This window comes from Erigeron canadensis, chromosome 7, assembly GCF_010389155.1.
Source record: "Erigeron canadensis isolate Cc75 chromosome 7, C_canadensis_v1, whole genome shotgun sequence".
Classification (NCBI taxonomy): Eukaryota; Viridiplantae; Streptophyta; class Magnoliopsida; order Asterales; family Asteraceae; genus Erigeron; species Erigeron canadensis.
Window position 1 is genome coordinate 9,109,437 of NC_057767.1, and position 72,089 is coordinate 9,181,525.

The 72,089-nt window shown below is 34.4% G+C and overlaps 7 protein-coding genes across 7 annotated transcripts in view; 2 read left to right on the forward strand and 5 right to left on the reverse strand.

Moving 5' to 3' along the window:
- LOC122607601 (exocyst complex component SEC3A-like) overlaps nt 1-6,177 on the reverse strand; it is a 13,469-nt gene extending 7,292 nt beyond the window's left edge. The window contains exons 1-4 of the mRNA XM_043780615.1: nt 5,823-6,177; nt 455-525; nt 265-345; nt 65-132 (exon numbers count right to left, since the gene is read on the reverse strand). Of these exons, the coding sequence (XP_043636550.1) occupies nt 65-132; nt 265-345; nt 455-525; nt 5,823-6,000 (398 nt within the window). The 5' untranslated portion in view covers nt 6,001-6,177. The remainder of the gene's footprint in view (nt 1-64; nt 133-264; nt 346-454; nt 526-5,822) is intronic.
- A 3,483-nt stretch (nt 6,178-9,660) lies between these two features.
- On the reverse strand, nt 9,661-13,563 carry LOC122608365 (protein DA1-related 1-like). Its single transcript, XM_043781460.1, has 12 exons — nt 13,503-13,563; nt 12,593-12,699; nt 12,390-12,474; nt 12,025-12,175; nt 11,806-11,926; nt 11,595-11,678; nt 11,395-11,514; nt 10,995-11,207; nt 10,655-10,717; nt 10,461-10,579; nt 10,218-10,276; nt 9,661-10,045 (listed from the first exon to the last, which is right to left on the reverse strand). Exons 2-12 carry the CDS (start codon nt 12,680-12,682, stop codon nt 9,777-9,779), a joined length of 1,374 nt encoding a protein of 457 aa, XP_043637395.1. The 5' UTR covers nt 12,683-12,699; nt 13,503-13,563; the 3' UTR covers nt 9,661-9,776.
- Nucleotides 13,564-14,738: 1,175 nt separating this feature from the next.
- LOC122608364 (probable E3 ubiquitin-protein ligase ARI2) lies at nt 14,739-22,324 on the reverse strand. Its single transcript, XM_043781458.1, has 6 exons — nt 22,061-22,324; nt 17,635-17,667; nt 17,023-17,305; nt 16,145-16,943; nt 15,325-15,708; nt 14,739-15,204 (listed from the first exon to the last, which is right to left on the reverse strand). Exons 1-5 carry the CDS (start codon nt 22,193-22,195, stop codon nt 15,546-15,548), a joined length of 1,413 nt encoding a protein of 470 aa, XP_043637393.1. The 5' UTR covers nt 22,196-22,324; the 3' UTR covers nt 14,739-15,204; nt 15,325-15,545.
- Nucleotides 22,325-25,126: 2,802 nt separating this feature from the next.
- LOC122608918 (dirigent protein 11) lies at nt 25,127-25,669 on the forward strand. The gene has a single exon (XM_043781989.1). The coding sequence runs from the start codon at nt 25,127-25,129 to the stop codon at nt 25,667-25,669; it is 543 nt and encodes a 180-aa protein (XP_043637924.1).
- A 5,617-nt stretch (nt 25,670-31,286) lies between these two features.
- LOC122608919 (protein LYK5-like) lies at nt 31,287-32,921 on the reverse strand. Its single transcript, XM_043781990.1, has one exon. It carries the CDS (start codon nt 32,919-32,921, stop codon nt 31,287-31,289), a length of 1,635 nt encoding a protein of 544 aa, XP_043637925.1.
- A 6,158-nt stretch (nt 32,922-39,079) lies between these two features.
- On the reverse strand, nt 39,080-39,959 carry LOC122608920. The gene is made up of 2 exons (XM_043781991.1): nt 39,850-39,959; nt 39,080-39,782 (listed from the first exon to the last, which is right to left on the reverse strand). The coding sequence occupies exons 1-2, from the start codon at nt 39,957-39,959 to the stop codon at nt 39,080-39,082; spliced, it is 813 nt and encodes a 270-aa protein (XP_043637926.1).
- Nucleotides 39,960-64,366: 24,407 nt separating this feature from the next.
- Nucleotides 64,367-65,758, forward strand: LOC122608921 (malonyl-coenzyme A:anthocyanin 3-O-glucoside-6''-O-malonyltransferase-like). The gene has a single exon (XM_043781992.1). It carries the CDS (start codon nt 64,367-64,369, stop codon nt 65,756-65,758), a length of 1,392 nt encoding a protein of 463 aa, XP_043637927.1.
- Nucleotides 65,759-72,089: the final 6,331 nt, after the last annotated feature.

Consider the following 72,089-nt stretch of genomic DNA (forward strand, 5'->3'; position numbering starts at 1 on the left):
TAATTACTAAAAACTGATTTATGTTATCATGGTTGAAGTAATGTATAAGTTGAGGCCACATTACCTGTCATCAATATTCCGCATGGTCCATTGAGGAGGAGCAACACTTTGACTTCTAAGATTATCAAAACCCTATAGAAGGAATAGCCAATTAAGTGAAGGAGCAGTCTATCTAATATAATCATTGATCAGTAAACTTGCTATAAAGAACACATTGTAACCCTGAGAAATTAAAGAATACAAGTCATGTTGAAGAAACATTACCAGCATAAATGTGCATCCACTAGGGTCATTAGTTAAAACCTCCACCTTTGAAAGATGCTTCAACTTGTATAGTTTTGCAGGCTACACATGTTTTACAAATAGAATTTTTTAAATACTATCTGAAAAAAATGATGTACAGTTATGCAGGCAGAAGAAGATCGAGGGGAAGAATGGAAAGATAAATATGGACCTCAAGAACTCCTCCATTTGAATACTTCAAGACATGGAGAAAAGCTTTAGTTTGTTGAGCCTTTTCTTTTGCTGCATGCACCACAAATAGTTACAGACCAAACTACATTCATCGTTTATAATCTATATCCCCAAATTAAAAAAAAAATTGCAAAAAATGTTATTGTTTGTTAAGTGTAAACTTCTCTGCTTGTTAACTAGATATTCTTTGCATATAAGTAACCAATTTTTTTTTGGGGCATTTAGGACATACACAACAGATACTCACCCTTAGTAGTATCAGAATTCAGAAGGAAACCAAAATGTTTATATTCCGTAAACATTGCCAATGTCCTAACTTCAGTGTATTAGTAAGCCAATTTATGCAATAATAAGATAAAAATATAACTGTTGTTACTTGATAGTAGAGTATGTCAATACGGTTGTGTTTGCATGAGACTTAGGGGGTGTATGGTTAAGTTTATTTTCCAGGCTTATGGATTCCGCTTCTTGGGTTATTTTGGGTAAAAGGGTTTTACACTGGTTAGCTTTTATATATTAAGATTTAATCAAGCGGGTCGACTGAATATCAACCCAACTTTTACTTTTTACACTTGCATGCACCATTGTGCCACATCCACTACCAAAGAAAGCGACATCCACCCTCGAACCAAAAATCTAGACACTAACAACTATTCATGACTAGAAATACAGAAAGCTACAGTGCATTATACAATGATGTAGGTAAATTCCAAATTGCCAATGCTACTTCCACTTTGCTTGTTTTCTGGAACCATAGCGTGAAAAGCTTGAGTCTAACTGTGCCAAAGATTTCCTCAACAAGCTGATCAACCGTTCTTAATATGAAGAAGCTCCTAGGACCAGCCTTGTAATTGCATATTGCGCTGATCTACTCTTCCCAAAGGGAACAAAGGAATAAACAATAACATCCCAGTCACACTAATAAGCTCGTCCAAACAATTCATTGAGCTTTTTAGCTTAACCTATAAGCTTGTAATTAAGATTATCTAAAATGCCTTCCATAAGATGAGGGTCTTATTGGGTCATGCATATATGGTTGTTTGAACCGACTTATTTCAGACATGCAGCCCATTTAATTGGTAGCCCCTCCGATCTTTATTTTCATCATTCAAAGCATGATCGTATATCATAACATTGCTTACTCCCTCCTCTTTCATGTGGGCCTTTGTTACGTATTAAACCCCTTCCCACCTCCTCTTGTGCCTTTGATTGCCACACGTCTGATCTGTTCTTTTTTTTTACGTTTCTTTTGACAATAGTTTTTGGTAAACTTCTAAAATCTACGTTTTTCTTTGAATTAAGACTTGTACCCAAACCGTTAAGTGAACATGCAGCATATCAAGTTTTATAATAATATCCTTAATTATTAAAGACGTGGCAATAATGCTATATAAATATCATTATCTTATATTGAATACTTGATATCAAAATAATTTATTATTTTAAACTAACACTAGTTGATCATTAAGAATTTTTTGTTCATAAAACTCATCAAACAATCGTTTCATTCACACTTACTCCAGACAAAGGATTAATATGGTAATATTCATTCACACTTAGCTTTTGTTCTGTTTGGTCACTTGTCTATTTTATACATAAAAGTATTACTAACTGGTCCAAATTGTCCACCTTTTATTGATAATTCGAAAAAAAAATATTATTTTGTCCAAAAACTATATCGCAATTCTAACCTAGCATACAAACTAAATTTTGGAAGAGAATCTGTTAGCATCGACAAGTCCCTCTCACAGTTAGACTTTCACTAATTCTCCTTCCTCTTAGCACTTGGGATTTTTAATCAAAAAGATTCAACTTTAACTTAAAGATTAACTAAGCCAGAAGCTGCTGCCCTCCTTTAAATTTTATTTGTAGAATGTTTATTTAAAAGCTTCTCATACTATGAATATGTCTACATAAAACTCTTCTTATTACAACTGAAGGGTTGTTTGTGAATGGCGAAACCACAAAAACGGGTCATTATAATAATACAAAAGGTTGTCCTTTAAGAGCATTGAGTATGGAACGAAAATGCTGAACCCCGAATGCTTACATGGCTGTTGGCACAGAACTTCATTCATTCCCTCCTATTGTTTGCCGAGCACTTCATCAAGAATCCATCAAGATTCTTGGTTTCATTGCCGTTCCACGGCATGCTATCTATCATCTACTTTTAGTTAATAAATGTAGGCCCACCTTATATTTAATAAGCTTGTAATAAGCAGAGGAGTCATTTGATATATTTGGTTTTTTACTTTTGTTATATTCGATAACAAATTGTGGAAAATAGGTTCAGACTGTAACTTACATATAGAAGTGGGGAAGAGGATAAAAAGCTTATTTTTATTAGTTAATGTATGTATGGTGGAGAGTGAAGAGTGGAGACTAGAGACTTCACATATATATATATATCATTAAAACTAAAGTTAAAACATAGACAAACTCTCTAAACTGACCGATATATCTATCTATGCTTCCTAAAGAAAGTGTCATCAACGATATAACTAATAATTAATTACTAGATCTGATTTTAAGACCAAAATTTGAGTTATTATTAAAATTTACAAACATTTTTACTAACGAAATGGTAAAACAAAGGTATATACTTATACATAAATTTGGTTATCTTAGTTTTATGTTTATCATAGATAATTTTTTATCGTAATATTTTACTTATATTACTAAAATATGTTTATTTTTATTTTTGAATAAAAAGTAGTTTTAAAATAATTTATATAACTTTTACATATAATAAAAAAAAAATTGGTATTCTGCGTTCTGGATCGTTCTGTATTCATAATGGCTAAAATCTGATGGAATAATGAAAGCTGATGTCGTTGATGTGGTGTTCTGGATGATTCTGCACACTGCATCGATACCTGATGCTCTAAGCAATTATTGGATAAGATATTTGAATAAAATATATTACAAAAAAGGGTTGTTCTTGAATGGGTAAACCACAAAAACCTCTTTTTCTAACGCGATGGCAGCAATGTGGTTATACAATCCTCTTATGAGACTAACATTAAAGTTATTTTGAGAACCCTTTTTTTGCAAGAACCTATGAGAACTTTTCAAATCAAACCCGGATGATTATTTTCTACATGAAAATTGTTTTTTGATTGTTTTCTGAATAACTTATGAGTAATTTTGAAGTTTATAATTGTGTGGAGGCATGGATTATCATCCGTTATACAATTATGTGGAGATTTGGATTCTTGATCACATGTGCATGAATATTGCTATGATTACATGTGATCGACTTGCATACATGTGATCATAGCAATATTCGTGCACATGTGATCAAGAATCCAAATCTCCACATAATTGTAAACGGATGATAATTCATGCTCGACACAATTATAAACTTCAAAATTACACATAAGTTATTCAGAAAACAATCAAAAAACAATTTTCATGTAAAGAACAATCATCGGTTGGGCTTGATTTGAAAAGTTCTCAAAGGTTCTCACAAAAAAAGGGTTCTCAAAATAACTTTACCCTATATATATATGTGTGTGTGTGTATAGGGAAAAGTGAATATAAGGTTGTCCGACACCTAAGCTTAAGTATGGAACCCCTCACATACTAATTTTTTAATATTTGTTGAATTTTAATTAAATCACATGGCCCCCATGAATTTTATGTATTAAAAAAATAATATGTGAGTGTTCCACACCTAAGCTTAGGTACCTAAGAGCCTTATATTCCTATCCCCCATATATATATATATACATATAAAAATATTTTAAGGGTGTTCTCACTAGAGTGTTACCCCATATATATATATATTACATATATCACAATTCTCCATCTTTTCCTGCTTCAAAAACTAATGGGTATACAGCTTTCTTCCCTAATCTTTAGAAATGCATCAACTTAACGTTTCAACCCTTGAATAGCTATTTCAAATACCTTAACATACATATAGAGTCAAATAATCTTATCAAAAACTCAATATTGGGCAAATTCACTTCACCTACACAAATTTTTGTATCTAACTAAAGGAAAATTCTTTGGGATAATACTGAACTTTACACATTTTCCTATTGTACGTATCATACTGTAAACCTACTTTATACGCATCAACTTTCAAAACTTGTTATTGTATGTGCTCCTAGGCCTCTTCATTAAGTCACCGGTTCATTTAATGACATGGCAGCCATATACACTGCCACGTCATCAAAATGAGTGCTACACAACCAATTTAGACGTCATAGGTGATCAAAATTTCAATAATTTCTCATGTATTCCCCCCCCCCCCACCCCCCACCCAACTCGCAATTCACAACATCAGGCATCCATTCAAACATTCTTTATGAATCAAACTTTCTCAGGTAAAAATATCGCAAAAAGAACGCACTTGAGCAATGAAATCACAAAAAAAAAGAGTTATTCTTAGAACAGTAAGGTGGTAACACATCTCAATTACTCCGCATCTTTTATACTATTATTTATATAAAATACATATCAATTTCCTAAGCAGCTTTCTATCATCTAATCTGTCACATTCTTTTTAAACACTTCAATTAACCTATACATACTTCTAAACCTCTATCTCATGTAACAAACTTCCTATTTCTTTTAACCACATGACATCATCATAAGTTGCAACGTCATCAAACACATTCCAGTGTGTCATGTCAGCATTTCACAACTTATAAGAGGTCTCGTACATACAACAATTGTACCCAATCCCAGCATAAGTAGTGTATGAGGAGGTAAGATGTAGACAGTCTTACCTCTACCCTAGGGTAGAGAGACTGCCTCCGAAAGAACCTCCGGCGAAGGTATGAGAGTTAATAATGAACGTGTGTGGTATGTATACATATATGACAAACTAAAATAAAAACATCCTAATCAAGTAAGACCTACAAGCATAAATGATTAGCATGTAAGGTATATGGCCCAAATTACAAGCATGTCATCGACCAGAACGTATAAAACATACACACATACAAGCATATACAAACGTACTAAACATAGGGCCGGGGTAAGCCTATATAGTATCAGGGCTGTAGGGCCGTTAAACCGCCTATGTTAGAACTTAGAAGTGTATAGGTAATCGGTGTATCTAAATCTGGATCCTAGCCAACCCGTTACCCGTATAGCCGCCATCTACCAGGAAAACTATCACCTAAGGAGAATGTCCAACCTAGTCATCTTCCCTATAAACTATATCCATACATAAGATTACAAAAACGGAATTTAAAACAATATAATAAAATAACAAAACATGACAAGTTTAATATATTTTCGCACATTTATCGTAAAACAAATATTAAATGCAATTACATACATAATATAAATACTGTAAAAATAAAAAAAGTAAAAAGTGATCAAGAACTTACTGGAGATAGCAAGAACCCTAGGCTTAGCCATTTGACCTTTACCAATTTTACCAGTTTTACCCCAAACCCCCCGGCTTTTCGCAACCCGAATCGATAAAACTACTTTCTGTTTACTTCCTTCCATTGCTGTCTCACATGCTTTTCGGAGCTCCGCATCATCCGCACTCGATTGAGCCATCTTTTTTTTTACTGTCTGATCAGATCTGAAACTTACAGTTGTTGTAATTATAATGGATGAATGATGTATTTGTAGTTGTATGTTTGATGATGATAATTGAATAACAAGATTTCACCTTGTTTTTTGTTGTTGTTATATTGACTGGTGAAGACTTGTTATGAGAAAAATTGAAATATTATTTTTTAGTTTGTATTTTGGTCTGTTTTTGTGTTTGAGGCGTCTTGGTTATTTCTGTTTTGAAGTCAACATAAACATGTTTTAAACTTCATTCCAATTAGACTATCTCCATTGGGATGTTTTGGGCACCCTTGGGTGCCCTTGGATATCCTTTGCGGTTAAAGTTTGTCCAAAACTAAAGATATTTTGATGCATGCCCTTACCAAAGGCATGCCCTTAGGTGCCCTTACTTATATTTCTTTTGTTTTTAGTGAAGTTAAAGGATATGTAAGGATGTTTGTATGGTTGGAGGTAAAATTATAGGATTTTAAGGATTTATAAGGATGTGTAAGGATTTGTAAGGATATGATGTGTCAGCTCAAGGACGTCTAAGGGCGTCCTTAGCATTAGAGATAACTTTACACAAATTTTGGTTTGATGATACCTCATAGGTGATGATAGGTTATAAAGTACGATAGTCAAATGCTTTACTAAACAGCTTCCAAACTCGGATTTAAAAATTCCTTAGAAAATATATCGAATGACCTCTCTAATGAAAAAACATGAAATTTTAAGACCACACATATAATTTTTATAATTTATCGATGTACGAGTTTTGAAATAAAAGATTTTGAATGAATTATAGTAGTAAAATGATTTATGAAGGAAAGAAAAATAAGTGGTTAAGATTTGAAGGAAAAAAAAATGAGTAGTTGAGATTTATTCTAATGTATTATGAATAAGTGGCAGTGGTATTTTGGGGGGTTTTCAACTACTTAAAATTGAAAAAATGGAAGGAATAATTGTTTTATAATATAGTAGAGATAGAAAAATCTATATCATTTTAAACGTTTTGTCGATATATTAAAGTGTTAAAAGCTAACAATAGACGTTTTAGAAAAAAATTGCAAAAACTTGTTAGAGAGTCGTACTTAAAACTTAGGTAAACTTAGAATCTCATGACAATTAAACTTGCAAAGGTTAAAAAAAAAAATTTTAACCAATTAAACTTGATTTTGAAAGAGTAAGTTATATAATATTACAAGTTTTATGATCATTGAACATTTAGTGTTTTTTTTTAAACATTATTTATAATTTGTGTTTAAATTTTCTTTTTAAGGTGTGTCATTTTATGAACTTTTTATAGAATATTAATTACATTAGGGAAATGATAATTCTTTTTAAAAAATAGCTTCAAAATAATCTTAATCATAAAATCATGCCACGTCAAAATCTCAAAAGATCGTATAAAAAAAGATAATTAACAGATTACACATTTTAAATCTTTATAGTAAATACACCATTAAAAACATAAAATCCAACCGGATATTACATAATATCCTAATAGCAAACATATCCTCAATGATTTGAAATTTTGGATCCCTATGACGTATAAATACTTGGATCGCATTCAATATTCATAGTGTTTTTAACCATTTAATTAAGTTAATCAATATCTCAAATTCTCAATCATTCAACCAATAGTTAACAATATATAGCAAAATGTACTCACTTCAGTAGAAACTATGCATATTAGTGTAACATTGGCTATATAACAGATAACATTGTACTAGTTCTGGTAGGAAGGAGTCTTAATTTAGGAAGACACACTTATCAATATATGATTGCTTTTGCAACATCCCAGCATGGATTAGGTAATGTCTTCTTTTTAAATTTGTTAATTTGGGGTCCAAACAACACAACCATGTGACAACGATCACACTTACAAGTTATAACAATAAATTAAAACTAAAAATAAAGCTAGATCACGAGAAAAATACAACACAAAAATTTAATGTGGTTATGTTGGGTTATCATAACTTTTTAAGTGGCTGATACTCCTTGCACACCTCCTTAAATTAAAAATAGTATGGCCCCTCTTTATATTTTACCATTGTAATTTGACCACACCTTTTGTGTGGTCCTTCAATATTTTGTCCGTTACTTGGTATCTTTTTTCTTCTATCTTCTCCTAGTTTATCCTCTTAACACATTTTCATATCTCTTTACAAAGTTTAAATTCCAAAACACCCTTTTTCCCAAACCTTCCTCTCCTGTCAGATCTAATAGTTGTATAGATTCAGATTCATGTATAGATGTATATATAATCAAATTTTTATAATCAGATTCGTGTATAGATGTAACATGTATATATAATCAGATCTAATGTATGGTTGCTCGTTTTCTCTTTCTCTCTTATTAGATCTAATGGTTAGGTTAAAAGTATACAAGAATTTATCTTTGTTAATATTTTCAAATTTTAATTACATTTAATTTATTTTATGAATAATCAGATCTAGTCATTTTTGCATTTTAATTTTAATTGAGATTTGCAGAAGCTTGATGATGATTTTAGATTTATATTGGTATAATGGTATATGATTATGATAGCAAATTGACTGCAAATTGAAAGTTTATGGTAAGGACGAAATGAATGTGTGTGAGTAGGGATGACAAACAAACCCTTACCCGGCGGGGAAAACCGAAACTCGACATTTTTTATCCGAGTTTGGGTCCGGGTATACGGGTATACGGCCGGGTATGGAGATCGTTTTAATACTTTTACCGGGTTCGGGTCCAGAGACGCTTTTAAATGAAATCTCGCATACCCAACCTGTGTACCCGAACCCATATGCCTGACTAGTATAGATTAATTACATAAAGATAGTATGTTTACATCTTAAGCATATTCCTATTGGTTCATCAAATATACTTAGTTGAATCAACGATATACCAACTTCAACACTCCTGTGCCATTAGAAATTACATACAAATATTTCATTCAGTTAGCAAATTTTTTTTGATGTCGATGTACTATAACCAAAAGATCATAATGCACTTATAAATTTTGCTCCAAAGTCGGTAGCTTTTTGAATTATTCCAAATGTTAAGACTAATCTTAGAATTTGAAAAATAATACTGACGTCAGTTATCTGTGGGAAGCCCGTTACCCGACAGTTAGTAATTAAATGGGACCGTCAGGTCCGGGTCTAAGACGGTAACTTTTAATCAGGTCCGGGTCTGAGATTACTTAAACCCTACCCATATCTGGCCAGTTGCCATCTCTATGTGTGAGAGATGATCATATGTTATAGTATTATTAATTAATATAATATTAACAAAAAAATTGTAACTGAGTTTTCTCGATCAGGCCTACAACACATGCATATAAACAGTCCCTACATCATGTTTGATAGAGGTATACCTTTTAAATTCACAAGTCAAATTAAAGAGATATTACTCCGTATTAATTATTAGCTTAAGGTCACTTAGGAGAAATATATATATAGGAAATCCCTAAATTTCCTGACGACCATACTGACGTCGTGTGAGTTATCTACACGTCAAGCAGAGCTTACACCCAATAATAAAGGTTGCAATATAGGATATTTTTTTCATTTGTCATAAGATGAACGCCCAAACTTCTGTATTTCTAATAGAAGTTTATTGGTAATTTTATTTATACAAATACATACTCGTATTACATAGTATCAACTCTAGAGGTTACAAACAAACTTTAATGTACCATATCAATCCTATCATGGTATACTGTCTTTCTTAATAATCTCACACTATATAAAGAGGCTAGAACGACAAAAGATATATCATATAAAACTTGTTTAATATGGAAAGTTCCCTGTCGATTGTATGTGGTGTAACGTCTTTTGAAGCCCATACTTATTCACAGCCCGATTACCAGCTCTGAAACCATTTCCATACACTTGAGACGTATCAGATTCGATTTGGTGTTTAAAGAATTCCGCAAGCTTTTTCTCAAACGGAGGATTTTTTTCTTGTCTCGATATGCAGGCTATTCGGGAAGTTAACCACATGTGACCTAGCACTTGACATATTCCTTCTTCAACATCTTGACGCAGAGTTCGGTAGCCTTCAATGGAACAATAATTAAATACAAAACCCGTAGATCAGTAAACTGGCTATGCCGCTCCATATATTCAACCAGACGTCATATATGCTTAGTAGAAGTGTGTATCATAATAATGTAATGCGAGTAGTTTATAATTTTTACAATGCCGTTGAACATAGATTAGAGGCCTAACCATTGAGTCGCAGCCACGCATGCATCATTTCATGAGCTAAGATTGACCCAGTAAGCAACCTGTATGCATTCAGTTATTTAGTATTCATAATACAAAATTATCCAAGTGCTGAAAACACAAATTCTGCAGTAGAGATTCGCTTATGGTCAAGGACCGAGTCTAGAAACAAATGTTGTTTCACTCTTAATAATATATAAATACTGCAAATTTAAGATAATAAATCCACAAGTTTCGTAAGAATACCTTGGAAGGCCATATAAAACGAGTATTGCTGTCACCTCACAATGACGAATCAGCTTATAAGGCTCTATTCTCATGCTTGGGACCCGATTTCCAAACCCAAGTCTTGGTTGTCTCGAAACCTGCAAATACATAAACATTTAACCAAGACTAATAACATTATTCTGAATATGTAGAAAAGAATCAAGAATCCTTACGGTGCTAATAGTTTGTTCCTCGGAAAGGCAGAGTCCCCTGGTTTCAGGCATGTGGTAATGGCCCTGATCATAAAACAAAAGGAAATATTAAAAGATAAAAATCATAGACAGATTTTTGAAAAACTACTTCCTCTATCCCAAAATACTTGTCCATTTTACTGAAATCCATCGAGTAGATCACACATGCAAAAGTCATTATAAGTGTATGCATAACGCGTAAACCATTTGCCACCATTAATAAAAATCAGATTACCCATTCTAAATTTATTACCCATATGACCCTAACCCATTACCCAACCCACCCATTTGCCACCACTAATAAAAATCAGATTATACTTACATTTTGCTCTCCATTCCTGGCCTCATTAAGAGCTTGCCTTTCAACCAGAAGTAAAGGAATCTTTTGTTCAATCTTCATATTCAAACTTTCATAGTATTGTTGTATATTAAGATACAACGGTTGACACTCGTTAGTATCCATGATTGCAGAATCAAGACACTCCAAGCACAGTTTCCGACTATCATTAAGAGCTACAAAGGGTGTTCCTTTTTTCTGTCACAATATGCGCAAACTTTTTATTAAAATTTCTACTTCAGCTAACAAACATTTTTTAAACCAAATCACAGTAAAGTTTTAAAATATTTGACATCAGGAAATCGTCTATGATAGATAACTTTCCAAGAGACATGAAAACAAAAAAGTCAACATTTTGTGATATTAGTATTTTGTCAAAATTTACCTCGATTCGTTCACAGCTACAACACCTAGGAGTGCCATCACGGTCATGAAACATGCAGTATTTCTGATCCCAGAATGGATGTATCTTATATTCTATAAAACCAGCAGCATTTATGCGAATCTGTGTACAAGATTACGAACATTTCAAACATCCAAATGTAATATAGAGAAAAGGTTTCTTAAGTTGAAACCGATACTTACAAAATTTTGGCAAACATCACATCGTGGATGATGGTTTTCCTTGTAGCAAGACTTATGATACACATCCTTTCCCGATAATGAAAACTACATGAGATTAACCAAAATTGTGAAGCATTATTAAAACCTCAAATGATAAATAATTTAAATTAGAATCACAATTAACATCCATATTTGAGCATATATAGCAGTTGTTTCATATTGATTTTAGTACCTCATTATCTGCAATTGGTAAGTTACATTTGCGGCATCTGAAGCATTCTGGATGCCAAACAGCACCCATTCGACTTAGACCTACTCCACGATCAATAACAAGATTGCAACCAGCACATCTCCTACAAAATGAAAGTAAAAATTTATGATCAACAGTTTGTACTTTCACATTTTTCATCAAATCGCCAATAACCGTCGTTAAATAATGAAAAACTTTTACCTAAATCCTGTTGAATATGGAACGGGTATAGGTTGATAGATGTTTCCATTTCGATTCACATTTCTATTCCAGCTATTTGGAGGCCCAACTTTCAGACTTTCTTGTAAGGCCCTCGCAAGAAGTTCATCTTCTTTCACTTGTGAAGCATTATCTGCCAACCGATTTCATATTAGGTAAATGATCATAAAAATTCTATGAACATGACTCAATAAATTACACCGATTAAGAAATCATATGTATACAATTTATCATTTCTTTATATTTTCTTTAGTCTAAATCCAAATTAGATAATAGTACTCGAAGGCTAGGAAAAATCTATATTTCCACAGTCATTAAGTGATGAAGAGAAAAACTGAATCACTTACTAATCGTGTGTTTCCCCTTTCCTTCTGCACCAAGTGATATTTTTGCAATAGCTCGGTCAAATTCTTCAATCTCTGGCTGTGAAATCTATTAGATTGGCAACAATAAGTTTAACACAACTATGCTAGAATGATAAAAAAAAAATCACGGTACTAAATGAAATATGTAAATTATTATTATAACAGAGTGACAAACTTGACATTACCCATGATGAATTCTGTCCATATTTCCAATTATATTGCCTTGCTGAAATTTCATGAGAGGTGCCTTCAAAAGTTTTGCCAAGCCAATCCATTGTCCCGGTTGATATTTCTGTCAAAATCGAACAATAACGTTAACAACGCCTACTGAAGTTATGATTAACTAAGAATCAACAAATATCTCAAAACAGAAGTAAGCTCTTATTTATCAAATTATGTGTAAAACTGATTTAACTTAAAATCATGAGGAGAGATTAAACCATTCTTGCATTTAAGAAAAGGTTAGAACATGTATAATTGGTTGAACCTAAAATACTTTTTACATTTAGTATCGATGCTTATGTTTATACAAAGTAACTTAATGCATGTCATAACATTTTAAATAATAGCCGAAGAGTAAATGAATGTTCGAAACTTAAGCAACGGATACTATATTTGGAAAATAATGTGCGTCATCAATCCTGACCCTAATATAGTGACATTCCCCCAAAGTATTCAGAATTTTCGTTAGTTATACCCTCCCTCGGGGTCTACTGACAGAGTGACAGTGGTGCGGCCGTTATGATAGACCAATTTATAATAAACGTCACGGGTTCAAATCCTGGGACATTGCATTTTCTTCTTAGGTTTGGCCTAACTTAACACAATGGTAGCCAAAGCCAACATAACCGAACATTGTGGGCTTCTCTTTAGGGAAATGGTCGGTAGTCAACTCGTGTCCAAAGGGCCGGCACACAGGGTCAAGGGTTTTTCCGCTAACTATTATCTTCGCATCATTTATATATACTAATTTCTAAAAAAACTTGCAAAAACGTTGTGAATAAACAAAAAAAAGGTATACCACCCACAAGTGAAAAAAAATAAAAAAATCCAAGTGCATTAAGGTTAAGTAATCAAAATAGATAAGTTTCTTACATTAAATCCAAGCTATAAGCAAAACCTTCAAATTTTGGGAATTGTTATTACTCTATATGTATAAAAATTAAGTTGTATATCATTTGTACAAATGAAACTGTCTATAAATAGGAAGTACCAACGGCTTAAGTTCATGATTCCCGTTGACAATTGTATTAAAAATGAATATAAGAAGTGGAACAACTTTTACCATACTCACGGCCTGATGATCAACAACTAAGAACGCATTAACTTTTCTTTCTTCTTTTTGCACTTTTTATTTTGACGATATATAGATGTATATTTTTGTTCATGCACGTTTTATGTGAAGAGTAAAAATTGTACCTTCTCTCGTATTTCACGGGACATGGGAAAATAGCTAGGATGTAAACAGTTTTATTCTTTACCTGAAGAGAGACCGGCCAGTTGCTTTCGGAAGAACCTCCGACCAAATAATTAAATTATTTGTACTGACGATTGAACCCTTTACGTACACGCTTTATGTGACGTACGATGGTAATTGCCTTATGGATTGAATAAATTCCATAAAGATTATATATTCCTTATAGTTTTTTTCCATATTTTTCGGCGCATATAAACTTTATTCCATTTTCCAGTAAGACATGCGATGCCATTTGTATGTTTTTTTAAGTTTCATGAGAATATATATATGACAGACGTAAGTTCCCTTTGTGAAAAAAGAAAAAAGTACAACACTTTATGTTTCATAAAACAAAAACAAAAACTAAAAGCATTTAGCTTTATTAAATTTATGAATATTAGTGTTACAATGTTCTTATATATATTCTCAATCTCAACTTTCATATCTTTGGCCAACGATGGAATCAAAATTCAAAGTTTTTTTAATAAAATTTGATAATGAGAGTAATCACACTAATAACTTATAATTACACCCATAAATAACGATACTTCATATATCGATATAAACCCTTGTATTATATTTCCGAACAACAAAACACAAATTTTAATACATCTTAATTAACCTCCTTACTTTTAGCTTTAAGCAAAACCTTTTTACTATAGTATAGTATAAAAATATACAATAACATTATAAAACAATAATTAACTTAATTAAAAAAATTACTGTTTAGGCATTCCATTTTTTTACAAATAATTAAACCAATATTTAGAAACTTAGGCCAGGCTAAAAAATTAAGGACAAATTTACAAATAGATTACAAAGAAATTGTTACAACCCATATATAGAGTAAGTAAGGTAATAAAATGAAGAGAACGTTAGCAAGTAAATAAAACGATTTTCATATAATAATTGGTCCACCGCACATCAATTTGCCAAACTTTATTTTGTGATTTGTTTGTAAGACCAACATTTTAAGTTTCGGGCCTTCTAAGTTGCCTTTGCTATAAAATCCGCACACACCACACGTATGTGTATAACATCATGTGCTAAGTATTGACCACAAAGTTTAGAAAAAGAAATAAGGTTCAAAATTCTTAAAAGACAACTCTATTGAGTACGCTTTATTATAAACTCCCAACTTTAGACTATATATAAGAAGGGTGCAATATGAGCTCCATTTAGCTGACCACGAGGTTTGGGGAAGCTTTCTTAACTGATGATGATGGTCAATTAGCAAACTTTACCGCCTTCTCTGGACCATTCGACCTGTAAGGAGCTATAATGTGCATATGTGTACTATGTTGATGTTGAAGCAGTAATTCGTTGTCAATGAACTCATACCTGCATATACACACGAAAAACTCTGTTACAATGTGCAAGTTATGTAAAATACCCTTCAGTAAAGATGGTATCTGATGAACACAAACTAATGTGGTAACATCTTTGACAAGAAAATATTACATTTTTCGTGGGACAAAAAGGTAGAAACGTGGAACGAATTTTGTCTTCAGTTGAGTTGTCAATCCTTACGATTAGGTATTGACTTTAATAATTTAGTAACCTCGTCGTCTTGGAAAGTCAGCCTCGGTTTACATAAACTCGATCAGGTTGTGGTTGGGGCTGGGCCAAGGTTAAGGTCATTAAGTGTATTCCATATACACGTAACTCTTGCAACGTTCATTCTACCAGATAGATTTTATAGGACCGCCGTTATGTCTTTCATTTTCTGACCACGTCAAAAAGAGTCCTATTGCCATTGTCCTTGTTAATGGCCTTCGCAACAGATCTAGAACTACCGCCACTCTGACAACTAACACGTGGAAGATACTTGAGAGGAAATATGCTCTTCACATAACAAAGATTCTCAAAATCAAAATAAAGAAAACGCCATCAGATAATATTTATGAGAAGCAAAATAGTAACCGGGATCCAAAAGGATTCTACATTAACTAGGAAACTAATGTACACTATACGACAAAAACAAATATGAAATAAGAAACTATATATCTGTAGCCTATATAGGAAACTATTTGATCCAAGATGTGAAAAAATATCCAATATATCCCAAACCGGAAACATGGTGAATAGAAATTAATACAGTTTGTAAACATATCTTTGAAAACTCCTCAATAAAGATGAAAATTATATCTTTTGAACGAAAATGTCACAGTCTACTTCTAATTTCTAAATATATGATGAGTTAGGCATCCTAACTTAGAAACATCACTGAAAGCAAACGTAGAAGTACTTATATCATTAAGCCCCGAGTAAGTTTACTTACAGTTTCTTGCATAGGTGGTCAATAAACGGAGAAAGATTGATGATTTGATTTTTAGTTTCCTTAACCTGTTCCTCGGTATCATCATGAAACAATTGATGCAAGAAATAAGAGAGTTTTTCAACATACAACTCAAGTTGCTCTTGCTTGTCCTTGAATTCGTTCTGTTTGGTTTCTTTATCTTCAATCTTCAGTTCATTACTTAATAATTCATCACCAAACATGTAGTATGAGAATGGATATGAATTAGAAAGAATCCTTCTTGACATAAAAAATATGTCAGCTGCATTCATTACCCAAATGAAATATGTCGAATCTATATCATACAAATATTTACGTTGCAGGTGCTCCCTGAACGTGATGGTAGCGGTAGAAGAGTCTTTATGTGCTTCGAAACGATTGTAATATCGCCTAATCCAACTAATAGTTTGGGAAGGCTCCTTGCACTTTTCTTTCCAAAGCTCCCACATTCGACATGAACAAGGAGAATGTGGTTCTGCTGAGCAACTAAAACAGAATTGGAAACCACATGCACATTCAACCTCACGGTATTCATCACCATCATCAATGCGAATGGCGTTTCCACATTGAGGAACACTAGGGCACCATTTCACCCTTTTGTTACCCTCAATATAAGATTTTAACAGGAATTGATCAAATATTTCTGATAAATCAGGGTCCTTCCTATTAACTAAAATTCTAATCTTTTCTTCATCACAAACTTTATAACAATTCTCAGCCATACAATTGATGCGGTTGCTGTGACCTTCTTTAATCTTCACAACAAAATAATCCGTCCAACCTTTAAACGAAATATATAAACAGAATAAGATTTTATGTAAAAGTAAAGGTTCAAATGTATATAACACGATATAACTTACAAGTATTGCAAAAACAATGGTTGCAATTCATTGTGATCATATCACGGGCAGAAATTTCCTTCATGCAGACTTTACATAATGGTTCTGAAAATTCAAGTGATGAAGATACATTCTCATCATTGTGTCCTACCGTTAAAGATGCTTCTGCATAGAGTGCTTCTTTTCCCTTGTTCAAGAAGACATCAGACACTTTGTCAACCTCCCATCCATGATGAATAAGCAAGGTACGTGCATGATGTTCCTTAAGAGATAGCAACTCCATCACTTTCTGTAGATCTTCTCTCTGAACATAAAACCAACTTCATCGGTCAGCAAAGAAAACCAAAAAGTTAGAAATGATAATACACTGACAAGTTTTTGCAATTCAATGAATTTGCTTAACCTTAAGTTTTCTAGTTGTAATATAGATCTGCTCATCTGAAGAAGCACATCTGAGTCAATAATATTTTAAGAGCCTAATTTCTGTTGAGCATTTTATATGTGCTAGCTTTATTTCCAGTGAGCTATAAACCGAAGCCAACCATTTTATTGGGCATAAAATCACAGAAAAACAAACCGTAGACACCCTGTAAAGATGTTAGCCAGTAATATGACAGAAATATGATTGCTCACCTGTGCGTCCAATAGACTCCCTTTTGTGATGACCTGCACATCCACCAAACAGAAATAAAAACTGTAAATGGTATGGATAAATAGATGATAGAAGAGTATGCTTAGAAAAGAAGATAGCAGAGTATGCACAGAATAGCGATCAACGCTTAACATATGGCCCAAAAAGAAAGTACTTTGTTGTTGAAAAATCTATCAATAAAATAGTAACTGAAATTCTTTGTAACTCATTTATATTACTATCCAAGAATAGTTCGTAAATCAATGAATTGATTGTAAACATCTACTGCAGATTGGATAGCATGAAATGGAAAACGAATTAAAAAAAAAAATCCCTGCTATAGTTTTAAAGAAACCAGAGTTATTGTATCTCTGGGATATCGCGCGAGACATTACATAACTTTTTTTTCATGATGACAGCGAACAGTGAAGTTGTGTACAAAAATGATCAAAGATACAAAGATGATCGGTTGTATATTCTTTACGGAAGCTAACTATCAATAGTACAATCAATGAACCACTCTCAGAACCAAAAAGGAAAGACGATCATGTTCTTAAACTTTTTGCCATGAATTGAATTTATCGAGCAAAAAGTAAGAGACCAATGAACCAAAACAATCATAACCTTCATCACTGTAGGAGGGCAATGTCTGTTATTAACTTATTAATGTTGGTACAAACATATGTGAGAACCCCATAAAATAATACAGTGTGATATAGCTGAATGATAATAGTATGTTGACAAATTGACAATAAAAACAGAACGTAGAACACTACATGAGTTTTCTTATTAAGATACATTTCCATATATTTGAACTACACTAAATAAAAAAGAGCATTTTTAGAGCCAGAATAAACATTAACTATCGTGAATGTGCGCATTAAAATAATTGCTGCAAATTTATATGCTATACGCATCAGCATTTTAGTTTGAAGCAACCTTGACTATAATGCACTTTGGACCATAGACGCTGGCCCAATCATACCAAACAGAATTACCCTACAAGAATGATCATATTCTTCTATCAGCAATTAATGGGAAAAAATCATGGCTTAATTCGAGGTCTTCTTTACAAAAGTATCCAAATATAACTGCCAAATCAAAATGAAGTACAGAATTCCCATATAGGGTCAGACAACCGACCCAGGATGGAGCAGTTTGTTGGGCGTTGAACACTCCACCAGTTTGCGAGTAGGGACCAGATGCAAGTGGCAGCAGAACAAGTAACATAAAGGTGCTCGACATACTCGCGGTCTTCTTAACAAACAGGACACTAGATTGATTCTAGTTGGTAGGCGATCACATTATAATCGCCACACATTGATATAGGTAGTGGGTAATTAAGGGGTTTTCTTCCATGTATAGGTTGTCAATGTAATCATCAGGTGAATACTAACCAGCTAGTCCATAAATACACGTTTAGTTTTCGGAATTCCTTTTGTTATATTCAGAAACTATTCTCCGACGGATTAGAGATTCGTTTTAAGTCCTTGCCTAGGTTTCATTATATATAACTTCAAAAAAGATTTATCATATCCAATAATCCCACATCCGGGTACCTCATCCAGAACATATAATAACCATTAGATTTACAATTATATTCCCAAAATACTGTCAAGGTCCAGTGGTGTCTCAAGCTTTCATGAGACTTAAAATAAACTTTCAACCTATGAACTTTTCAATTACTAAAAATTAAATGATATTAATCTAAACGGGTAAATGCGGCATCGTTTCTTTTTTACTTAATAATTAAGAATTTATTACATTTAGTCAAATTTCAAGTTTCTTTTTTGACTTAATAAACAAAAATAACCATCAATTACCTATTTTCTACTTAATACATACGGACATTATTTATACATTCAGTCACTTAATACACTCAGCACTTAATGACTAAAAAAGAATTGGGCCCGATGCTTTCCTAATTCATCCGGGAGAGTCTTTCACTCAAATGTACGCAACATAAAATGGGTATCCGAACCTTTCCGAACCTTTTCACTAGGAGGTTCGAACACGAGACCTCTTGTGCACCACCTCTTATTTATATCCAAGTAAACCAGAAGCGATTGATCAAAAAATCAAAATCAATCATTTACTTCATATAACAATATTTAATTATACATTCATATATAACTATATAAGAAACTATACATACAAACATACACACACACACACACACACAATACGTACTGTATCAAAATAACATGCAAAATAAACAAAATGTATGTGTGTGTGTGTGTGTGTATATATATATATATGATTAACCACCAACGTAATTAGTAATTACTACCTTGCAAGATGAAATGGTATCAGTAGCATTAGTGGTTAGAACGATATAGCCACCCATCACTATGTTTTCTTTCTTCAGCCTAAAAATAACGACAAAATGTTTTCATCTAATTATGGCTATGTTGAGTCAAATACTGATTACTGGTGATTACTAACTTTCTTCTTTGGCAATTCGTATATTTATTTAAACAAACAATAGCAAGGTGCTACTAGAAAGTTACAAGGCGAATCTTTACATGTAAGAGGAACACATCTATATTTTGTGGCAAAAGGTTGAAAACCGGCAACCCAAAACAGCCCACAATCAGCTGCTTATCCATAATGTGAGGGGCATACCTGACTCACTCAACGGTTGTGGCTATGGGGATGCTTGAGCTTGAACCCAAGACATTGTGCTATTTGTGGCAAAGATTCCCCCACCCACTACCAATTGAGCATACACCATTTACTTCTAATTGTTGCCCAAGTAAAAGATGGTGCCCTTATTTCATCAGATAGTTTTTCTGGGGTCATGCAGGTGCCTTGGAAACAAACTTAATATTTATGCTTTGCCAAATGCACCAGCAGCTAGCAAGTACGAACTGCCAAATTAAAACGAGTACAGAATTCCCATTTAGGGTCAGAGAGCCTGCCCAGGATGATAGATTCGTCTGTTGGGCAGTGAACATTCCACCGGTTTGGAAGTAGAGACCAAATGAAAGTGGCAGTAGTACAAGTAACAAATAGGTGTTGGGCAGATTCAAAAGGTCGTTTTTACAACCGGGACACGAGATTGAGTCTAGTTGGCAGGCGATCACATAATAATCGCCACACGTTGATGTTGAGTTTAACGGGTGCAAGTCGGCTCCAAGTTGTGGATAAGGGGTTTTCTTCCCTGTATAGGTTGTCAATGTAATTGTCAGGTGATGACTAGCTAGCTAGTCCATATATACATGTTTAGTGTCCGGAATTCCTTTTTTATATTCGGAAACTATTCTCTGGCGGACTAAAGATTTAAGATTCGTTTAAGTCCTTGCATACATTTTATTATACATGATAATCTATTGGCTATTTTCCTTATTAAATTCAGATATAATAATTTAAATAAAGCTTCAAACAAGAGTTAACATATCCAATAATCCCACATCCAGGTACCTCATGCAAAACATATAATAACCAGTAGATTTACTATTATATTCCCAAAATACTGTCAAGGCCTGCCGCCCCGAAGTTGTCTCAAGCTTTAATGAGACTTAAAAACGAACTTTCAAATTATGGCCTTTTCAATTACTAAAAATTACATGATACTAATCTCAACGGGTAAACGGAGTAGATTTTCCTCATTCACCCGGGAGAGTCTTTCACTCAAATGTACGCGACAGAACATTCCGAACCTTTTCACTAGGAGGTTCGAACACCAAACCTCTTGTGCACCACCTCTCAAGTATATCCATGTAAACCAGATGCGGTTGATCAAAAAATCAAAATCGATCATTTACTTCAAATAATCTATATCTATACTATATTATAAAGTAAATCCACTTTTCAACTTTCAACATTCAATTTCAACAATATACACATATTAATGCATGATGTACCATACATCATGCATACAACTTTCTCTCTCCTCTATAAATCATTTTATTCCTCTAATTCTTTCAAAATCTTTTATCTCAAAAACCGTACATCGATAAATTATAAAAATTATATGGGTGTTCTTAAAATTTCATGCTCTTCATTAGAGATGTCATTCGATATACTTTCGACGAATTTTTAAATCCGAAGGTGGAGCCCGTGCGACTAAGGCATTTGGCTATGACACTCTATGACATATAACCTCCTATGACCTATCACACTTTATGACCTATCACCCTTATCATTTTACCGCCGCAACGCGCGGGTAATTGTTCTCGTAATATTTAATAATACATTCAAGCATAAGGGACTATAGATACAAACACACACACACACACACACATAAGGATGGACATCCGGATTAAAAATCAGGGTTAAGATTCAATGATGTTTTCAAATCTTGACTCTTGATTTTTAGCCCAAAGTCAAATCCCCTTCCGTGACATGAAAAATAACCATGCAAAATTAAAAAAGAATGTATATATATATATATGGTTAACCACCAACGTAATTAGTAATTACTACCTTGCAAGATGAAATGGTATCAGTATTAGTAGTGGTTAGAGGGTTTTGATCGTCATCATTATCATCATCATAATAATCTTCATCTTCATCATTATTGTAGTAATCTTCCTCCTGATCATCATCACTGAAATCCATATCGGATTTCCAAAAATTGCAACAGTTGTGTGTGTTTGTTTGTGTCTGGTGTTATTTGATTTTGAGAACCGGAAATGGGACTCCAACCGTTTGCTACTTATAACTTATTAAGACCACTGGTAAGCTCTCATTTGGGCTTGGATCTGTCTAAGTTCAAGTTTTATATGACAGATTTTTTTATAAACATGTTTTTGGATGGATTATTTGGGTGCTTTTTACTAATTAAGTATAGTCGACGAAACTCTTAAACGTAAACTCGATTAAGATAACATGGGATCGCGCAATGCGATGACAGTGGTTGAGAAGGTGGTCTAATAGTGTTGGTGATTGTATTGTTGGTGCGGTGACGGTATCAAGTGGTGTAGGTTGATGTAATTATAATAGTGAAAATTTTTTAGAAGATAAGAAATTAAAGTATTAATTGTTAAAATAAAGGTTTAGAGTGTAAATTAATTCATTAAGAACAAACTTGGTAATTTATAAAAACTTTTTCCATAATGAGTGTTTATTAAGGGTAATTTAGTAATTCCGCATGTAACAATTTTGTAACTATTTCTAATAGGGAGTGTCATAAATTTTATAAAGGAGTACGAGCATGGTACCCGCGTAATGCGGCGGCGGTGGTGGAGGAGAAGGCGGTCTATAGGTGTAGGTGATGGTACCATTGGTGGTGGTGGCGTTTTCAAGTGGTGTAGGTTGATGTAATTGTGATAATGAAATTTTGTTAGAAGATTGGGGCTTAAAGTGTTAATTATTAAAATAAATATTTAAAATGTAAATTAATTCATTAAGGGCAAATTTATTATTTTATAAAAACTCTTTCCATAGTGGGTTTATAATAAAGCTAATTTAGTAATTCTGTATGTAACTATTGTGTAATTATTTCTAAAAATAGGGGTGATTTTTATAAAGGAGTACGAGCATGGTACCCGCGCAATGCGGCGGCGGTGGGAAAGGCGGGCTAGTGAGGTCGGTGATGGTAATATTGGTGGTGGTGGTGGTGTCAAGTGGTATAGGTTGATGTAATTGTGATAGTGAAATTTTTTTAGAAGATAAGGGCTTAAAGTGTTAATTATTAAAATAAAGATTTAGAATGTAAATTAATTCATTAATGGCAAATTTGTTATTTTATAAAAACTCTTTCCATAAAGGGAAATGATATTTGTACCATTTATTTTGATTGATGTACCACAACTGTATATTACTGACTAGTACAGTCAGTTATACAATATGTACATTGTGGTACATTAATCAAAACTAGTGGTACGAAAATCACTTTCCTTCCATAAAGGGTGTTTATTAAGGGTAGTTTAGTAATTCCGTTTGTAACTATTGTGTAACTATTTCTAAATATGAGGGTTGTAATAATTTTTATAAAGGAATATAGATAGATAGACGTTCCATTTGGCGGTAAGGAATGAGAATTATAATAATTAATGAAGCTTGGTTAACTATAGTATAATCAATCATTATCCACTAATGTCAATGAGTTTTTGTGAAAACTTTAAGTCGCGTTTGGTTCGCAGATTATGATGGAATCTGATGTAGTTAGAATTGAATTTCATTCTTTAGTGCGTTTGGTTGTTCAATGACGAAGGAATATCCTTTCGTTGGACTGTAAACACTACATCATTTAATGGAATCTCCATTCTATGGGGATGGGGGGAAGGATTCCCATTCCTTCTGTCACTTAAATGAGTTAAATCTTCAAAAAGTGAAAAACATTCCATCAAATTCCGTTCCTTTAACAGATTCCATTTTTTCTAAGAACATTTTATGAACCAAACGCGTCCTAAAAAGGGTTAATTACTGTTTTAATTACCGTTTATAATTAAACTTTAACGAATAAATTAAAAAACAGAACTTTGGTCATTTGGTAATCGTATTAAGGCCTCATTTAAAAAACTTGATTTAGATCTATGAGAGGCTAGATCCATCCTTGTATAAATTCATAGTTAGAACAAAAAGGTCGTGATTACACATAAATAAGTGAGTAAAAAACCCAAACTCAAAATCGAACCCGAGATAAACCCGAAACCAAACCTAGTCAAACCCGGATTTGACCAAAACCGGTCTGTGTTTTGGAAAACCCGGTTTGAATCTCGGGTCTTCAGACAGGATTGGGTTCAGTTTTGACAAAAACCTTAGAAAAAGCCAGCCAACCCCCATCTATTTTGGAAAAAAAAAACCGGGTCCAAACTGATTCAGGTTGGATCAAACCCGGTTCTGGTCTTTGTGACCAAAAACTGGTTTGGGTTTCGAGTTTATGTTTGATTGGGTCAAACGCGGTTTTTGCCCACACTATGTAGACATAGATAAAAGATTTGTAAATTTGATTTTAAAACGAAACATCTCAAAACAAGAGACACGAGGCCCCTCTTCTCAGAAATTATAAATTGCAAATGCATTAATAATCCAACAACTGGAACAATATATTCGAATAAAAAAAAATAGATATACAGATTATCATCCGATAGAAAATTAGCCCATGAAGCTCTTACTATTGTAATGCAATGTGTAGCCCATCATACTCTAGCCCATCAAGCTCAGTCGTACCCATTAACTTTTGATTATTCAAGCCATTCCACTTCGTTTTGCAATTTAGCCATATACCGAAAATGTTTTGAACAAGCCAATAAAAAGTCTTTTAAGATCGGTTTACTACATTATAAAATAGTAGTGTTACAAACTTGGACAATCTTCTTGATATTAAATTGCCAATATGTCCCGTTAATACTATAACGTTTTCTTTTGTGTTAAATAGTTAGTACAATAAAGTATTGTCCCACATGTGTATATTTGGAGTTTGTGTATATATGTAAAAATATGTGGGTGGATTTGGTATCAAAAGTGATTTAGGTGGCCAAAAACTTAAAGGGTCTTTATAAAATCCTCAAACAAGCCATGAATTATCATCATAAATCTTGAATTATGCTTTCTAACAACTTAATATTTTGTGTTTCTGTAATCCTAGCAATATCTGTAGTTATACTTCTAGCTACCATTTCACCATTACCTCATAGAAAATCCTCTTCAAGACTAGCTTTATCTTTATACATTCAAAAACCACAAACCACAACTGTGCCAAATACACACAATGTGGCACCACAAGATGCCGGCGCGTTAATTTTTCATCGTGTTTTAACTGAAGGGCCCAAGAATACTTCACGCGTCATTGGCAAAGCTCAAGGCTTCATTATCCCGGTTGAACAATTTGCACGCTCGGGGTTCAACATTATTTATCTTACTTTTGATACACATGAATACGCGGGTAGTGTTAGTATTCAAGCCAAAAACTTAGGAAATGAGCGGAAAGATGAACTAACTGTTGTTGGGGGTACGGGCTCTTTTGCTTTCGTACGTGGAAGAGCTGTTTTGACACAAAATGATGATCACGATACTGATCTTGTTGTACCACATCATATTAAACTGCATTTGAAGTATCCTAATCGGTCTAAAATGATACAAGGATGAGTTACAAACTATTTCTTGATGTTTTTTTCTTTGTTCTAATAATTAAGGTTGAGAACTCTTATTTAATTTCTCCCAATATGATTAATATATTCATGTAATTTGTTTAGTAGAGAGATTTTAAGATGCATAATAAACATGCTTATTATTGTAACACAAACTAACCCACTTTGTATACGTTTATGGTTATATTGTAACTGGGCTTATTTGGGGAGGTTTGATAAATAATTGGCAACTCACTCTAAGTATAATAAGAATTAAAGATGCTTTGTTGTAGCCATCTAACTGAGAATGTTTATTTATTTTTTTTTTTGAACGACAAATTATCATATTATACGGGTGGGAAACCTCAAGGTACAAGTACCTTACTAATGGGCCACCGACCCAATGCATATGAGCTTAAATATTGGACACTACTACAACTTTAGTTAGAAAACAATGTACAATAATTTTTAAGAATTTTTCCGTTGAACTTTGGAGTTCAAATGGTCTTTAAATATTTGTATTGTATTTAATAATTGAGGTGGGTGGGAGAAACTTATTTTTAATTGTCACAGCATCTTAATTAGTTAGAATTTTAAACTAAACTTTGAAAATTAAGGCTTGTAGATTAACTTTTGCTTGTATATATTAGTAATAGTATCTGAACAATGCGTTGAGACTCGAGACAGATGATTTGTATATTTTCGTAAACTTTGATGATATCTGATGATTTTAATGATGGCTGTCGCGTTGGTGTAAGAGAGTCAGAAAAACGACCGTCCTCTATGGACAACGAGGCCAGGTCTAGTCTACAAGCAGGACAAAGTCTATGTTTTTCAAGGGTAGTCCCATTAAATGCTACTCTAGTTCAAACACTAAAAGATATATATCAAAAATGTTTGCTGACAAAAAGCTTTGGTGAAGAGACACCACTTATGACTGCATCAAGTCTGGGGTATGCAGATATAGTTTGGGGTTTCATACAATGTGCAAAACAAACCAATACAAATCTTCAAACCAGAAAAAGTTTAGATTGTGCAAGCGAGTTCTTGGGCTACAGAGATTCTTTTGGCAGAACTGCCTTGCACGTCGCAGCTGGCTGTGATCATTATGGGGTTGTAGTTGAGCTGTTGAAGGGTGGTGTATCCATGCAGCAGTTAGTTTCTTGTAGGGATAACAAGGGCAAGACTTCACTGTCCCTATTAAGGCACCCTAAATATGATTCATACATTTTTGATGCAATGGAGGCTGCTGCAGGAAAAGGAAATCGAGAGGTGGATCGTCCACTGACATCAACGTCGATATTGATTGATGTCGATAAACATCAAGGTAATCTTTATAGTCCAGATGTTTTATTTAATGTCCTATAATCCTTTGTTTTAATTCTTTTGCTTAAAAACCAACCAAAAATGATAATTTGTACAACTAGAAAGGGATATGAACACTCTTTGAAGGCTACCATAAAGAAACAATAACTTTGAGAAACCAAATGCTAAAGAAAAAAAGATTCTTGCTGAAAATGGCTGAACCTGCAAAGATGAAACAGCATATGATGTGTATGCAATGTTTTAAAACTCGGGTCAACCCGGCCGGTTGAACCACCAGTTCGCCTTTGACCCGTTCAAGGAAACTGGCCGGAATCCTGGTTGAAACTAGTTGGCCTGGTGACCAAAACAGAGTTGACCCGGGTTTATATAGTTTTTCTAAAAAGTGAAAATAAACAAATACTAGTAGCTACGTTTTAACAGGTATTTATATTTATATTAAAGAAGTATTGTTTGTTGTTTAATTATTACTTTTTTATGTCATTTTTAGGTTAAATTTGTATTCTTGTTGGTTATGAGTATCTGACAATATTTTTGATTGGATTCTAAGTATTTTTTTATGCTAACTAGCCAACCCGGTTTACAGATGTCCAAGCATTTTCATAGTTTAACATTGTGCTGTTATAGTTTTTGACCTGTTGGTTTGACATGTATGCTTTTGTGCTTTATTGAACCAGTCATCTACACGGAGTGTGCAATGACTTCAAGCTCGTACCCTAAGTCACATGAAAATAAAATGACATTGTCATTGAACAAGTTGGATAAAGGTATGCTTGAATTGACTCCAAAAAGAAATACTATTCTCCACCTTTTAGCTAGGTTTGGAGACGTAACGAATGCAAAAAGAACTCTCCAAATTTGCCCGACTCTGGTTTACCATCAGAATTCTGAAGGAGAGACACCGCTTTATATAGCTGCAAGGGAAGGGCACATAGATATTCTTGAAACTTTGATTAATTATGTGAAGCATGATGAAATGCAAGAACTCGCAACAAGAAGCATAGATAAACACACTGCGCTACATGTCGCTATTGAGAACCATCATGCTGCAGTAGTATTTTGGTTGGTGAAAGAACTGCCCCAACTTGCAAATCACATCAACAGTTCCCATGAAAGCGCAATTTACCTTGCCGTGGAACGAAACTATTATGATATTTTTAGACTACTACTAGATAAATGCAGAGTAAACACTTTTGATGGACCGAATGGGGAAACAGCATTACATGCTGCAGCAATCATCGAAAATGAACCAAGTAATTTAGATAACTGGTTTTGTTTATTTATTTTTATGTTTTGATTTTGACTTGTGAAGTATACTTAATTTGTCATAAGTAAGACTCATTATGATATATCTACTTCCCTTTAAGTTAACAGTTTATTGCGTATTGGTGTGTCAGGATATACTAAAGACTTGCTACAAGAAAATATCGATTTACCAAGGATCCACGACAAGCATGGTTGGACACCATTGCATTATGCTGTTTATCATAATAAATCACATACAACAAAAGAGCTTCTCTTGGCAGACCCCGATACTGGGTATCAAATGACAACGGGAGATGACACAAATACTTCAGCAATTCACATTGCAGCTAGTAGAGGCCATTGTCATCTTATGGAAGAACTTATGTCCAAATGTCCTGGATCCTCAGAGCTAACTGATTCCAAAGGAAGGAATATTCTTCATGTTGCTATTGAAAATAAGAAAGTAAACGCGGTTATATGGATCTTAACATGTGAATCATTAGCCACAAGTTTAAGTAATCAGAGAGATATCAATGGGAACACTCCTGTTCATTTATATATGGCTTCTGACCTTGAGATTCTTCAGATGGAGGAACTGGTAGTCAATGATAGAGTCAACATTCATATCCGGAACAATGACAACCTGACGCCTCTAAACATGACACATTCAGTCGAAAAAAGTGAGAAACTGATCGAGGTACATTCTTTTCTTATTATCTCGGTTAAGCCTCAAAAGAGGTTAATTTATTATGCGAAAATCACTCCTTTTAGTTGGTCACAGTTATCTATGTCTTCCTCCATAACCTTTTCTTGTTGTCCACCTAGGTAGTTTATCCTCTGTTCCAATTTATATGTTCTTGTTTGGATTTTGGAGTCTTTTTGTGTCAACTTTGACCGTAAATATGTATGTTTGTATCATATAATACTCGATAAAAATTATATCACTGAAAATACATTTAAAGCTCAATTCATTCATATATTTTACATCGAGTATTATATAACACAAACAAAAATAATTACCGTCAAAGTTGATAAAGAAAGACTCCAAAAGTCAAACTATGACATTTAGTTTCTAAAGTTTATCTAGGTAGTTCTTATTTTAGTTTAAGCTTTCAAAAACCAAATATTTCTTTTTCTAACTTAGAGAAGAATGTATTTATAAGCAGGCCTTCACAGCAAGTGTAATGAAACATACAACCGAAGACCCACAACCAAGAGAACTACCCCGCGTTTCAAAACAGAATCATGTCCACAATGAAAAAGAATCAAAAAAACAACTGTTCTATAGGTTAGCAGACAGTGTTGTTTTACTGGTGACTCTCATAGCAACAGCAACTTTTGCAGCCGCTTTTACAGTACCGGGTGGTTTTGATGGTAACGAAGGATCCGAGCAAGGCATGCCTATTTTACTAAAGAAAGCAGCATACAAAGCATTTGTTGTTTCAAATGCTTTAGCCTTTTCTTGTTCTTGCTGTGTTTTATTTGGATATATCAGGTTACAAGTCTATGCTATCACTTTTGATGAAGCCGACGAGGATGAAAAGAAAGGATTTAATTACATGCTTTGGTTTTACTATTTGCTTGCTCTAATTGCTATGATATCAATGGCAGTTGCATTCATCACGGGCAGTTATGTTATTCTTTCACCGTCCCTTAGTTTTGCCATCTCAGTATGCACCACGTGTCTGTTAATTATGCTTTCTATGTCAGCTATCTCCCGCAAAAATCTACGCTTTGCTGCTGCAGTTATTAAAAAGATTCGTTCAATTTTCAATAGGCAAAGTATATTGTCTTGGAGGGTGTTTACCTGCCACCGCTGAATGGGATACTGTCAAACATTCAACAATGAATATTCAAGAAACCCGCGGCCTTTAACACCTACATATGGTCGATTCATCCTCTTCAAAGGTTCTTGCCTAGTTTGTATTTGTCATTCTTAGTGGCTTATTAGGAGAAGTTGTATGATGTACTGCCCATGGATACGCTGTCCTTTAAAGGCTATAAGAAGCAAATGTAATAGTGCAACTTTTGAAAATTGAATATGAAAAACCGCAGGAGAGTCGTTCACTTGCTCATTTTCATCATTTGTGTGAGGCTAGTTTTGATTAGCATAACATACTCACCAATCTTTTACCATGTATGAACTGTTTTTATCTTCTCTTCTCCTTTCATTGCTTAGCTACTTGTTTTCTCTTGGTTGCAACTTGCAAGGAGCATATTACTCGTACCTTTGTCCGGCACCTAAGAACAATTGGGGGAAGGTGAAGGAAGTCGTATAACCTTTTACAGTATCAATTAGGCCCTGTGAATCCGTAATCATAAGCAAACTTTCTGGTCTGTTAAATAAATTTGTTGAAAAAAAAAGTACAAAAAATAAGTTTTTAATGCGTACAAACTGCAAAATCTCCTTACCAAATAATACTAGTATTTTGACATGATAGTATTTCGGATTACATTTAACATACGATTCTTTATTGTAGACCTTTAGAAATTGGAATTGCTGGTTTAACCCGACCCTACGCATTCTAATTTTGTCATGTAGCAGATACTAGCTACAAGTCTTCAACACATTCCATATTGACATCTTATGCCATTGGGTGAAAATTTTGAATTTCATAGTGCTTCTTTTAAATCCAACCCGGTGGTCTTTTCGCGTAGCAGTCTAAAAGGTGGGTTTACTTTTGTTGCCTAACCCAATTTTCAGGCTAAAATATGATGATTTTGACCATATAAGTATATAACATTTATGGAGAACAAATTACAGCATAAGAAGAGAGTAATCTCAATGAACTAATAGAGGCAAGTTTATAGTGACATTTAAAACCTTTTTCTAAATGTTAGAGATGCCTCTAGTTACGTTTTACCTATAACGGGACAAAATGGTAAAACAGATAACAACAAACAAAGGTCTAATTTAATATCGCAAAAATTACAAATGACAGTACATTCCTCTACATTTTACACTGCAATATAATGACACCCTAGTAGCTCAGTACAAAATTTATGTTTTTCATGTATGCTAACGTTATAGTAAACGATAAAATCATATTTAACAGCCTTTAGCACCATCACAGGCGATGATCTTTCAAAGGATCTATAATGGTTTTTAAGTCAACCAGAATTCTAACCATAGAAGAAACTACCTCATCCATGCTCGGTCTGCTTACCGGGTCTTCTTTCACACAGTTCAGACTTAGTTTCACCATCTGAACTGCATACTCAATGCTTCTAGTTTCTTCGTTTTTTAAATCAACCATCTTCCTTATCTCATTTTCCGCATCTTCCCCTTTCATTATCGTAGCTATTGCTGTTGTAAGCAGAACTTCATGACTTCCCTGCCTAACCACTGCATATTTTCCAGTTATCAGTTCCAGCATCACCACTCCAAACGAATAAACATCTACTTTCATAGTAATGTTCCCGTTTCCCACATACTCTGGAGCCATATACCCTCTAGTGCCCACAATCATCGTCGAGAGATCAAAGACTCTATCCTCTCTATCATTACCCATTGTACTCGAGAGACTAAAATTTGAAATCTTTGCTCTCAGGTTTGCATCAAGAAGTATGTTGCTACTTTTGATATTCCCATGGACATACCCGGGCTTAGTAAAATTATGAAGATATTGTAGCCCATAAGCAACATCAACCGCAATCTGAACCCGCCTACATAAACTATGACTTCCTTCTGATCTTTCCCTTCTAAGCCATCCTTTAAGAGAGCCCATTGTCATATATTCAAAAACTAAGTACCACGAATCCTTATGTGTGCAAAAACCATAGAGTTTCAACAAATTGATATGGTTAATCTTGCTAAGCATATTCACTTGCTTGTGTACATCAAATTCTATCTTTTTAACAGCTACAGTCTTGTTCCCAAATGTTCCCCGGTACACAGAACCCTTTATCTTATGCTTATTAGCAAAGTTTGCTGTGCTTTTTTTTAGCTCCTTGAAGCTAAAAACTTTGATGACTCGTTCAAAACTTGCGATTTCCACTAGAAGATCCTCTGGCAACATTTCCTTCTCTGTTACCTCTGTAGCTTGTTTATTCTGTTTTATCTTCGCGTAAACTAATCCTAGTACAGTTATCACTAATGTTAATACTAAAAGAGAACACACTGCTGCAATTCCGAATATTAATAGTTTCTTTGACGTTGATCTCTTTACAAGAGACACCGGGATTGTTGGTCTAGCACGTTGGATTATTCTATCAGAAATCGAAGGTTCTGTTGGTAAAGGAATTACTAAGGTAGTAAAAGGGTAAAAAGGGCTAGTTCTGGCCATTCCATTTGCATTTAGGACACTTTTTGAGGCTACATTAAATCTACTAGCAATATTATCAATGCTATCTCCAAAACTAACCGGGTATGTTAGTAAATACTTTGTACTATTACTAATTTGATCATTTGTAGGACAAGCACAACGGAGGGGAACTCTGAGCTCAAACCCGTATTCTAACTTAAATTCGTTGTAGTGATTTGCATGTTTTATGGAGCCACATGTTGAAAGACCTTGAAAAGTGAGATTTGCTACAACAAAATATGTTTCCGCTTGTGGTTTAATACGGTACCTTGTGATAGCTTGGTAGTATTGATTGAAGCAAGAACAGTTTACAGGAATAATGACCTCTTTATCATGCGGAAAAACAGTAGTTTTTGAGACGTTGTTGATACGGGCTAGCTCAGATGGGTTCGACGACATAAGAGTGGCGATGGATGAAACAGAATCGTACGGCTTTCGTGGTGTAAAAACAAGAAAGGATGTGCATGAAGGGTGTTTGCCATTGCAAGTGTATAGAGAGTCATTTGTGCAGTTGAATATATCATTTCCTAAGTATTGTTGCTGGCATATGATGCATGAAGTGTGAAGGCAAATGAACATAGTGAAATTGAATATAACCCACTTCATATTTTCAATATATTTTGGAAATAAGTTTTGGAATGGAAAGATTAAATGGATATGGTTTTGGTCTTAAGACTTAAGAGTATCAAGAGTTTTTAGGATTTATAGATATAGAGAAGTTTTGGTACGTGTGATATAATAGTGTAAAGGAAAGTACATGACAAAAAGACCAGACAAATTAGAAAACTACAGGTTATATGATATCACAACAAAGGTAAGTATGTATCAAGTCTTAGTGTTTTTCTTTTATATACTAGGTGGTTGCCATTAACGTTTGGAAGGGTGGATGTTGGGGCTTCATCTTATATCTTTAGATTTACCTAGATTTTTTTAAGTCCCGGTATACTTGTGAATGAAAAATTATATAAAAAGTTGTGCTAGATCGAAGGGTTGAGAACCCTATAGTCGCCTTACTAACTCTACCACTTGTTGTAGTCAAGGTGAATATGATTGGTATAGTTGTATTTTACATTAGCTTTGTTATTTTTTTTGAACGGCGTTCTAATATACTCCTACTCCTAAATTACATGTATGCCTGGAATGAAACCTCGGACTTTTAAAAAATTTTGTTAGAATTGTTTACTCATAATATGTAGAAATTGAAAATATGTAATATTAAGTATACTTGATTCATTTATATGTGAACCAATTTGTTATACGAGTGGCAATTTTTCAAATTAGTTTTAGATTGCAAGAGGACTTTAAAATGCTTGATTAACTATTGTTTTATAAGAGTTATAGATAGATATATATATATTATTTACATGTGAACATATCAAGTATCAAGTTATAATTTATAAGTTTTCATGAATTTTCAATCAAATAGTTTCACATGAACATTTTTCTTACAGTTTACTTATTATGCTTATACCAATTGGTTAAAGGTTAACTTCTAGACTATGCTTATCAAAGCACTCTTAGAAATAATTCAAACAAGTCTGTGCATTTTGTCTTTCCTTATTGTACTAATATGATTCTAATTCCCTAGAATCTTGCCTAATATATGGATTTGGCTTTATCTATCTAGAAATGGTCAAAGCTTCCAAGAATTATATAGATAAATATGAACAACTATTTGTGTTATGTATTTTAAAATTGGGATTTCATATACTACAGTATTTGAACGGGTCAAAAATAGATCATATGACATTCTATCTTGGTTATGTTATGCTGGATTGATAGATGCGTGAGAAAATGCATCTATTGTATTGTAATTATATAGAATATGAGCAATTTGTTACTTTTTTAACATCAGCGTCATTACATATATATAAAAAAATAATTAAAGGGATACATACACAATGCGTGGTGGTGTGGTGGTGACGATGATTGGTGGTGGTGGCGCAACTTGTGATAGTGGTGACGTCATCAGATTAGCTAGGTAATTGATGTAAAGAAGACACTGTAAATATTTAAAAAAAATAAAAGATATATGGTTTAAATAGATAACTTTAAAAAAATTAAAAGATATAAGAGATATGTTATTTTTCATATCCCAATTTTTATATAACTTTTTAACTGTAGAAAACATATCAAATCATTTTATTTTTAACGTCTTGCTAGTCATTTAATAAAATTATTTCGTTGGGTCTAGAAAAAGAATGTATGACTAAGGTGATGCCGAGTTCATTCGCTAGGTGATGCCGAGTTCATTAGTTTTATTAGAAAAATGTTGTAGTTTGGGCGTGCAAAAGTAATTTATTTTTAAAGAAAAATTTCATATATGACATTGGTAACTAACAAAATATCATATTCACTTAATTAAATTTTGAAATATCATATGTCATCCTAATACTTTAAAATATTAAATATGCCATTTTTAGGAAAAAATTATCATATTTCCAAATATACATTATTAAATATTATATATGTCCTAATTTATTTTGAAGCATATTATATATATATATATATGGCTACCATAGCTAAGAGAAAAAAAATAAGTTTAACATGTGATCTTGACCACTCAAATTAAAATTCAAATTAATCTCAACCTTTTAAATTAAAAGTCAAACATAAATATTTTAAATATAGTAACTCTTTTATGTATTTATTATACATTCTTTAATCATGGTAACTTTTAAAAAAATTATTGTAATGAATATCAGTTTGAGAATGGACTTGAATTTAACTACTTCTAATATTAATTGTCAGCTCACGTATTATGAAGTAACACATTTATAAACTAAACAATATTTAAAATATGAATTAAACAAATATATAGAAGTTCGGCTTACAGAATTTTTAACAAAAAAATATCATTTAATAGGAGATCACATGTCAAGTAAATAAAATTGTTTGAATCCCATTATGATAATTATAATATAGAAGTTTAATTAGGAGTTCATACAACAACAACAACAACATGACCCAATCCCTGCGCGGGGTATGGGGGAGGTAAGTTGTAGACAGTCTTACCTCTACACAAAAGTATAGAGACTGCTTCCATAGGGACCTCCGGCCACAAAGGAGTGCAAGACGGAAAAATGAGAAATGTTTAGAAAATTATACCTGTCTGCCAAGAATCTGAAAAGAAGAAATACCTATCTGCTGGGTCTGGCTACTATGCGGGTCGAACGTTTATCACTCATGCGTCCTACCGTTTAATTAGGAGTTCATATGTCAAGTAAATATGATAAAAGTGTTACTTTCTTGAATCTAAGTTCAAAGTCATAAGAAATAACAATTATTTGAGTTTACATTTTAAAACTTTCTATACAAGTTTTTTTTTTCTTTTTTTCTTTTTCTTTCCATTTTATGTCATGTTTATACCAAAATAAACATATTAGTTCGGTACTATATGCGGTAACGAGGTAATGGTGATCAACTTTGTCAATCATCCATTTTGAATTTTGATTGTTATTTACTGGTGGAATGTTTAAAAGATAAATGGTTAAGTTGAATAATTATATATATATATACATAATATAAATATTAAAGCTATAAGGTAGAGACTTACTATGGTATAATGACTATACTTAGCGGTTTAAAACTAAGACAAATCATATACTTTGTAGTAGGCCTATTAATCGGGTTGTTTTGCATACGGTTGGCGGATTGAAACTTTATGACCCCAACTTAAGCTAATAAAAGTTTTAAGACAGTAACTTCAACTCGGACCTGAGTAAGGATCTACCTAAGCGATCTGATTAATATGTTGATTTCAGGTGGGTTGGTAGGTTGATTTCATGTCACATGGGTTAATAAAGGTAGGTAGGCAGTTAAATGGGTTGGCAGTTTGATCCCGGGTCATGTGTGGTTGGTAGGTTGACAGGTTGATTCCAAGTCAAATGGGTTGTGGGATAAATGAGTTGGTAGGTCGACCTTTAAAAAAACATTATTTAAATTTAAATATTTTGGGTTGGCAAGTTGAATTATTAACCCCAAAAGTCAACCTTGCCCTAACCTAAAAAAATCAAGTTGGCGGGTTACCAGATCGAGATTCACAATCCTAACCCAATTTGCGAGTTGGTTTCAAGTCAAAATTCGGGTAAGATCGAGTATTGACAATTTTAATATATATCAAAATCATTAAATTCGAGTAACTCACTAAGGAGGATCTGGTTAGGACAATTAAATTTAAATCTATTTGTAGATTTTACAATGTCATCCTATACCAATGACGATTTTAATTTTAGATTATTTGTTTAAGTTTTTTTATGAGATAAAGTTGATTGTGTTTTGTATGCTTATCAATACTTTATTGTTTCGAACCCAGTCAACGATCGGATATAGATCTAGTTTAACATGTCATTGAAGTATATGGAATATGTTCAAATTAATTAATGAAGTCACATCTAGATATCAAAATATTTTAAAATTATCGTTAAATCTTAAAGCCCTGCATTTATCCTTTTTTTCTAATTCATTGGTTTTTTTGCTTGAAGTGTGGTTGAGATAAAGTACTATGCAAAAATAGAATCAGAATCAGTACTGGTTGAGTCAGTTACAAATAATAGTCGCAACAAAACTTAATTATATACCATGAATTTAATTGAATAACACATTTAAGAATATCAATGAAATTAGTCATATTGATAACGTTGCATTGAACTAAATTTATGCAGTTCAAAATAAAACATGGATTGGATTATAAAATCAAGAAAAAAAATGGGTTTTGAGTGAATTACAAAATTTTCACCGACATATGATATTTTGTTACTTAACAATGTCATATTTGATTTATGGGAAAAATTCATAAAAATGTAACATATTTACTTAAAATTCTTAATAAGGGAAACCTATTTAGTTTTCGTTTATTAAAAGGATTTTATTTCCGAAAATTTCTCAATAAAGGTAATATCGTTAACTTTTAACGTGAGACTTCCGTTAAGTGTCACGCCAACTTGTCACGTCACTAAAAAAGCGAACGTGGATAGACCTAAACACCCAAAAACACTTATCTTGTTGTTCGACGACAAATCCAAGAACCAAAAGCCGGAAAGAAGCTTCCGAAAGAAGCGGCTGCTGTTAAGAAAACGAGTAACAAAAAAGGCCAAATGGTGTTGAAAATTATAAGATGTACATTTTCAAGGTGTTGAAACAGGGTCATCCACATATTGGGATATCGAGAGCAAGGCGCAATAAGGATATAATGAATTCGTTTATCAATAATACTTTTGAGAAGTTGGCACCGAAAGTTCAAGGCTTGCAAGGTACAATAGGAAGGCCACAATTACGTTGATGGAGATTCAAACTCTCGTGAGATTAGTGCTTTTGGAGGAGTTGGCTAAGCATGTTGTAAGTGAAGGACTGAAGGGAACAAGGCGGTTATGAAGTTTACGAGCTCTTCAATTTGATTAAGTACATGTGGGTAATGTTTTTCTATGCTTACAAATGAAAAGATTATTATGTGGTTGGGTGGTTCGGTTTATTTTTTATGGAGTCGAAAAAGTAATAAGCTGTTTTAAATCATAATCCTACTGTGTTGCGTTTCATTGTTGCAGAGCTATATTGGTAGTCTTTGATTTATTTGTGGTATAAAGTATTTAATTGTGGTATAAAGCATTTTCATGTGACATACACTGCACATATACAAATTTTGTAGTTTGCCTGACATTTAACGGAAGTATCATATTAAAAACTAACGATATTACTTTTATTGATAAATTTTCAAAAATGAAATCCTTTTAATAAACGAAAACTAAATAGGTTCCCTTTATTAGGAATTTTTAGTAAATATATTATCTTTTTATGTATTTTTCCCTTGATTTATTGGTAGATTATGAATGACATATTTGATATGTACGTTGTTACTTAACAATGACATATTTGATACATTGGTATATTAGAAATGACAAATGTTATTTTAAAATTTAATTGGACAAATATGATATTTTATGACTTACCAATAGCATATATGAAATTTTTCCTATTTTTAATAAGCAACGCCAATAAAGCCCGGTTATTTGGGGATAATCCAATGGCGAATATGGCCCCATATGCTTGAACACGTAAAAAGTATTGGGTAACTCATGAGCTGACCATGTAACTTCATCAAAAAAAGAAAAAAGAAAAACCCTACAAAATCTAAGCCAAAGATAAACTGCTTTTATTATATCGACAATACCGATCTATGATATTAAGGCTTCAGCCAACCCTGCAGCTCTTCCTGGTTCTTTCTCATTGCCACATCAGCTTTTCTCTCTCCTTAAATCACCTCTTCCTACTCACTACCAACCCTACCTCTTCCTTATTTTTTCCTTCATTTTTATTTATCTATATTTTATATTTATCTCAAAATAAAATAAACTTACTTAAAAAAGAAAACATTACATTAATAAAAGTAACACATATTACATCTAAAAAAAAAAAAACGTGATACATAAATAAAAAAAGGAAAGTTCTACATTATTATTAAAAAAAAAAAAACTTCAACGTTGACGATGGTGTTCTGGCAAGTTCCAAACATGTTCGACTAGAGCACCTCGAAGACGGTTGTGAGACGCTCGGTCACGTAACTACCCCATCATACATAACTGTATTCCAACTTGTTCGTCCCACGTACGAACTGGCCTGTCGGGTGGAATTAACTCCAAATCCAATGGACTAATTGCACGACCGTTATAATCAACGACCATGTTGTGCAAAATCACACAAGTGTACATCGTACGTTTAATTTTGTTGATACTCAATGGACGCGCTCCGTGCCTGAGGATTTGAAAATGACCTTGAAGCACCCCGAATGCATGCTCTACGTCTTTCCTTGCAGCTTCTTGATAGCGCTTAAACTTTGTGGTTTTGGGGTCCATGGGACACTTAAAAGACTTCACAAGTGTCGACCATTCAGGATAAATACCGTCGGCTAGATAATATCCCTTTGTAAACTGTTCGCCGTTAGCGGTAAAGTTGACCACATGAGCTCTATCTTCAAGGAGCTGGCCAAACAAGTCAGATTCATTGAGTACGTTGATGTCGTTGTTCGAACCGGCGGGTCCAAAGTAAGCATGCGAAATCCACAAATCATATGAAGCAACCACTTCAATCATAATCTTGGGGTGTCCTTTGTCGCCACAAGTGTATTGGCCTTGCCATGTGGTAGGGCAGTTTCTCCATGGCCAGTGCATACAATCGATTCTTCCGAGCATACCCGGGAAACCATGCACCTCCAAATGTTTCGCGGTCACTCGATCAACATCTTCTTGTGTCGGTTGCGTGATAAAGCTGAACAATACACTTACAAAAGTTGTTCAAAGCATCGTATGACGTTTGTCGACCCATTTCCAAGTACTCATCCAATTGGTCGGCGTTGGCACTATACGCCAACTGGCGTACAACGGATGTACATTTTTGAAAAATGTTTAAAGTGGGAGCACCTGAATCTTCGTCGGAACTTGACATTTTTTGTTTTAAATTTGTAGGTGCGTGTGTTTTTTCTATAATGAATGGGGTAGATGATGTAAGAGTATATGTGTGTGTTTTTTGAAAGATATGAGTGTTTGAAAGAGTGGAGTGGTATTGTTTAAATAAAGGGTGAAAAAAAAAAGAAGAAGAAAGAACCGTTGCTGGCTATGTACTTTCAATTTTGAGAAAAAAATGTTTTTTTTTTTATTGAACATTGCATGCGGCCCCACTACCACTCGTTCTCACCCAGCGCTACAAGGAATAGGGAAAGAAGAAAGAGTTCAAGATGAGCATTGTGCCAATGGAGGAAGAGAGGAAGAGGTACAAAGACGAGGTGGTGGGATGGGGTTGGAATGGGTCTAAGGGGGTGTTTGGAATTACTTATTAAAAATAAGAAAATGAGTTATTTAGGTCAATATTTGTGTTCAGTTATGGCAATGATGGTTAAAAGGTCTGGTAAAAATGTACCTTAAAGCGGATATTCTGATTTCGAATTCGAGCCTTGTATGAGTTTTATCCGTTTTCTATGTTAATTTTACTAATTAAAATCGTTGATAAAAGAAATCCTTCATATTTATGGTCATGAGGTTATTTTATAATTTTTCAATAAAGTAGAACAATCTTTAAAATGTAGTATTGATATATTGGAGATGGTCTTATATAGTTTTAGTTGTAGGTTATTTTTGGAATTTTGCTCATCTCAAATAAATTCCTACCATGTTGTATCGAGCTGGATGCACATGCACTGGCAGATAATTTTGGTTCAACTCCCATGAAATGAAAATAGAGTTAATCGCAAGATTGGTCCCTGTGGTTTGTACACTTTAACAAGGGGGTCTTTTTCGAGAATCGTTGCAATGAGGGTCCCTATTTTGAGAATTTTTTACAAAATTGGTCCAATTTTGACGGATCCGTTAAAGAGGGTCGTCAAGTGTGCACGTGTGCCGCACGTGTGGGGGTATTTATGTACTATCCACCCCACAGGGACCCCCATTGCTAAAATGGAAAAACCACAGGGACCAATCTTGCAACTTTTTTTAAAATTCATTACTAAATAATACCTTTCAATTTTTTTCATAAAAGCAAAAATCTTAGGAGTATTAAATAATTAAATATACTTTTTAACACTTTTTAACTTTTCATGATTATTTATTGTTTAAAAAACTAAAAACATATTACCACTAAAAATTCTTAAACTTATAAATACTTCAATTTATGATTAAACTCCAATTCACATAATAACGTATATTTACTTTTTAAAAATATATCAAAGATTTTGTTTTTAAGGCAAATATCAAATTATTAGTTTGCTTTTTCTTATATTTGTAAGTTAGAATTGATAAGTCTTTTATTTGCATTTATTTAGTAGTATATTTTTTATTCCAAAAAATGTTGTTAACTTCCTCTGTGTTTGACACGAGAATAGATAATTAAAATACCAAATATGAAATTTATATTATTTGAACATAGTTATTAATTGTATGTTACAATATCTTGAATTAAGTTAGTTATTAATTATATTAATAGTTGTAGAAAAAGTTTTATAAACTTACAACTTTTAAAAATCAATCACTAAATAATACGTTTTAACTTTTTAAAAAGTTTTATAAACTTACAATTTTTAAAAATCCATCACTAAATAATACGTTTTAACTTTTTAAAAGTTTTATAAACTTACAAATTTTAAAATCCATCACTAAGTAATACGTTTTAACTTTTTTTAAAAGTTTTATAAGCTTACAATTTTTAAAATTTATCACTAAATAATACCTTTTAAATTTTTAAAAAGTTTTATAAACTTTTAATAGGTAGGTTTGCAAAAGATGAGATAGGTAGGTTGCAAAAGATGTAGAGAATGTCCAAGGGCAATTTGGGTTTTCAAAGATAGAATTTCCTAAATTAAAAAAGGCCCTTTTGTGTTATTAGTTAGTATATATATATATATCTTACTAGGTCTTTTACCCGCACGATGTGCGCGTGGTAAAAAAATTGAAAAAAAAAGTAAAGATTGTAAATATTTTTAATATTAAAAACCCGTATAAAACATAAAAAGAAAATGGTTTCTCACCCATCGAATAAGAAAATTACTTGGAATAAGAAAAAGGATAAAAACACAAATTATAGGTTTTCATAAAAAGTTATATGTTTTTGATAAATAAATACTTTCCAAATTTAAAAATATATGCTAAGTTTATATCTGTTTTAGTTTTGGTATGATATTTGATTATGTTATTTTTTTTTAATGTATGTGCTTTAATTTTGATATGGGATTTGATTTTGTTATTTTTTCTTATAATTATGTGTATATAAAGTTTTTATTTAGTTTAATGTACTTGTAGGGAATCCTACGTATATCCAAAGTTAAACTATTATATTTTTAATTTTGTATTTGTATATTAATCTTTATTTTAATATTTAAATTCTTTTTTGACATATATAAATAAGATAAATATTGTAAAAAATTATGGAAATGACACATATAATGTAATCTTAGGTGACAATGTTTTAAAATAGGTTTAATTTTGAAGAGGGTTTTAAAATGCTAGGATTCTTACTCTTTTAATATAGATTTAGATATTTGAAAATATATAAATAAAACTCTAATATTGAATTTAGAAAAAAATAAATCAATCATTACCCTCCGTGCATTCCCTTTCTTTTTCCCAGACAACCCCCAGCAACCAAGATGCCACATGGCGCGACGTGGTGAAAGTAGTCCAACCCCTGTCAATACCATTCCTAATAGCCTTATATACCAGTACATCTTTTATATGTGCTATCATATCCCTTTTAACATAAATTTTTTTTTTAAAATCAATTAATTATTCCCAAAATCCAAATGCTTCCTATTTCAATTTTTACATATTCATATACTTGATGAGCCACTTCATCTTTGTAACAGGTGAATGTTTTTTTTTCCCTTTGTTTGATTGCTTAGTTCGATTGATTTTTGACATTTTTATAATTTATCCTTTATTCTTTAGGAGGTTTCCTCTATTATCGATTTTTGTATGATAGTGACATGTGTGTGTCGATGTTTTACCATATATCCAAGGTTTGCGATTCAGTTATTATGGGGTTACAAGTATCAATGATTTGAATATACAATGCAATTTTGCTATTAAATAATAGCTTCTACGGTGTAAGTCCTTCCATCACTTCCACTATATTGATCATTAACTTTGCAAAGGTTGACTTAGTAATTCACTATCCTTGAAGTAGTTTTTGATTTACTTTTGTTAGAGTATTGTATTGTTTTGTCTATTAATGCAGATTTTTAAATATTATTGGTTACTGGGACACTTATTTATATATATATATATATATATAACTAGGTGAAACTCGTGCGTTGCACCTATCTATTTTATTTTCTACGTAATTCATTGTAAATGACATACAATAAAAATAATGTTATAGCGAAAAGTGAATAGATAGTTATTCAACCTAGGTTCAACGGTTATTTTTTTTTAAAAAAAAGAGAAAAAATATGCACATAAATAATAGAAATATATAGACTACAACGAAATGCAAAAAAAAAATAATCAAAAACACAAGCCCGCAAATTAAAATAATTAAGACGTTGTGGCCAAGCAGTCTTCTAACAAAATCTTAACCGGATATTTGATCATTATCGAATTTGTCTTTCATCACGACTTCAACATGAAAACCATTTGGAAACTGTAACGTGTGCACACAATGTCTCGTAATCCAACTAATCCAAACCTGCCACAGTTGGGAAAATAATCACATTAGTATGATAGCACTTTTCACAATGCCACAATGACACATATACACATTCGTACATACGTTATATAATGTTTAAAAATACGAAATTTGATTACATATTAAGTTTAAACTAATGTTGCAATGGATGAAATCAAAAAACAATCCTACAATGGTGGATCTATTTGTATGACATTTCTTGTAATAAAAAATTTTAAGCATGAACGTAAGCATCTTGATATTGCATTTTGCAATTAAAATTGTTACAGCATCATGTATACAATTATATCATATAAAAGAAATGTAGGCATGCAAGATTCTTAGAGCATTAAGTACATTAAGATTACTAAACTCAATAGAAAGGCTTAGATATAAAAAGGCCCATTAATGCTATAAAGGTATTATACATTAAAAGAGATCACCATAACACTTATACGTAAAGTTATAAGACCTTGTTGTTTTGATTTAGTATCTGAAGCAGCAAGCAATTGGATCCAAGAATCATGGGTTCAAGAAGATTCCCGTGTGACACATACATGATAATCCTTATTCTACATCCAATTTGTCTAGGAATTGGCCTGGTTAAAACTTGGCTTAGTACAGTCCTAACACAGTAAATGAAAACAATAACTAATCCAAAATAATCTGCATGCAACCGCTAATAAATAGATTTTGTTACATTTACACATGAAGGCATCAATGAACTTTACACTTTCATTCCACTTAGTTGTCACTGTTTCTATCAATTCTTATAAAAACAGTGCTACTGTGTACTAAATTCCGGCCAAGAAACAACAAATTAACTACAAAGCAAACTCGTTGAATGGGTTAAAACGGGGCAGAATAACCGATAGTGTATTTATTGTTTAAAAAGATATGAATTACTATATCGATTATATCTCTTTTGGTATCATATATATTTTAATATTTTACACATTTGAAAAAGCTTACCAATAATGTTGACAAGTCAACGCAACCCACCCCGGTATTTTATATTTTATACCAATAGTGTATATTTTAATATTTTATATCTCGTTGAATGGGTTGTTTTAATACATATTTAAGCAATTACTCGTTTTTGACCTACACCAAGTTTACCCATTATATGACCCGTTTAGATTAGTTCTTGAAGGATACATGTGTTTACTTGAACCTATTCTAACTTGTTACCCAACCCAAACCTTTACTATCTACAGGTACAACTAATCAACTTACTAACTGAATGTAGTACTTCACCTTAATGGTAGTTGGAAACTGCGATATAACATTTGCAACATACGCTTTAACTTTTCCAATAGACGTTGAGTTTGTAACCAAAAGTGAGATCATTTTGACCAATATCAAGTATGTACAACGTGCTAGAAAACTTCTCCTTTCCAGGGAGCAGGTCCTTGAAGACTTTTCCTGCACAATAGTCGCACATAGCTTCACACTTTTTTTCATGACGTACAAGTTGTGATGTAAAATAGCCAAAACAAATACCTTTTTGACGGATTATTTAAATCTTCTAAAAAATTTAGAGAATTCAGCATACTAAACATCTAAGGAAATCCGCCTATACCCACGCTGAAAAATGGTAGTGCTTTAATGTCGTATAGTGGGTCCAGCTGTGGCATAATTGGCTCCATGGCTGAAATTTGTACCCATTGAATCTAGAAATGGACTAAGATAGGATAATCTCAAACCTTCGACTGCAAACATCAATATTAACCACTCAAGTTTTAAAATAACTTATAAATGTATAACATAAAAAGCAGCTTATCGAAAAAACAGTCACAGAAAAACTCAATTTTCTATTTTTCATGAGACATGACACAAACCCCTGCCTACTAACCAAATAGAAAGGAGCAAAAAAGGAATACAGATAACATAACAATTACCAGAATTTTGTTTTATAAAATCAATTAAATGTATAGCCCACTTAATTCAAACTTTAATCCAAGATTCTGTAACCACTTTGCTAAAATTACCATCAACTTTTGTAACATCTAAAGAATTGAATCAAAAACCCTACACAATTTATATAAAAAAAAGGTAAAAGCACAGATGATCTTGGAAATTGAAGCTAGCATGTATCACGAAGCCAGTTACACATGAGCAATTTTTTTGATGGTAAAACACGTCCGGATAATCCTTTTTCCAATCACTGAACATCATTCTATTTAAATGGAACCGGATATAACAACATCAATGCATTCATATGTGTATCCCTATATATACATAACAACATTCCTGACTTCAATTGTAAGACCCATAGATATATGAATCAACTATAGAAAAAAAAAACATACATATTGAGATTCAACTAATATACAAATATATTTAAACAAATATGCGTTCAACAATCTTATGAGAAATCGCTATAATAAAACTTACCTGGAAGCAAGGATCAAAAGTATACGATCTATAATGGAAATAGAAAAACATTGATGTGGGTGATTGAAATATATTGAGAAGATCCATCTAATTTAAAACCCTAAATTTGGAGGGATATGAAAAAATAGAAAATATGAGAGGAGTTTTGACTTTTGGTTTGTGAGTTGTGAACGATGGGATCTGGGCGTTTTGAAAAAAAAAATAACAATCTGAGTAATCATTTATTAATAGTGAGTTTGAAAATTCTAAACAAAACATTCTTTTGTTCAAGTGGTAAGCGTGCTAGCGAATGAACGTAAGATCGCTGGTTCGAACCCAGGAATCTTCCTTTTTTCTAATAAAAGGGTATATTTATGTCGTTCATACTTAGGTGGACTCGACACATCAGCACGTAAATGCTGATGTGGCTGCTGATGTGGCTGCTGATGTGTCATTCGAATCGTTCAGGTAACGCCACATCAGAATTTGCTGACATGGCAGGCTCAGAGAGTGCCACGTGAGCACTTTCTGGTAGCCTTTTATATATATATATATAGATATAGATATAGATTGTGTGCATATATTCAAAATTTTTCCAAGCAGCTCATGGAAATCTTAAAGGTATTAGTTTTTGTGTTTTCCAATATTGTAGTTACTAAATATATTTAAGTTTAAGATAAGTTCTTGATTTTAGTTTTGTCGGATGGTTCTTGTGTGCTTTAGTTAGTTTCATAAGGATGGGATTGAGTTCCGCTTGCCGCAATTGTATCTCTTTTTAAATAAAACAAATTGTCTACTACATTTTATTCAGTAACCATTTAGTTCTTTAATTACTTTCAATTAGAAAGAATACAGTATATAAATAGACTTCATATGAACTTATGAATGTAGTCATTCTAGCAGCAGTCTACTTCCTGGAGTTTGTGAGGGGGATGTTTGTGTATTTACATATATAATTTTCATGGGAGGAGTTTGTGAGAGGAAAGCATGGAAGAAAAGCAAATTATTTAAGTGGTGTTTAATCTAAATTACCCTGACAAGTCGGAAACATGCTTTGAGAAAAGCACAACAAGAGAGTTAGAAATAGAGGTGATGATTTTTTGAGAAGATAAATGACTAGGAGGGCCAAGAGGTTTAAGAAGGAAGAAAAAAAACCCCGAAAAGGGAATTGACAAGAAACTATTTCATTTTAATATTAAAATATTTTTTCACTAATAAGTAAACTAGAGAGGAGCTAAGAGGTGCAATCAAAAACTGATAAAAATAATAATTTGATCGGAACCCCTAATCCCGTATACCATGTGGTACCCACTAATTTCCCAGTCGCCGGGCTAGTGTCCAGATGAATTTTAACAACTTAATAATCTCTTCATTATCTCGATTTTGCCTTTGACAAGACTCAAATCAATCAAAGTGAAGGTGAAGTAAAAAAAAATGCGGCATGAAATCTACCGAGAAAGACATATAACAATTATATTGGAAATAAAGAAAGAAAACTAAACAGTATAATTATTCCGTTGATGTCGGTCTATGTCTCGAGAAGTTGATCGATTTCTTAACCATAAAAAATTGTTTCCTTTGATTTTTTGACAAGCAAACCCATCGAAAAATAATAAATTAAACTTTATTTTATATTAAATAGATGAATAACCACGCGATGCGGCGAAGATATGGCAGCATCAGCGTGGTGATACGGTGACTAGTGTCAAGGATAAGTTCGTAGCTTAATGATGTAAAAAGATAATGCAATTATTTTAGGATTTCAGGGATAAATATAGTAAATTAGTATCAATAAGGGTATACTAGGTATTCAATATACTCATTGATAATGTGAGTTATATAATTAAAAATATTTTTGGTATTTAAAGGTAGAAAAGTTAAAAGAGAAGAAAGAATTTACTTTTTATAATAATTTTTATATTAAATAAAACACAATTGTGATGACATCAACTTATTATAGAAATATTTTATCAAAAATTATATCTTTTTCATTTATTTAATTGTGATGCCATAACCACTTTCCTATTAATATTTATTTCATTTTTTTATTTATGATGTCCCATTTCGTTGAAGAAAAAAATTCTATTTTCTATTTAAAATTCTAAAAATTCATACATGGTGTTTTATATCCCCTAAACAATTTTGTCATGACGGATTATTTAAGCTAACTATATACTTATATAATGGGGATTATTACCTATACATGTAAATAAATATGATAAATTGTCTCTATGTTATGTAAATATCTCGTAAAATATCTATATAATGTAGTGAGATTTCAAATCCTGTTTATTGGATGTACCCGGTATATGTCGCAGTCATATAAGCTGACACATGTAAGTTTTAAATTGGTCAGGTACATCCAATAAACGAGATTTGAAAGTTCGTTATGACATAGACATTTTACAAGATCTTTACATAACATAAATATTTGGTCATATTTATTTACATCCATTGGTAATAAAACCCTACATAATATATACAAAATATGTGTTTGTTAAGTCTGGGATTCGCTGAAGGAGACTTGAAAATTGACACATGTCGTCAGCAAGTCTCTTTACAATTTGTCAGCAGATGAAGAGACGTCTTCAGCGGGATGCATGCTAACCTAAGTTTGTCTTGGCAGGAAATATTCAAACTACATAAAGACAAAAAGTCACATGGTGGTTAACTAACTGTAATTTGCCCTGAATGGTAAATGTACATGTTGGGACCAAAGCAAGGGTTCTCTCTCTCTCTTACCCGATTTGGTATAGAAGACAACAGGCACATGATTCAAGTACCATGAGCCAATTGGAGTTCGACAACCACCATCAAGTCACAATCAAAGCAGGCTGTGTTGCCTCATGTCTTCCCCTATATAAAGCAACACAGCCACATTGTGTTAAGTGGCTTGCCGTCAATCTAAAAACATGTATCACTTGTAATTGCTTAAGTTTTCCTTTTCTGTCTAGACTTAGCAATTATCTTTGTTCTTTTGTATTCTTGTAAGTCAAGTGTAAGATCAACCATGTATTCATCGTTTAATCAATGATACATATGATTATCCTTGCATTGATGTATTGAAATTGAACTTTACATTGTTCTTGTTGCTTGCCTGCTTATTTTCTTTCTTGTATTCTAAATTAAACATAAGTTGTGCATTCGTGGACCATTAATTGGTATCAGAGCCACCGTTCCTAAATCATTGGAACAAGATCTGTTTGCCTTCTTTTGTTTATATTTAAAATTTTCTGTAATCCCTCTTAAATTTCTTTCCAGCAAGAACCATGTCTTCTGTTCCCAACCTTGTGAACACACGTGACTTTGGTTACGTGTCGACACCTCCTAAGTTCGAGCCCAAAGATTTTGGGTCTTGGAAGGAGAGAATGCTTCTTCACATCGCTGGTGTGGAGCCCTATTTAATGACCATATTAACTGAGGGTCCATACGTACCGATGTATGTCCAAAGAACTCCAGGAGCTACACCTGAAGCTCCTGAAATAGTCACTGACCTGGTTAAACCAGAGGTCCAATGGACAGATGAAGAAAGAAAGCTGGTAAATCTTGATGCCAGGCTTAAAAACATGATTATAGTTACTCTTCCTACTGAAATCATGAAACTGGTCATCAAGTATCCCTCTTCAAAGGAAGTATGGGATAGACTCGTCAGCACCTATAAAGGCTCTGCTGACCTCATTAAAATCAAGAAAATTGATTTAAAAAGAGCTTATGAAAATTTCTTCTCCCTCCCTGATGAAAGTCTTGAGAGCACCTACACTCGCTTTAAAGGGTTGCTCAATGACATGACAAATGTTGGCATTACCCATGATAACTTTGAGGTATGTCACAAATTCATTGACTCTCTTCCTCTTAAGTGGCAAAACTTAAGACAAACTCTTCGTATAACGAAGAAAATCCAAGACTTTGATCTTGAAGAACTTTTTGGCACTCTTCAATTCGAAGAAAGAGCATTGGCTCAAAATATTCAAGCTTCTGCTAATGCCAAAAGGCATGCTGGCTCTTCCTCTTCTTCTGTCAGCATCTCTTCTCATCCTATTTCTGACCCTGTCGCTCTTGTCTCTACTGAGCCCATCGATCTCTATGATGGTGCCAGTACCTCTAATCTTCCAGCTTCAATTCAGACTCTCATTAATGAGCTGGATGATGAAGAAAAACAAGAAATGTTTAATGACTTCATGGGCTTTGCCCTGGTTGCTGGGAGAAAATACTCTAAAAGGTGGAATAATCGAAAAACAATTACTCCCCTTAAATCTCCTGTTGACAAATCACAAGAAGAGTGCTGGAGGTGTGGCAGGAAAGGCCACTATCAGAAGGAGTGTAGAGTCTCCTTACCCAATCCTGCTGTCTCCAAAACTAATCCTCCCAAATCTGCTGATGAATATAGGAACAAATATTATCAGCTGAAGGCCAAGGTTGCTGAAACAGAGGATAAAGTTCCAGCAAAAGGACTGATTGCTGAAGAACATGATTGGGCTGACTCAGATGATTCTGATGACGATTATGTTGATGCTATGTGCCTTATGGCACTCTAGTCAGTGGGTGAACGTCACTGTGAAAAAGGTATACTCTCTTCTCTCTTCTTCAAATCAAGACTAGACCAAAATCATTGAGTCTTTATCTTGTGATCTTCAGTTCGTAGAAAGTCTACGTGCTGAACTTCAATCGAAACTTAACTCTGCTGGAGTAGAGTTGAGTGAAAAATCTGAAAAACTTATGAAATTGAAGAATGTTCATGTTGAACTTCAATCTCATGAGTTGATGACTCAAAAACTTCAACTTGAGAATGAATCTCTCAAGGCTGAAGTTTCTAATCTAAAGAAGATTGTGACCTCCTGGTCAAAGGCTTCTAAATTCCATCATCAATGCTTGAGCGAACAAGTACCTGCTCAAGTACAAGCAGTAATTGGTGGCAATGTTAATGCTGCTGCCTCCATTGCTGACTCCTTTTAAAGATGATGTAAAGCTTGAAGTATCCATTCCTCCACCTTGTTCGTCTTCCATCTCACCAGATGAAATGAAAAAGCGGTATTTTTGTCAAAGGACAAAATGACTATCATGCTGAGATGGACACTAAAGCTTCAGCATCTTCTAGTGATCCCTCTTCTCAAAATGCTAAAAGTACTAGTACTTCTACCAGTACTTTTAACATGTTCTCTCATCTCCCTATTGTTGGCATGTTGCCACACGAAGGGAGAGTTCAAAATTCTCCTCCAAGAACCTTCAAAGGAGATATCTCGAGTGATGGGTATGTGCCTATTGCTCCTCAGCCTCTATCTTCAAAAGGTGCTGAGCCTTTCAAAAGAAGCACCATTGCTGCTCCATATGACTATGGTATCCCTCAGTAGGACCATCATGTCGGTCAGCAAACTTCTGGTGCTAAATCTTCTCAACTTGAACCTTCTCATACAAATTCTATGTCAGAACAAGTAAATAGAAGGGTCAAGTTCGCTGATGAAAGACACCAGCAAGCACCTTCCACAAAGGGTGTACATGCTGATGTTGTATCTCATTCCTTACCCTCAAAATCAAATCTAAGGCATGTCACTGCAAAATGGGGAAGACAGCCTTCTCAGAATAGATCTGACACTCCTCAGCGAGGACACTTCCCTCATCAGCAGGTAAGGCCTATAACTCCTCAGCGAGGATATTTGCCTCATCAGCAAACAAGGTCTGTCAATCCTCTACTTCCAGCACTGTCAATCCTCTACTTCCAACAAGGAGTATCTACCTCATAGGCAAATGAGGTTGATCTCTCCAAAACATCAAGTCAGATCCACAACTCCTATTCGTAAGAATCTGCCTCAGCAGGGTAACCCTCTTCTCATCCTGCTGGGAAGCAAGCATGGACCCTGATAAGAGGACATCAGCCGCCTCAAAATCATCATGAGGAATCCATACTTGGCCCTGCTCCTCAAATGCCCCCTCCTAAGCTTAGACAAAGGAATAAGTCCAAGTCTAAGCAAAAGAGCAAGGCTTCCTCTTCCTCATCTCCTCAAATAAATGAACTCACTCAGCGAGTGAATGATCTTTCATCTCAACTGAGGGATTTTCTCATTCAAAGTCAAGGCCAATCCTCTGAAAATAAATGCTATCTCTGTAGCAGTAGAGGACATGTTGCTTCTGAATGTGTTCTATTCTGTCCTAAAGATGCTCCAGCAGTTGTATGTGTACCTAAAATCCCTACAGCTGCTGAAACATCTTCCTCCTCTAACAGAATCAGTGAGAACCTCTCTACTGAACCTGTTATCAGTGACTCTTCCTCTGTTACAAATTCAAGTATTGCTGACTACATTGCTGCTCAGTGCATCGAAATTCCTCATTCTCAAAGAGTTGTTTCAAATGCTTGGGGGCAACCCTCAATGCTGGTTGAATTCAGTGCTCCTGATGTTGTGAGCAGTTTTGCTTACTTTCATAGTAATGAAACCAGCATTCTGCCCACAAGTGAAGAAAACCCTATCCCAGTCACTGTGGGAAATCACCTCACTCTGGTAGGCGCTCTCTCTGTAGAGCCTACTTCCTCCCCTGAAGTATCTCCGGAAAATCCTGCTTACATAGGTTTGGATGAATAAAGTAATCCTTATCCTCTTTTCATCCATGCAGGGCTCGCTAGGTAAAGGAGTGTGGTATTTGGACAGCGGCTGTTCAAAACACATGACAGGCTCAAAATCCCTGTTGGATGACTATACTGAGGCACCTGGTCCTACAGTAGTGTTTGGTGATAACTCTACTGGCCATACTGAAGGGTATGGTCTTCTTTCTAATGGCCTCATAAAATTCTCAAAAGTTGCTTATGTAAATGGATTAAAGCATAATCTCATCAGCATAAGTCAACTATGTGATGCTGACTACAAAGTAATCCTTGATAAGCATCAAGGCACTGTAGTAAACATCAACAAGAAAGTCGTCTTGGTTGCTCCAAGAAAAAGAGATGTCTATCTTGTAGACTTCACTCCTATCAAAACTGATAGTGAGACTTGTTTCTTTGCTAAGACAGCATCTGAGTTAAATTGGTTATGGCACAAGCGTATGTCGCATGTGAATTTCAAAACCATACCTCATTGGCCAAAAAGAACCTTGTTCGTGGTCTTCCTCCTCTCTCTTTCGAAAAAGAAAGACTTTGTGGTGCTTGTGAAAAAGGCAAGTGCCATAGAGCTACTTTTAAAACTAAACAAGCCAACTCTGTTAAAAGTTGCTTTCACCTTCTTCACATGGACCTTTTTGGTCCAGTGAATGTCCAAAGTCTAAAGGGTAGCAGATACACTTTAGTAATTGTGGATGAATATTCACGATATACTTGGACAATCTTCCTAAATTCTAAGAGTGACGCTGCTGATGAAATCATCAAATTCATTAAGAAAATGGAAAATCTCAACAGCATAAGGGTCAAAGAACTCAGAAGCGATCATGGCACTGAGTTTAGAAACCACACTCTTGAAACCTTTTGTGCTAATCAAGGGATCTCACAAAACTTCTCTTCCACTAGAACTCTTGAGCAAAATGGTGTTGCTGAAAGGAAAAATAGAACTCTTATAGAGGCAGCACGCACTATGCTCAGTGAGTCCTCTCTTCCCAGTAGGTTTTGGGCTGAAGCAGTCAACACTGCTTGTCACACCCAAAATAGATGTCTTATTGTCAAAAGACATGACAAAACTGCTTATGAGGTTTTAAGAGGAAAGAAACCTCAAATCAAATACTTTCATGTATTTGGATGTCCTGTCTTATTCTTAATAATAAGGATCATTTAGGAAATTTGATCCTAAAGCTGATGATGGTTACTTTGTTGGATACTCTTCTATCAGCAAAGCTTTTAGAGTATTCAATACTCGTCTTCAAAAGGTGGATGAATCAATTCATGTCACTTTTGATGAAAGCTCTTCTGCTCTTAGAGATATCCAACCATCTTCTACTGAAGAGATCTTCAATGAGTCCATTAACCCTCCTATGGAGGATGCTGACTCATATATCGATGCTTCTTGCTCGCCTCCTCTTAATCAGCAACTCACTGAGGATAGTTCAGCAGACACTGAGCTAGAGCAAGTTGCTGCTCATATCTATACGATTGAGCCAGTTGAGCCTATCTTAAGGTCAATCCATGCAGCATCAGCCAAACCTAGATCACTGGCTGATGATATGCAAGTTGATGACTCTGCTGATGAAGAGTTTCATGATGCTTCAGCTTACACTGAAGACATGGTGTCTGCTGAGGACCCCATCATTGAAACCTTAAATCAGCCAAATTGCTCCACTGATCAAGCTTCTCTTGATCCTTCAATTACCATTGATTTCTCCTCTTATTCTTCTCCTGCTGATCCCATACAAATATCTTCCGCTGCCCCTCTAGGTTCATCAAGTGTTCCATCACTTAAATGGACTTCTAGTCATCCTGCTCACCAGATTATTGGTGATCCTCAGCAGGGCATTGTGACTAGATCAGCGACTAGAAACACATGTCTGTATGTTAATTTCTTGTCAATGATAACTCCTAAGAATATTGGAGAAGTCATGGTTGACCCATCTTGGGTTGCAGCCATGCAAGAAGAACTAACTCAATTCCAACGACAACATGTCTGGTTCTTAGTTCCTCTTCCTCCTGGCAAAGAACCCATTGGAACTAAGTGGGTTTATAGGAATAAAATGGATGAAGATGGTGTTGTTATTCGCAACAAGGCTAGGTTAGTAGCTCAAGGGTACCTTCAAGAAGAAGGAGTCGACTATGACGAAACCTTTGCACCAGTGGCTAGACTCGAATGCTTATCGAAACTTCACAGTATATCAAATGGATGTCAAGAGTGCCTTCCTAAATGGAAAACTCGAAGAAGAAGTTTATGTGGAGCAGCCACCTGGTTTTGAAGATCTAACCAAGCCAAACCACGTCTATCGTCTTTACAAAGCATTGTATGGTCTTAAACAAGCTCCCAGAGCTTGGTATGACACTCTCTCTGAATTTCTTCTTTCTCATGAGTTTCAGCGAGGATCTATAGACTCCACCCTTTTTATCTATAGAAAGGGTGTTCATGTTCTCTATGTACAGATATATGTCGATGACATCATATTTGGATCCTCAGTAAGAAACTTTGCAACAAATTTAGCTCACTAATGTCCTCTCATTTTGAAATGAGCATGATGGGTGAGCTAACCTTCTTCCTTGGTTTACAAATTCGCCAGCTCACTGATGGCATCTTTATAAACCAAGAAAAATATATACGAGACATGCTGGCCAAGTTTGATATGTCTAATATTACTACTAAGTCTACTCCCATGTCTCCTCCTAACAATCTCCATGCTGACCCTGATGGTAAGCATGTGAATCCCACATTCTATCATGGAATGATTGGCTCTCTAATGTATCTCACAGCGAGTCGTCCCGACATTATGTTTGCTACTTGCCTTTGTGCAAGGTATCAAGCATCCCCAAGGGAGTCTCATCTTCTCGCTGTCAAACGTATCTTGAAGTATCTCAAAGGGACCTCCTCCTTAGGTCTCTAGTATCCCAAGGATTCTTCCTTTGACTTAGTTGCATACTCTGACTCTGACTATGCTGGTTGCATGTTAGATAGGAAAAGTACCAGTGGTGGATGTCAACTGTTGGGGGGAAGGCTGACTAGTTGGTCTAGTAAGAAACAACATACAGTTTCCATCTCCACTGCTGAAGCAGAGTATGTGTCTGCAGCAAGTTGTTGTGCACAAGTCCTTTGGATGAAAAACCAACTTGCTGACTATGACCTAAATTTTTCTAAAATCCCCATTATGTGTGATAACACAAGTGCTATTGCTATCACACATAATCCTGTTCAGCATTCCAAAACTAAACATATTGACATTAGGTATCACTTCATTCGTGATCATGTCATGAAAGGGGATGTTGAAATTACTTTATCCCCACTGATGACCAACTTGCTGACATCTTCACTAAACCTCTAGATGAAAAGAGATTCAAGGATCTCGTCAGCAGGTTGGGTATGTTAAATGGTGATTTTACTAATCCAACATGATCACTCATCTTTTGCTGCCCATATTCCTTTTATGAAAATGAGCAGCGACTTCTTAAGTCAAAGTTATCAGCGAGCTCTTCCTTCTACTCGCTGATCCCTGTTGCTTTGGGAAAAAAGCAAAATAAAGGCAATGGAAAGCCAAAAGTTTTCATCTAGTCCAGCAGCAAACGGCTGCTGGTAAAGACGTCTAAAATCCGTTGATCCCTGATGCTTTGGAAAAAGCATAACAAAAGTAATAGGGTGCTGAAAGTCCCTATCTAGTCCAGGAGCAAACGGCTGCTGGTAAAGACGTCTAAAATCCGTTGATCCCTGATGCTTTGGGAAAAAGCATAACAAAAGTAATAGGGTGCTGAAAGTCCCTATCTAGTCCAGCAGCAAACGGCTACTGGTAAAGACATCTAAAATCCGTTTATGGCTGACAATTTGCTAAAAATTGTTTAAATCTCATCAGCATCCATTTTTTGTACTGATAAAAACTTGGTAACCATTATTTCTTCAAAACTATACACCTCTTTAGTGGATACCTCAAGATATCCGAGTGTATTCCACTACGTATTTTTGTTAATATTATATTATATATATCCCAAACGGTTACCTCGATTTACTCTCAAATGGGCTACTTGTACATTGTATACGCCGTATGAACTCGAGTGCAGTTGAAATCGTGGTTCCTCTGGTCACATCATACATCTCTCATACGTATATAGGTACAGTGTCCTTTTACTTCAAAATAATTTTTTTTTGCCACGTATGAAAGAGAGTACCCACTACAACTCACTTTTACAGTTATGGGACCCATATCCATGCCATATATATGCAAATCTCTTCCATTTCACTCTCTCTTACGTTCATTTCTTTCTAATAATCTTTCACATCCTCTTAAACTCTTCATATTCTCTCAAATCTTTCTCATTTCCTTGTAATATTCATTCACTCTAATCTTTCATCACTTTCATCAAAAAAATGACTTCTTCACCAGAACAACAAAACATTTCTTATCTCAACTCTAAGGTATTTGATAATGAAGGCATAAATCCTTCTAATCAAATATCTTTCCAAGCATCAAAACTGGTCATTAAGGCCAATAACTATCTGGGATCTGTAGAGATCCCATCAAAAATAAAAGGGTACTTCTCCATGTTGGATTTCATTATGGGATGCCCAGCCAGAAAGGCCATCTACTCTGACCCAAAAGAAATGTGTGTCTACCTTCTTAGAGAGTTTTGGTGGACATGTGATTACAAGGTTGCCAGTAACACCATCACTGGAACTGTACTGAAAGGAGAACATACTATCTCCATCTCGGTAGAATCGTTAAGAGATGCTCTTCGTCTTCCCAAACAATCGGAAGAGCATCCATATGTGGAGTTGGTCCCCATTGGAGTATGGAAGGAATGGTTGTTAACCATTGGGTATGGGACCAACACTGAACCTGCACAACCTGTGCACAGCAACCCACAGAAGAAATATCTGCCTGGTGTTTGGAGGCTGCTGTTCACCCATGTAATTCAGTGTCTGGGTGGCAACAGTGGCTCTTTTGATCAGGCCACTGCTGCACAAATGCAGATGCCTTATGCGCTGGCAAACGGTCGCAACATTGACTTTGCCAGCGTAATTTTTGAAGATTTAAAAGGGAAGGTCACTATCAAGAACAGATCAAACTCTGTCCCCTTCACTCGCTTTCTCTCACTAATTTTCAAGAAAGAGCTGAAGGAAAAGTATCTCCCTGAAGGGCACAATTCATTCTCTCTCCCAGGTTGCAAGCTCCGTGTACAAGATTCCTGCTTGTGATCCTGAACAATTTGATTCCAAGTACGCTGTACTCACCCCTGAAATGAAACAGGTACTTTATTCTGTCAATCCTGATGTATATAGACCCAACCCTGCTGGAGCTGGTATGCTGATAATCCCCCCAGCAACCTCCAAAGCTCCCAAGAAAACCAAAACACTTTCTTCTTCTTCCACTTCACCTCCTGCTGCTGTCCCAAAACAGCAGCAGCGAGTATCAAAGGGCAAAACTACTACGGTTAAGAAGTCCTCACTGCCCAAGGACAATAGAGACCCAGCCAGCCCATCAGCAGCCTCAAAAAAGGCTGCTGACGAGAAAAAGGGTAACCGCAAGCAGCCACCTCAAAATTCTGTAGGCGAGGTTGGTGAAGATCAAGGGCCACCCCAGCCCATTAGAGTTGAGTCAACCGAATTAATCATTCCCTCTTCTTCTCAACCCTCTGAGTCGTTGTCAGCAGCCATATCACAGGTGATGCTAGAGACAACAAAATCTACGGCCGATGATGCTTTGGTGATACAACACACTAAAGCTGAGGCACCCGGTTCCCCTACCCCTCTAAATGTTTCTGGAGAAGGGATGGCAGTTGAAGGTAGTGGTGTAGTTGAAGGAAGTGGTGTAAAGGAAGGTGAAAATATTGAAGATGATGATGATGATGATGATGATGATGATGATGATGATGATGATGATGATGATGATGATGATGATGATGATGATGATGAGAGTGATCTGGATTTGGGAGAGTTTGTGGCGGATGAATTCCAGCTGGATTCCTCCATCCAGGCTGATGAAATGGAAGCAAGTGATATGGAGGTGGATGAAGAGGCTGCTGCTGCTGATGGTGAAAAAGCAGCAGCCGTAAACGATAATGTAGAAGTTGCTGCTGTTGACTACATTGCAGCAGCGACTAACGAAAGTGCACAAGAAGCTGCTGCTGATGATAATGCAGCAGCTAATACTGAAGTAATTAAGGTGCAACCTCAAGTCATGTCTGTCGATTCTCAAATCGTTGACAGGCTGACTAGAGTTGAACACCAACTGAATGATCTCACCAAGGCTGCCACAATCGCTGTACAACTCAAAACTCATGAAGATGACAGATTGGTGAAGATCTTGGAGAACTGGTACAGCAAGCAGAATGAAAACACTGCCAGCATTGAGACAATAAAAGAAAAATCTATATCTATGGCTGCTGATCAAGAAAAACTTCGCACCTATACAAACTCTATCAAAAAGGATCAGTAGGTCATTCGTGGGCTCTCTCGATCTCTGTGCAAAATGGGACCTGCTGTACGATTCTCAGCACAAAAAGCATGCAACAGTAGTGATTCAGCTGCTGCTGAAGTAAAAACAGTGGCCAACCTGGTTTCTCGTCTTTCCACCCAGGTTGAAGAAAACACCAAGGCTATCAATGCCTTGGAAACCACTGTGGCCAGTCTTCCTCCTACTCAAGTTTCATTTACTGAGGAAGATCGTAAGTGCCAACAAAAATTGGAGCAAGAAGTTGGGGATATCAAGAAGATGCTGTCCCAACTTCTTCAGCAGCAGGCTGCTCCAGCAGCAACGGTGGAGGTAGTAGTTAATGATACTACCTCCAAGGGGGAGAAAGTAGATGTTGCTGTAATGGCACTTGTTAGTGAAGCAGTAAATAAAGCTGTTAATGACATTTATGAAGCTTCAGCTGACAAGATTGTAAACGAAGAAAACACTGTAGCGGCCATGGCCGTCAGTGAAGAAAAGGTGGATTCTCCCCCTGCTGTTACTGAGGGGGAGACGGCTGTAGAAACATCTGCTGAGGGGGAGCAACAACTGATAGTTGCTGAAGCTCCCCAAGTTGAAGAAGAGGAAAGTCCTAATGCAGTCAGGGCAGCCTGGGAAACCGGTTTTGCACAAGAAATGGCTAGAGACACATCCAGGGAAGTGCTCAATATTTTTCATCCTCGCTTCCTTGGAAATGCTGAAGTGTCTAGAATAACAGTAGCTCAGAGAAAGAAGCTGACTGATACCGGTTTCTTTCATCCCTCGTCGCTGACTGCACAGAATACATCCATCACATCCCCAGCAGGAAATCAATTTCAAGTCATTGATGTTTTATCAATCACTGCTGAGGGAAAGACTCAAGAGGAGGCCCTGGAGGAGCTGGATAGGCTGAAAGCTAACAAGGAAAATGAGAAGAAAAGCCTTGAATATATCAAGTAGTTGGCCCTCTTGGAGAAGGATGAGATGGATGGAGAGCAAAAAATGTTGCTAACCACTGGTGGGCCTGAAGCTCTCTACAGACAAAAGCAAGCTGATGTAGAGCAGCTACTAAAAGAAAAAAGAGAGAAATTTGAAGAAGAAAAGGCCAGGTGGTTGAAAATAATGAATGATAGAAAAAGGCCAGAGAGAATTACAGCAGTTGAAGTTCACAAAGCTGCCATGGGAACGAAAACCAATCTGAAGTTCCTAAGAGAAGGGCACAGTGCCCCAACTAAGATTGAAGATGTAAAAGTGACTAACTTGGGGGCTTTAGAATGGTATGAAATCTATACAATCATTAAGGATAAAAAGGCTGCCAGCTATGAACAACTTCAGGGGATGCTGAAAAGTTATTTTGAAAAGGCACTGAAGTTTGAAACAAAGTTTATGGCAGACCTTCCCATGCTGAGAGCAGTCTTCGGGTCTCCAGCAGCTGTATCCTCCTCAGCAGGCAGGCGTGTCCTAAAAAGAAAGCTTGCTGCACAACCCTTGCCTGCTGACCTCCCTCCTATCTCTGGTGATGCAGCATTAAACCTAAGGCTTCCTCCCAGGTGCTCTTTTGAAGAAGGGAAAATTCTTGAAGAACCTGCTGGCATTTTCTTTCAAAACTTCAGAAATGATCAACTCTTTTTTAGGCTGGCAGAACTTGAACAAGCATCCACTGGTTTCCTGATCAGCATCAGAAGAAGATTTGCAAAGATGATCAGTGCTCGCTCAGTAATCAGCAGGATTGATGAAGAATTAATGAAGCCAGCAAGAAGAGATGATCCAGTACTTAGAATTGCCAAGTAGGAAGATGCCTGGGAGATAGAGGCTGCAAATCTTTAGATGTCTATTTTTCAAAAGCTTTATGCTCAACTTGTAATCCATTTTAATGATATAAAAGACATCTTCAGCCCATATTAATTCTTACCTGTCTAAAGTAATTTTTTCATCCAGCAAGTCTCCTCAGCTAATAGGGGGAGATTGTTAAGTCTGGGATTCGCTGAAGGAGACTTGAAAATTGACACATGTCGTCAGCAAGTCTCTTTACAATTTGTCAGCAGATGAAGAGACGTCTTCAGCGGGATGCATGCTGACCTAAGTTTGTCTTGGCGGGAAATATTCAAACTACATAAAGACAAAAAGTCACATGGTGGTTAACTAACTGTAATTTGCCCTAAATGGTAAATGTACATGTTGGGACCAAAGCAAGGGTTCTCTCTCTCTCTTACCCGATTTGGTATAGAAGACAACAGGCACATGATTCAAGTACCATGAGCCAATTGGAGTTCGACAACCACCATCAAGTCACAATCAAAGAAGGTTGTGTTGCCTCATGTCTTCCCCTATATAAAGCAACACAGCCACATTGTGTTAAGTGGCTTGCCGTCAATCTAAAAACATGTATCACTTGTAATTGCTTAAGTTTTCCTTTTCTGTCTAGACTTAGCAATTATCTTTGTTCTTTTGTATTCTTGTAAGTCAAGTGTAAGATCAACCATGTATTCATCGTTTAATCAATGATACATATGATTATCCTTGCATTGATGTATTGCAATTGAACTTTACATTGTTCTTGTTGCTTACTTGCCTGCTTATTTTCTTTCTTGTATTCTAAATTAAACATAAGTTGTGCATTCGTGGATCATTAGTGTTTATTTGGTTGCGCGCGTAATACGTGAGTGATAGAAGATATAATTAGAAGATAATTAGGATTTAAATTTGATTTAATTAAGAATATTAAAAGGGACACTTGTCACTCAAGTAATGCACCATTTGTCGTTTAAACAATACCACAATCATGTTTCAATTTATTGATAAATTTGGAGACTATACATCCATCAGACGGGTCTGGACTAGTTAGTAATTTGTAAATATTATAATGCGTAAGTTTACATAATTAATTAAATGTAAATCTACGTGGGTTCATATTATAAAATCTAAAAATTATGGTTAGCCTTTTTAATATATATGGTCCACCTGTATTTTATTTTTTTAATATCATAACTTAATCACATATTTAATTAATTACTCGTAATTTATAGGGAATCGAAAAATGTGATTTGTTAGTTTATAATAGGTTAATTGTCTTATAATATAATATATATTTATATATATAAGTAGGAAATTGCTATTTACGACAGATTTGTGATAGATTTTTTCGGTCGGAAAAACCTTTGTCACTAATTGATCTTTGACAGAATTTCCGACGGAAAGATTTGTCTTCCGACAGATAATTTCATCGGAAAGTTTGTGAGAAGCCTAATTTGTAAAGTTAGTGAGTCTGTCTGAAATTAAAAACTTGGCAACAAATTTTCCGACAAAACTTTTGATCAGATTTTGTCACAAATTTATCAAAAGAAGTTATTATTCATATTATTTAACTATAAATATGACAACTGATATATGACAAATTCATTAATTAAATTAAAACAACAATAAACAAAGTTAGATTTCCTGTTGCAAACAAATGATGCACACTTTTCAAACCAAAAAAAAACTGGTTAATTTCTTATAAATCTTTCCAAAGGGTATTCATTAAGGATTGAATGGTCATTTCACATTTTTTTTTCTAACTATATCCAAAAGTGGGGTGTTTAGAAAATTTGTATTTTTATAATAATATAACAATATAGATAAAGAAACATAAAATAACTACTATTTATTTATCTATGTTCATGAAAACAATAGCGAGTTCAGTAGCAGCTTTAACAAGTGCAATAATTCGATCAATTGACTTGACAACACAGTTAATTCATTTTATAAAGTTATACTAATTTTAACACCTAAAAGCTATGATTGGTTAATAGAAAACACTAGTGTATTTTAGTTTTATAACATATCTTTTTCTAACAATTGAAAGGTAATTAAATGTATAACATAACAAACAAAACTGTATAAAAAAGAAAACCTAAACCGATCTAGACCGTACCGGAAAATCGACAAACCAAACCGAACCAAAACCAAATCCAATAAATTTGGTATCCTAAAAACCGAACGAGTCAATTCGGGTTCCCATTTTAGGTCAAACTGACCCATGCTCACCCCTAACATAAATAACAACACATTTTAATTTAGTTTTATAACCTTATATATGTATATACTCCTATTTCTGAATTTTATTTGTACCTCAATGCGGATAATTTTATAAATTAGTACATCAACGAGTACTTAAAACTTGATTATTTGTAGTTTTTAAGAAATATATGAAACGACCTAACTTTTTATGAACCTATTCACACCAATCCCTAATTTTTAAATTTCTTGTTGATTTTCCGATAGAATTTACCCAAGTGATTTTTTGATGGATTCCGACGCAATATCAAGTTATGTATTTTTTTTTTTTCTAATTTTAATTCGTATTGTTTATAACAAGTCTTAAAGATATTCCAACAAATGCTCCTTAGATAGAAAACTAAATAAATAAAACTAAAAGAAAAAAAATGTTGCTACGGATTTACCGACGGAATACAAACATGTGAAAATTTGCATAGGAAATTTCGTCAAAAAAACTCAACTTTTTCCGACCGATTTTCCGACTGATATAATTATGTCGAAAAATCCATCGGAAATTTGACGGAAAAACCATCGATGAGTTGAAGAACTGCCTTTCATCGGAGTTTCTGGCGAAAATCCATTGAAAATTTCCAACAGGATTGGATTATGTCGGAAAATGGCTTTTTTCTAGTAGTGTATATTAACATAAGATAAAATAAATACTAAAATTAGATTAAGAAACAATTTTACTTTTTTTTTCTTTTAAATATGAATTATTCGTGAATGTCGACAGTTTTAACATACGTTGTTTTAATCGGGTTCATGTTAGAAAGTTCTCGCTGAATAGATCTCAATTTAAACTTCTAGATAAAAAAAACACTATCATCAAACCCACTCAAATCCACCACATGTGGAAATTAAATGTATATGCTTATTCCAAAATATGCCTAATTAACGTGAGATTCAACCTTGTGAATAAAATAAAAGCCTTCTTTATCACTACACCATTTGGTGATACAATTCAAATTATATGTTCTGGTTGGTGAATGAACTTCAAAAAGCTGATTTTATTAATGGGAGATTGTTTTTATTATTTATTATCTTTATATTGTGGGAAAGTGAATATGTGTATATTACGTATTTAAGCTTAGGTATAGATTATCTTACATATCAATTTTTAAATATCTTTTGTGATATAAATAAATCACATGACCTACATGATAGCTACGTATTCTCTTCTACTTATAATATTGTTGTTCTTCTATACGTTCACCTATATAACTACCACTCAGTTTGGAAAATATATGCAATAGAATTTTCCTAGCTAGATGAGTTCGATTTCTATGTTATCTGTACTAGAAAACTTACATGTATCACCAACTCCTGACACTATAAGTGATAGTACATCTTTGCCGATGACTTTCATGGACATACAACATATACTTACACCCCCACCACACACGGCTTTATTCTTTAAACTTCCACTTACCAAAGCCGAATTCATTGCATCTATTGTTCCCAAGCTTAAACACTCGTTATCAATCACCCTTGGACATTTTCTCCCTTTTGCTGGTAACCTAATCGTATACGCTACTAATACTACGATGCCTGAAATCCTTTATGTCGAAGGTGATTATGTCAAGGTTACGATTGCAGAATGTAATCTTGATTTTAATGATCTTACGGGATACCATCCTCGAAACTGTGATAAGTTTTACCATCTTATACCTCTACTTGGAAATTACGTTAAAACATCAAATTACGTAAAGATTCCAGTCTTATCCCTTCAAGTCACATTATTTCCAAATAGTGGTTTTTCGCTTGTGGTGACTTCGCATCATTGCCTTACTGATGCTAGCACCCTTTTTTGTTTCATGAATGCGTGGGCATCGATTGCTAAATGTGGTTCAGATGAGTCCTTTTTAGCAAATGGGAATCTACCATTTTTCGGAAGAGTAGTAGTGAATGACCCGGAAAGAGATAAATCATCTCTAATGATGGCAAAAGTTGAAACACTTTTCGATAAAGAGTACTATCAACCCCCAAAGCTATCTGGCCCAAGTGATAAAGTCCGTGGATCGTTCGTGTTAACACGGACTTTCATAGATCAGTTGAAGAACTCGGTTTCAACCATACTCCCAACATTACCATACGTATCATCTTTTACTGTAATATGTGCTCATATATGGTGTTGCCTTGCAAAGACGTTCAACGAAGATGGACGACAAGGATTTATGTTCGGAGTGGATGCTAGGAGACGTTTGGATCCACCTATTCCAACATCCTATGTTGGTAATTGTATTGTTGATAATATGACGATTGCAAAAGGCACCCTTTTAACCGGAAATGAAGGGTTCGTTACTGCTGCGAAATTAATAGGAGAAAACCTACATAAAATGTTGACGGGTAAACATGATATTCTTGCAAATAAATTGATAGGAGAAAAACTACATGAAATGGCAACCGATAAAGATGGATGGCCAAAAAGACTAGTAGTCGTAGCCGGGACACCAAAAGTAAGATACTATGACTTGGATTTCGGATGGGGGAAACCAGAAAAGCTTGAAAAACTTACATTGGACCATTTTTTCGTCTATGGTGGACTCGCCGTATCTATGGATGGCGGCAAACTCAACCAAGATGTAGAGATAGGCGTTCGCCTTACGGCTACCCAAATGGAAACTTTTGCTTTCGAGTTCAACAAAGCGCCCGAAGCATAAATTTAAGGTTGTAGTATCTGGGGATGTAAGTAATTAACTTATATATTTTTTCTATAAAAGGGTGTATCATCTGTGTGAATTTAACTTTCATTTGGTTCATTGTATGTAATCAACCCGTCAAATTGAACGATTAATGTAAAAGTGTATACATGACACACCATATGAGCTGCCACGTAGAAGTTTTTGATTGGTCAACCTTAAAATTTTACATTAATTGTTCAAATTTAGCAGGTTAGTTGCATACAATGAATCAAATGAAAGTTACATTCATACAATAGAAAAAATTGTAAAAGTTACTTACACTTCCAGATCATACTTATCCCTAAATTTAAGACCTATCGAATTACTATACTTTAGGTTGTTTAATTGTTGTCTTGAATAAGTGGTATGCTTTACATACTAGGTTTACATACTAGGTTTGAGATGAATATTAATCGTGTGTATGCATATTTGGATGTCAATGTTCATCAATAAATTTCAGCATAATTTTTTAGTGAAAAATGTATGCATGTTTTAGCATGTAAAAGTATCCAAATTCAAATCTATAGAGTGATGAGGATATTCTAATATCGATCTATAACCATATTATTATGAGAAAATCGTTACAATAGCCAATTTTCGTTGCGATCATACCAAAATAGCCAAGATTTTTGGATTATCACAAAATAGCCAACAAATAATGAAAATCGCAACTCGCAGTTCGCAACAGTTTGACTTTGACTTTTTTTTTTTTATACTAGTTTATTATATTAAACATGAATACAAAACTTCAAATAAGTTTGTCTTTTAATAATGTTTTCTACTAACTATTATTATGTATGTTTCTCTTTATTAAGTTTGTAATGTTTCTTATATATTTGTGTTGTAGGTTAATGTTTTGTGTGTTTTAATTTCTTAATGTTTTATATTTTAAATAAATGTTATGTTTTATTTAGTTGTATTGCTTTTTAAAATTAATGAAAGTTTAGGGTTTATTTGAAGTTTTGTATTCATGTCTAATATAATAAACTAGTATCTTAACAAAATAAAAAAAAATAAAAAAGTCAAAGTCAAACTGTTGCAACCTGCGAGTTGCGATTTCCATTTTTTGTTGCGATTTTGGCATTTTTTGTTGCGATTTTCATTTTTTGTTGCGATTTTGTTGGCTATTTTATGATCTGAAAAACCTTGACTATTTTGGTACGATCGCAACGAAAATTGCCTATTGTCGCGATTTTCTCCATTATTATTATAACCATATTATTGTACTGTCAGTGTATTCTGCCGCATATATATATAATATAGCTTTAGTATCAAATGCTGCGGATGGCGATGGAGTGTCATGTCGCCTGACAACTACAAGTAATATTTTACATATTTTTATGACATTACCGTGTGTTTTGTATTGTTTGTTCATATAGCTATTTTTATGTCATGTTACCGTGTGTTTCTATCGTCTAACTTAATCATGTCATATAGCCCATTGATGTTTACTTGGCATCGGTGTTTATCGCTTAAAAGTAGACATGAGAAAGTATGTTTAGTTATTAATTTTTTAAAAGTTAATTTGGAAGTTTTGTATTATTACAAATTAAAGCTTATGATGTGAGTTCGTTAGCCAAGTGTCTGCTGAAATGTAGACTTTTGTTAACACCTGCAAGACCAGATTGCAGGACATGGAAAGATATCAAGAAGCAATGGATATATAGTAGTATTAGGTTTGTGAGGGTTTGGCCTAGAGAAGTGGCTTAGTTACGCTACAGAGGACTTTGACGTGACAGGAAGAGTGGTAGGTAGATGGAGGTGGAAGTACGGAATTCCGAATGCGTTAGAGGAGCTTCCAGATAGAAGTAGTGGAATGCGATGGTAAGGCATATGGGTTTTAGATTAAGTAGACTTTTTATTTAGACTTTGGTTCTCTGTGACCTTTCGTAGGGGTTTTTGGCCTTGAGTCGTGAGAGGCCTAAACCGAGGGGGGAGGTTACTCTTGTGTTTGTTTCCCCCAAGATGGCTGTCGGAGGACATGACCAATGAGAGTTTATCTAGAGGAGTAGGGGTTTAGGACTAGTTTATTGGTTTAGAAGAGCAGGTGAGAGGATTAGGATTAGGATAGATAGGTGGCCTAAGGTCCTTTTTTCCATAGGTTGTTTAGAAGTAGTTACTGATTTGGCTCAGTCGGGATCTTTTCAGGTTTTGTCATTTCTTATTTACTTGTATGTTTGTCTTGTTGTTTCCCACTACTTGTTCGAGTTACGTATTAGTTTGCTACTTTTATGTTGTTTAATATGTCCAATATGGTTGCTTTCGTATTTGTATTTGTATTTGTATTGTCAAACATGTTTCTAAGATATCGGTAGGACGCATGAGTGATAAACGTTCGACCCGCATAGTAGCCGGACCCAGTAGACAGGTATTCCTACTTTTCAGATTCTCGGCAGACCAGTATGATTTTCTAAACATTTCTCATTTTCCGTCTTGCACTCCTTTGTGGCCGAAGGTCCCTATGGAAGCAGTCTCTCTACCTTTGTGTAGAGGTAAGACTGTCTACAGCTTACCTCCCCCATACCCCGCGCAGGGATTGGGTCCTGTTGTTGTTGTTGTAATAATACGAGTTTGACTAGAACTGCTACCATGAAGGCAATAGCCAAAACTCAAAAGGAGTGCAGTGAAAGCGGCTCAACGGGTGCAAGTCCCGGTCTCCGAAGGGTGCCCCGACCTTGGTGTAGGAGAACTTCGAATCAACAGCAAGAAGTGATGATGGAAGTTACACTTATACTTATATTTCTGAAGTACAAGGCCTAAATTACAAGGCCTTCTTTATTTAAATTTCATTTTGATAATTGTTGGACTATATAACTGTATACATAGATGGTTTGTATAGTTGTAAGAAAACATTTATAATACAGATTTGATTATATATATACGAGCATGGTACCCTAAAAGTGCCGGAACGACTCTAGTGGTGCAAGCGAAGGTTTCAGTCTTGTCCGCAATGCGGCGGCGGTAACGGCGACGACGGTATAGTGGGGTTGGTGACGCGTGGTGATGACATCGACAATTGGTGTCGAGTGGTGTAAGTTGATGTTAATATAATAGAACTATTTTATAAGATAAGGACTTAAAATGTAAATTAGCAAGATAAGAGTTTAGGATGTAAATTAATTCATTAAGGACAAATTTGGTAATTTATAAAACCCTTCCATGGTGGGGTGTTTATTAAGGACATTTTAGTAATTTCACATGTGACATTTTGGTAACACTTTTCATTTTGAGGAGGGTGTATAATCTTTAATAAGGAGTATATATATATATATATTGCAACATACTTCAAAGGTTATCTAATGTTATTTCATTTCAAAATTTGTTTTACATTACCTATATATGTATACATCTCAAATATTTGGTCTTACTTTTGATTAACTTAATAAACTAATAAGAAACTAATTAAAAACCGTTTTATTAAAACTTATCCGCGTCTTTTGCGGATAAAAATCTAGTATATAATATAGCTTTAGTATCAAATGCTGCGGATGGCGATGGAGTGTCATGTTGCCCGACAACTACATGTAATATTTTAGATATTTTTATGACATTACAATACTAAAAATAATTTTTTGCTATTTTTAATGGAAAATATATAGTTGTATAATTTTTGGACAGGAGTTGCTAGCTTGAATTTGAAAACAACTTGAATACCTTCCTATATAGCTTTCTTTTCAAGACCATTGTGTTTGTGGAGGTCAAACAGGTTCAAGACAATAAAACATTAAGTCTGTGTTTGATAACACTGGAATTTGAAAACAACTTGAATACCTTCAAGACAATAAAACATTAAGAAACCTTGCACCACTGACTGAGCTGAAACCGAACTTCCAAGCCACTTCACAACACCACTGAGTCCAATCACACTGTTGTTAAAAAAAAAAAAAAGTTGGTCGATATTTTCGTCCCACTGCTCGCAGATCCCACACAAACTCGATCCAACAGAACAGTTTCTAGTTGAAAGTTCTATAGCCGTCGGAACCATGTTCATAGAGATTTACTAGGAATACAAAATTTGTGTCTAGTTCCTAGGCAATTTAATAGAACGGTCATACATATCTATTATTTAGCCCCCTTTTAGTTCAACGTGGCAACCACTTTAAATTAAAGAAATACTAACACGTTAGACGTGCAATGTGGTGGCAGTGGTCGTGATGATGGTCTGGTGGCGTCGGCAATAGATGGTGATGGCGTGATTTGCATTATTGGCGGTGGTGGTGGCCATGTCGGGTGTCGTAAGTTGATGTAAATGTGATTGATGCAAAGTTAATTAATCTAAAGAGGTAGTTGAGATATTTTAGAAGATAAAGAACTAATAGTGCAAATTATATCATTAGGTATAATGGTCATTTTGCATTTCTCTTTTTTTCTAACTTTTCAACAAGAATGCATAATCTTTATATAGTAATATAGGTGGTACCCACGCAATGCATCAACGGTGTAATGACGATGACGGATGGTGATGGTTGTGGAGACGTTAAATTGTGTAGGTAATTGTTGTAAAGGTGTTTGATTTACAGAGATTATAAAGATATGTTATAATATAAGAAATTGATGGTGTAATTTAACATTAAATGTTGATTGTGATTTAATTCATTAAAAGTAGTTTGATTAGTTTACGTGTTCCATTTTCTTTTAACTTTTATTTCAACATGGGCTTAAAATGTTTATATAGTAAATATGAATATCTAATATATGTTTTAAAGGCATATATCATGTTATCGAATATTATATATTTGAAAACTAAAAATCACATATTTCTAAGTAAAATTCTCGGATTAATTTTCTCTTACATTTTGGAGAAAATAATTGGTGCATTAATTGTATCTTAGGTGTATCGTTAGTATACAACGACGGCGACAATATACGTCGTGCGAGGTGTCATGATGACATTAATTTTAAACGCTCACATACTAACTTTTAATAGATGATAAACATGGAGCCCAATCATTTATTTGAAAAAATTATAAATATAGCATGTAAAAAAATTTTCATCCAAGTTAAATGCCTAACAATCCATACTCATTTTTCCCTTATAAATATATCAAAGTGAAGATATCTACAATAATGAAGAATGATGAGGGGCAAATTAGGCAATTAAGGTAGAGAGGCTTCTATTCGGTTCTGCCGAAAGTAGAAAAAGGATCCCCAGACTTGCAAGTAGTAAAAACCGAACCTTTGATCTTTGTCCTCAAGATCAGGATGTTAATAACTTGATCTAAGTATTGATGTTATCACATGATAGAGTTTACCAGCTAGACTGTGTTCGGCTTAACTTATCGAGTCCAATATGTATCCAATAGGTTTACCATGAGATGACTGAAGATTAGGAGTCTACAAACTTATATACATATTTAACGTTATTTCAAAAGTTGCCCCAACCCATCAAAAAGTTACAAGCAATGAAGCAAAGAGCACCCTTAAGAACATGGGCCTTTAGCCCATCACAAAATGTTACAAAAATGGCCCAAGAGCAAGTAACAATTACACGACCCATGAACGTTCATCAAAGTACCTTAAATTAGACAAGCACACTTAACGCACACTAGAGTACTCGAAAGTAGCAAATAAAGACTGACTAAGTGCTTGGTTCAGTTCTCCCATGGATATAAATCGTCAAATGAGGCTCGTGGTCAGGTTCGCCCTTGTGCACGTGCTAAGATAGTGTACGAGTTGTAGATGAAGATGAATAGATCTCACAAAGAAATGAATTTAAATTTTACATGTTCCGTTCCCTCATATGAGAACCATTTTATGATTGATCAGATTTCATTAGTTTCCTTATCTACCAATGTAATAAGAAAAAAGAGCGAGTAATTTGTGGATCAAGGATTCAAGGGATGGTTCGTGTTGTACAGTATATTGAACTCGTGTTAGAAAATGTTATAATGTGGATAATTGTTTAAATTTGATTGATAAAGATTTATTTACTCATACGCAGATTCTATAGACAAATTTAGGGGCAAGCGTACGTGTCAAGCAAAACCCATCAATAAAACGTGCCACCCGTCGTATACATGCAATTTTTTTCCAAAAAGTGCCAAAACTTGTTATGATGGGAAAATCAAAACAATAATGTAATGTAGTCCGTATTCCGACCCTCTTTTTTGATATTTTTACCACCCACTTTTTGCAGCGAGGATCGTTGCAAAAAGTCCCGCCACGTCAGATTTCCACTACCACCACCTTTAATTGTTTGACCGCCTTTAATGTCGTAATTGCAGCGCGCGTCGGTGCAAAAACCGTAGTGGCACCCATTTTTGAAATAAAAGCTATCCATCCATCCATTCCATCATTTTCATCATAAAAA

Coding starts and splice junctions, on each gene's coding strand:
- LOC122608365 (XM_043781460.1), bottom strand. CDS start 12,682: ATGGATTGGCTTGGCAAAACTTTTGAAGGCACCTCTCATGAAATTTCA. Junction 10,718..10,994: donor CCAGGAATGGAGAGCAAAAT/GTAAGTATAATC, acceptor TTTTATGATCAG/GGCCATTACCACATGCCTGA. Junction 10,580..10,654: donor AGGAACAAACTATTAGCACC/GTAAGGATTCTT, acceptor ATGTATTTGCAG/GTTTCGAGACAACCAAGACT.
- LOC122608920 (XM_043781991.1), bottom strand. CDS start 39,959: ATGTCAAGTTCCGACGAAGATTCAGGTGCTCCCACTTTAAACATTTTT. Junction 39,783..39,849: donor AACGCCGACCAATTGGATGA/GTACTTGGAAAT, acceptor TGTATTGTTCAG/CTTTATCACGCAACCGACAC.
- LOC122608919 (XM_043781990.1), bottom strand. CDS start 32,921: ATGTCGTCGAACCCATCTGAGCTAGCCCGTATCAACAACGTCTCAAAA.
- LOC122608921 (XM_043781992.1), top strand. CDS start 64,367: ATGAGTTCGATTTCTATGTTATCTGTACTAGAAAACTTACATGTATCA.
- LOC122608364 (XM_043781458.1), bottom strand. CDS start 22,195: ATGGATTTCAGTGATGATGATCAGGAGGAAGATTACTACAATAATGAT. Junction 17,668..22,060: donor ATACCATTTCATCTTGCAAG/GTAGTAATTACT, acceptor GTGGATGTGCAG/GTCATCACAAAAGGGAGTCT. Junction 17,306..17,634: donor GGAGTCTATTGGACGCACAG/GTGAGCAATCAT, acceptor TTTTATGTTCAG/AGAGAAGATCTACAGAAAGT.
- LOC122608918 (XM_043781989.1), top strand. CDS start 25,127: ATGCTTTCTAACAACTTAATATTTTGTGTTTCTGTAATCCTAGCAATA.